The following is a 72,089-nucleotide window of genomic DNA, read 5'->3' as shown; positions in this document are numbered from 1 at the left end:
GCAGGCAGAGAAGGGGCAGAGAAAGAGGGAGACACAGAATCAGAAGCAGGCTCTAGACTCTGAGCTCTGAACACAGTGCCTGACCCATGGGGCAAACTCACTAACCCTGTGATCAGGACCTGAGCTGAAGCTGGATGCCCAACTGACTGAGCCACCCAAGAGCCCCAGAGGATTTCTTTTCTAAGTTACTTGTTAGGATACAATTGTTTATATAGTTAAAGCATTATCAATTTATCATTTTTCTGGTTAAACCGGGCATTGCTTTCAATGTCATGTTATTTTTTATTCTGGTCTCTATTTTATTTAGTTCTGATTTATCTTTCTAAATAAAATGATTTCAGATTTCCATTTGTTATTTCTTCTCCTACTAAATTTCAGCTAAGAGTCTTCCTTTTCTCGATCCTTTTGGTGTAATGTTGTTGACTTCAACGTTTTCATTATTTGAGGCATTTATTTAAACAATAAATTTTTTAAATTTAAAACTTAAAAAAAAAAGGAAAATCGGAAGTAGTGAAAAACTTACCAGAAATAAAACAAGCAATGACCAAAATAATATAAAATAAAAATAAGGATTCTTTAGAGTTTTCTAAAGATCATATCATCTGTGAACAGAGATTTTTTTTTTTTTTAGGAGTTTGTAGCATTCTTTAGAGTAGTGTATTCCTTTGATTTGGTAACCTGGCAATGCTGGTACCACAGAGTATTTTCATATTTTGTCTTTTCACTCCTTGGAAATACTTGAAGAGATTTAAAGTACTTTCTCATGAGCTGTTTGTTTGAATTCTCCAATGAATTCATCGGACATAGGACTTTTCCTTATTTGGAGTTAGTTTCGTTTTTTTGTTTTTCGTTTGTTTTACATGTTTTTTATTACTCTTTAAGTCTACATAGTTGTCAGCGGTAGTGATTTTTTTTTCAGGATGGAGTACAGGTCCTTCTACCATTTTTTGAATTTATTCTCATCCCTTGGTATGTATTTGTGGGCATATAAGTATCCTCTATTGCCGCTCATAATTATTTTTATTTCAGTCGTATCAGTTATAATGTGTCTGCTTTCACTTCACTGCTGCCTTTAGTTAGTCTTTTCTCTTTCATTCTGACTTGATTGAAAGGTCTATCAATTTTGTGCATCTTTTCTGAATGCCAACACTTCCTATGGCTGATATGGTCTTAGTTTTACTGTATCCTGTCTTAAGGATTTCAGTTTTATGTTTAAGTTTCCTTCTGTGGTGATTTTTGGCTCATGTGGTACTTTTCTTGATTACTCGAGGTATAGGAAGATGATTTGCATAATAGCATGACAATACTACAAAATTATCTATTAGGCTATATGGTCAGTGTCTTGTGTGCAAGGTTATGTGTCCATGGAGAAATGAAGTCCTGATGATTCATTCTCAAACATTTGGCTGACGTTTTCTGATTGATTCTAAGGTTGCATAATAGAAGTCTTCAGTATATTCATCTGAGTAGTACGTGGGATGATTTCACTTTTCTGTCATTTGATCTCTTTCAGCTGTATCTTCACAATGCACCCAGAATTTCTTGCCAAAGCCGTGCTTAGAACCTTCTCTCCAAAAAGTGTCAATGGGTGAACATAGTACCCATGAGAATTTACACTTAATGATAGACTGGGACAACAATGGGGAGAGTGAAGGACATCAAACATATCATGACGCACATTTCCAAATGGAGACATCTGCCCATGAGAAGAATCTCACTGCCCCATATGGTGAAGGATATAAAGCATTTTGCAAAACCTCCCCTTGTAAGTTAGCTACTCCTACAAAGCAGTGTGTTTCCGTCACCAAAAACTCAAGTCAAAGATTCGTATTTATTTGTCAAAAGAAAATTTGGAAAATCTGGGAAGTTACCTCATTCAGGTGGAAAATAAGTATTTGAACCAATTTGAAAATAGGATTGGAATGACCTTTCACTCAACTGTTTCTGAAAACCATAGATTTAGAAATAAAGAAGAAAGTGTTAAGGGGTGTCAATTTGAGGGGCACGTCACAAAGAAGTCAACCCTACAAAACTATGAGAGTATTTTCAATGGACATAGAATTGCTCCTTGCAGTGAATCTGAGAAAACATTTAACCAGGGCTGAAATGTTAACAAATGTCTGCGTACTCATTTGCCAGACAGCCATTTTGAATGTAATAGAGGTAAGGAAGTCTTGTCTCAAAGATCTAAACGTATTATACAGAAGAGTACACATATGAGAGAAAATCCTTATAAATATAATGAATGTGGGAAAGATCTCGAGCAGTCTTCTGATGGTGATCATCAGACGATTTGTGCGGGGAAACACCCATACACTTGTTATAAATCTGGAAGTGTGTTTAGTCAGTCACCAAGACTAAATACACATGAGAAAATTGGTACTGGAGAGAAAAGGTACACGTGTAAGGACTGGGGCATAGTCTTTCATTGGCAGTCAACACGATCTCAACATCAACAAATGCATGCTGGAGAAAAATCATACAAATGTAAAGAGTGTGGTAAAGCCTTTAAGGACTGCTCATCACTAAATAGAACCGGGCAAATCCATAATAGAGAAAAACTTGACAAATGTCAACAACATGGCAAGGTCTTTACCAGGCACTCAATTCTTATTAGCCATCTCAGAATTCATACTGGAGAGAAACTTTACAAATGTGAGGAATGTGGCAAGGCCTTTAGCCAGCATTCAAACCTTATTCGACATCACAGAATTCATACTGGAGAGAAACCTTACAAATGTAAGGAATGTGGCAAGACCTTTACCGGGCACTCAATCCTTACTCGACATCTCAGAATTCATACTGGAGAGAAACCTTACCAATGTACGGAATGTGGCAAGGCCTTTACCAGGCACTCAATCCTTACTCACCATCTCAGAACTCATACTGGAGAGAAACCTTACCAATGTAAGGAATGTGGCAAGGCCTTTAGCCAGCCCTCAATCCTTACTCCACATCACAGAATTCACATTGGAGAGAAACCTGATAATGTAAAAAGAATGTAAGTCAGTCCCTATAAGTGGTGCCCTGGCCTTAGGGGACATCAGAGAATTCCTATTGGAGAGTAGCCATACAAATGTAAAGAATGTGCAAGCTCTCCCTGCAAGTCACAACTTACTCCACATTCTAGTTATCACATAGGAGCCAAACTGTGAAATGGAAAGTGGCCACACCTTTACCTGCAATTCAATCTTTGCTCGATATCACAAAATGCACCCTACATGCAAACCCTAGAAATGTAATGAATGAACAAAGACCCTCATTTTAAATATACACTTTAGGAAACACAAGAGACTGCATATAAGAAAGTAACTGGAAAGGTAGATTTACAAAAGTATTTCATTGAACATCAAATGACAATGTTACAGAAATCAAGTAGAAAGGAGTACAGCAGTCACTCTATTCAGACATTGCTTCAAAATACTTAAGGAATAATACAGAGTTAGACACTCGGAAAACATATATGCTATCTGGTTCAAAAGATCTAGGGGATAGGTTTTTGCATAGGTATACTTAATTTCAAAATGTGCGTTTTGTTTTTTTTACATTGACCCTATTTGGGATTCGTAAGTAGCAAGTATTAATGTATTCCTACGCTCAAATCACTTCAGAATATTCATTTCTTCCCAGTGGGTGTGTGAAACCATGTGGCTGACTGTTGTTGCATCAAAGGTATTAGATGCCCTTCTTTTTTAGGCGGGACCCAGGCATGTCTAATTTTCCACATAAGATAAAGGACAGTATGGTGCACAACATCTGAAACAAATCTAAATGGAGATGCTGTTTGTGGTTATACCATTGATGTAAGTTGTCCTGAGACAGGTGTTGAGAACACCATTGTCCATTTATTAACTCTAAACACTTCCTGCATATTAGAAGGGAAATGTTTTATGATAAGGTCTTAAAGGCAAAGAGGTGGCAGTCCAGTGAACTGGTAGATCTTTATAAGAGCAATAGTCAGAGAACATGAGTTGATGTGGCTGCATTGAAGACATCTTCACAGATGGCAGCCAGAGCCTAGCTAACTCTTCCCCCAAATGGCATAAATTGTACATCCACATCTCTCAACAATTACCTCCGGCCCGACACTATGGCAATCACTACTCCCCTTTCATTACATCAACACATAAATGCTTTTTTACCACTTGTATTCTATATTTTGAACAACGATTTGTTGAGTCAAGTGGATTTTAAATGCATAAATTGGTCTGTGTGAACTTAATATATTATAATTAATAAAACATAATGGTTTTTAATGTGTTAACATGGATGTGTAGTGAATGAACTGTGATCCCACCAGCAATGTTAGCCCATCCTCTTGTATTTAAGGTTGTAGGTACCTGATGGAATCTATAACTCATTTCCTAACACAACGGCATAGCACACCGAGTAATCCGTTTTCTCCACGGCCTTAGGATTTACATAATGTATCATTATTTTTCCCCTCGTTTATCCATGATACCATTTTCTCCTCTTTGTGAATACTGTGATGTTATTATGGATATATCACAGATTCTTCAGGGTTACTGTTGACCTTTTACCTAAGGTACTCCGTGAAACCCTATGTGGCATTCATTTGGCACAGCCAGTACATATGTTTTTAAGTTTATTTATTTAATCTGAAAGAGAGCATAAGCATAGGAGGGGCAAAGTAGTAGGGAGAGAATCCCAAGCAACTCTGCTGTCAGCACACAGCCAGACACAGCCTTCAGACCCATTAACTATGGGATCAAGAGCCACATGTTTAACCTACTGAGGCATCCAGGTGCCCCTAGCCAGGAGTTTTACAGGGTCTTGACTGACACCAGCCCCTCTCACTAGTACATTCCTTAGACAACACCCTACAGACTCACAAGATAATCTAACTTTTGATAGGACATTTTTATCTGCTGTTGTGAGCAACTGGGTCTGACTTTCCCGGTGATTACCCCTCTGTGTCCCCTACAGAAGGCACAGAGGTTGCTTAAACCTGTTTTAGTCTGAATAGTGAAATCTGGGCTTAGTGAGGGGCTCTAAAGCATGCCTCCATGGCAGCTAAGACAGCTATGTGCCCCCAGTCATGGCGGGGGGGGGGGGTTGTTTTCATGTGCATATGAAGTAAACATGCACATATGCTAGTACTGGGAATGTAATAGATACCCCATAAGTAGGAGAAACAAATTCCAATAGCAGTGATAATGTAGCCCCAGATGAAACACAGAAAATATACAAGGTAAAGAATTAGCATAGTGGATTCTGCGTGTGGAGGAAATACCTGTCCCAGGTTGCACAACTGAAAATGCATATAGAAACATAACTTCTACTTGTTTTATTTCCCACTTGTCACCATATCTCCGGTGCTATGTTTGTTCATTTTTGGTGCCAGATTTGTAGACATCACAAACATTCTTCTGTGCCTGTGTTGTGGTGAGAGTGTCCTCACTAGCTGCTTAGTGAGATGAGAGATGTAAGACCGTGGGTATTCAGACCTGTAGCGCTGGCATGCGGGTTGGGAATATAACTAAACATGATGAAGCCATCATCCTCAGAGAGAAAAATAAACCCTATGAAAATAAAATGTGAAGGACTCTTTCTAATGCAGGGAAATACCTGGAGGTGGTTCCCTTGAGTCACCCAGGGTCCTAGGCAGCTCTTGGTGATGTCATAGGATGAATAAGTGTCATGGAGATCAGGAATTGGCAAATATTCTGGGTTTCTGAAGATTGGGGATGTCCTCCTTTATGATTCTTCATGATGACACTGAATTCCTCTTACTGAGGCCCAGAAGCTGTCAGATGACAATGATTACTGGTTTGCCTAGGTGTAGATCAGAGGCAGTAGATGGAGGAGGGGTATTAGATGATGCAAACGTTTTGGGCATAGCTTTAAAATGTCACATGGCAGAGTAGGTTTGGAGATGAAGAAGACTTCTGGACACTGTAATGGGATCAGCAGGATGTGTGCTGTGGTTGTTCAAGCACTAATATCTCAAGATATAACTCCAGTGAAAGATCCAATGTAGATGGGTGACGTTTCAGGAAAGACAATTCATTGTTGTGAGGGATATTCCTGTCATCAGTCAGCCTCAAGATGAGTATAGTCCTGTACTCTTGCTCTGTCCAGGGCCCAGATTTGTTGGAGCAGCAGTTCAACAGTGACAGGCAGTGAGCTTTTCTGATTCCAACAGTCCAGCACAAGTGTTCACTGACTCCTGAATGAATAAAGAAGATTTGGTGTGTATGTGAATGTTAGTAGGCATAAAAAGGTATGAAACCTTGCCATTTTTTAACATTTATTTATTTTTGAGAGACAGAGAACATGAGTAGGGGAGGGGGAGAGGGAGAGACAGAATCCAAAGCAAGTTCCAGGCTCTGAGCTGTTTGTTAGCACAGAGCCCAACACGGGGCTCGAACTCATGAAGTGCGAAACCATGACCTGAGCTGAAATCAGAAGCTCAACCAACTGAGCCACCCAGGCACCCCTGAAATCTTGCCTTTTGTATGAATGGGTGGTGTTAGAGAGTGTTATGCTAAGTGAAAAGAGCCAGAGAAAGACAAATCCTATATGATTTCACTCACATGGGGAAATCAAGAAACAAAACAAGTGAGCAAAGGGAAAGAAAAATAACAAAAGGGAGAAGCTAACCAAGAAAAAGACACTTAACTATAGAGAGCAAACTGATGGTTACCAGAGTGGAGATTGGTAGGCAGATGGGTTAAATAAGTGATGGGGAATAATGAGGTCCCTTGTGAGTTGAGACCTGGCTGTTGTATGGAATTGTTGAGTCAGTATATTGTCCACAGGAAACTAACGTTACACTGTATGTTAACTACCTGCAAGTTAAAGAAAAACCTCTGGGAAGTGTTTTGTTGTTTACTGATTGAGGAACCTTTTCCTTGTAGGTTAACTGACTGCAGCAAGTGCACAGAATATAACTTGGTAAACAAATGGAAACATTAATCTTTTCTCCCTACCTGGTTCTTCCAGATCTCAGAAACTCCCAGTGCCTATTCTTATGTTTATTCCAATACATGTGTTTGCATAATTTCAATAAGAATCTTTCCTCCGTATGACAAGACACAGTTGGAAACACTGTTAGGTAACCAAGACTTTGACTAGAATGTCATAGCTGAGAAAGACCGAAATCGATTCAGAAATGAGGAGACAGCTATAAGGATCTCTGATGAACTTAATGGACCCAATAAGGCCCCCTTGGAGGTATGAGCATGATTCCTTGCTTACAGAGTCCCTGGAAGCCTTCCTAGGTCAATCAAGAACTTTATTCCCTAATAGATTCAATAATCTTGGGATGTTTTGGAGACCTCAAGAATATAGGAATTCAGGGGCGCCTGGGTGGCGCAGTTGGTTAAGCGTCCGACTTCAGCCAGGTCACGATCTCGCGGTCCGTGAGTTCGAGCCCCGCGTCAGGCTCTGGGCTGATGGCTCAGAGCCTGGAGCCTGTTTCCAATTCTGTGTCTCCCTCTCTCTCTGCCCCTCCCCCGTTCATGCTCTGGCTCTCTCTGTCCCCAAAATAAATAAACGTTGAAAAAAAAAATTAAAAAAAAAAAAAAAAGAATATAGGAATTCACCCAAAACTATAAGTGTTGCAGGCAACACCTGATGGCAAGTATTTGGCTTCATCTCTGCCCTTGAGAGGCTATTAAAAGTTTAATCTAGTGACATCTTATGAAAAATTCCAGCAAAGCTGGTTTTAAAGAGTCTTTCAGTCAAACCTCTATTGTGATTGCACTTATGTAAATAAGGAGGTCAAATTTTTTTCTCCAAATACACTGAGTTTGCAATCCCATTACTGTTAATTTGGCTCTACTTGGTAAACTGAGGATAATTATAGACAAAAATGGTTCAATAACATATCTTTGTAGATTTAGACTTTAATAATATTAATCATAAATTGTACCAGATCATGATCTCTTCTTGTGTCCTCCAATGCCTGGCTACAAATCCTGAGAAAAACGTTTTTATTAAATCGGTGTTGGATTTGAGAGAGAGAGAGAGAGAGAGAGAGAAAGAAAGGGCGCACAAGTGAGGGAGGGGCAGAGAGATAGCAAGAGAGAGAATCCCAAGCAGTCTCCCTGCTGTCCGTCAAGGCAAAGCCCAAAGCTGGCTCAATACCAGCAACTGTGCAGTGAACCCAAGCCAAAATCAAGATTCGGGCGCTTAATGGACTCGGACACCCATGCGCCTGCCACCCCCTTAACGTAACATTTTGATTTTTCTCCTACCTTTCTGTCTTGGAATCATTTGAGGACAAGACTGCCTTCTGTCCTGAAGCTCTGGAAACTTCATATAAGTACTTGATGGAAAGAAATCGTCATAATAGCTCATGTATAGAGAATCTTTGTGCTGTGGCTGTATGGGCCACTGAAAAGATTACCAGAGGCATTCGAACTGTAAACCAGGAAGATCCTTCGGGCTGCTCCTACTTGCCCTCACTGTATCTGAAGATGATTCAAGTCTGACATCTACATGTCTGTGCCTCTGGCTACTCTGAGAAGTCAGAAACTGGCTTAAGAGTTGATCTCATCATGAAGCATGTTTGTCTTCTTTGGTTTTCATAGAAATGGCTCATTGAATAACATTACATGAACCACAGGGCTGACTTTGAAAAGGCACCTTCATCGTGGCTTCCTAAAACGAGTTTGACTAAACAGATCTATCATCAGGACTAAAATGATAGATCAGTGACATGAAACAATGTAGGCCAATTTTAATATGTGCAGCTTCCAGGGAAGTTTTATATGGGGGAATGGAAGGGGTTTAGGACAGCCTTTCCAGTCCCCTCACCCCCAGGATGGCCACTTTGTCATGCAGATACTTTGACATGAAGGTATTTGAGAACCTGCTGGTGCAGGAGAAGCTTTTCCCCCTTAACCACCCAGAAGAGTCTAAATTGGGGAGTCTTCCCAGAAAAAGAGTTATTAACAGAGCCAAAGTTACCTCAGTGACCCATCTGTAAGGTGGGACAAACATCTAATTACCAAGTATGTGCTCTTCTGATCACCCCGTGAAGTGCACTGCTTTCCTCTAAAGCCTCAGGCCCCCACCCCTTTTTCCTTAGTTCACCATGATATTTGGGCCTCATCTTGCTAGACAGTCTTTGGAATTTCCATGTTTGTGTGGATTTCCTGTACATAATTGTATTAAATTTGATTTTATCCTGTCAATCTGTCTCATGTCCATTTGATTTCTCATCCAGCTAGAAGGACCTTTGGGAAGACAATAATTCTTGTTCTCTGACAGAGGGTTTGACTTTAATGCCTCATTTCCTGTCACTCCATTTCACGTATAAAAAGATGCTGGGGCAGTAGAAAGTACTTCCACAGGAGTTCATATTTTTAAGCACAGTTTTTGTCAGTATTTCAGCAGATTCCTTATTTATTATCAGTGTGGACACTAGCTTGTCAGTGTTTTCCTTAAAAGCTTCTAAGGAGCACTCAAAATATGTATCCCGCTCAATTTGTCTAGCCGATTAGATGGCTCTCTGAAGGTGGGTGATTAAGTACACAGATGAAATGTTTCAAGGGACCTCACTTAGGCCACTTGAGCATTGAAATCATCCTTAGGATCATTTTCTATTTATTTAGGTTTTTGCAAACATGTCCTCGGTGTGTGTTAAACACGAGTCCTACCAGATTGTTGGAAGGTGGTTCTCCATCCTTTTTCCTCATTGTGATGGTTTATTCTGATTCCTAGTGGGTTTAGATGCTCACCACTACTTAAGGAGTTTCATCTATAAATGATTTTGCTTCCTCAGGCATCATTCTGGAGTTTGTTCGTTGTATTTTGTGTCTTGGTTTTCCCTGGACTTAGCCTGCCTAAATCCACAGCGTTACGAATGTTAAAGGGCTCATTCGTCTGTTCTTCCTGTGAGAGTGCAATGAAATTATTTGTGTTGTGAATGGGAATCCTTGTGAGATGGCTTTTGGGTGCTGTTGACTCTGCCCCTAATGATGGAGCCAATGTCCTTTGTCTTTGGATTCATTCAGAATCTCATCTACAGAATGTATCAAGCATTTACATTGGAAACACTGTGAAGAAGTTTAAGTGTCGAAGACAAAGAGTCATTTCTGCCACAGACCTGCAATCTCTGGTTTCCTGATCATAAAGTTTATTGTGGTCATGCAGTATTACCAGCAAATTTGTCTTTCTTTTTCTAGAGTCCCAGTTGAACACCATTGATTGTGTAACATGTAGCCTCACAGGCTGCATGTGGGGAGCCAAATCAGCAACACTTGCCCATTGCTAGCCAAGAAGCAACTGAAACATCACACACAGAGAACCAGAACCAGAGAGCATCTCAGATGCTGAAACCTGCTATAAACAGAAGAGGGCCAGTGCTCAGGAAAATGAGTTGATGATGAAACACCAACCAAGTGATTAAGAAAGTTCTTTACCAAGACAGTCCTTCCAGCCAGACCCCTTATTTCTCACTCCAAAATGAAAGCACCATAGTCAAGAGACATTTCATTTTTTCCTTCATAGTCTTCTCAAAGGTAACTTTTTGATATGCTCCATCATTTTAAGCTAACCTTTTGTGGGGCAGCTGGGTGACTCAATCAGTTAAGAGTCTGACTCTTGGTTTCATCTCTCGTCGTGATCTCACAGTTTCATGCATTTGAGCCCCAGTAGGGCTTGGCACTGGCAGCCAAGCCTGCTTAGGATTCTCTCTCTCCCTCTCAAACCCTCCCCTACTTGCACTGTCTCTGTCTCTCTCAAAATAAAGAAATAAATTTTTAAAAATGATAAAAACAAACTACCCTTTGTATGTGTGTGTGTGTGTGTGTGTGTGTTGTGTTGTGAGTGTTTGTGTGTTAGTGTGTTCATGACAACCTAATTCTAAATTTTTTTGTGTGCCTTTAATATAGAACAATTGTTTTGACATGAATTTTCCTGATGTATATATTTTTAGGTTGAAAACAGATGCATAAAGTTTGGGACAGGTGGCATTTGTGATGTGTCTATTTCATAATAAATGTAAAAGGGTCACAAATATTAGCGTCCTAAAAACTCCTTGCATTATAAATGCATTACTTCTGGTTCTTGATAAAACGGGATATACTTAAAAAACGATGTATATAGAGTGTGTCGGCATTTCATAGTAAGTTTTCTTGAGTCCATATTTAATACCAAATATTGTTTAGGTTGGTGACTTCTCTTCAGGCCAATACTGTCCAGATGGTATAAATTTGTAAAATAAATCTTCAAAACTGACCATTCTTCTGCATTCAAGAGTAAAGCACATGCGTGCTTGTGTAGAGCTCAGAGGTGCAATACATTTCTCTTGAATATTTGGGAAAACATGAAGACTTTTCAAGAACATCTGAGAAACAGAATAATCCTAGCCTGCTGACACTAAGGAAAAACCAAACTTTCCTGAAACTCTGATTTCCTTTCTTAGCAATTTCTGTTTCTTAGAGAGCTCAAGGACATGGTTTGGTTGAGGATCACTGAGAAACTGGATGTCCTAGATTGCACACCCGTGAGGCCATGTTAGCAGATGTTACTTGATAACCTCTGCTGCCATTTTACCTGATACCCCAGAGGTGTATTCCATCTCAAAAGAATTGGAGTTACAAAAATATCTGTCTTCTTTTTCTGAAAGGTTTTACAGGTGCATCTGGTAGTTCAATCTGTAGGGTAGTGCTGATTAACTGCTTGTAAGCTAGTGAGTTTACATTGCTATCTTTTGAGCCTAAGCTACATAATCCTTGACTGGCACAGCTGTGGCTGGGGGCAATATGACCTGTAGTGTGCATTCTCTGCTCAGGTCCTGGTCTCTGGCTGGTGAGTTCAAGCCACATATTGAGCATCTAGTTAAACACACATACATACACACACACACACACACACACACACACACACAAATTCTCTTGGGCCTACAGTGTATCAGTTGCCTTTAGCCCAAAAAACCTTCATGCCAGAGTTACTCATCTTGGGGCAACCTATCCTCGTCCCCTAGGGAACATTGCTTTAAGGCATTCTCTGCATACATAGCTGTGTATCATGTTAGATAAACTCTAGGTCACATAACCTTGGTAAAAGCTTGTTTTCCATTTATCGGCTGTTTGGCAACATACTGTCATAAAAGTGAAAGGAATTACATATTTGGTCTCAAATTATTTTGGTGTTTATTGTTTTGCATTAACTTATAAAGAATTGTTACAAGGCTATCTAGTGACTAGTTAATGTTTAAATGGATTGTTGTCATAATTCAGAGTTCAGTAGAACTTGTACTTGCCATAAAAAGCATTCAATTCAAATTCCTCGAGTAATTGTTTTTTTAGGAAATAATTTCCGAGAATTGTCCTCTTTCCTCTATCTACTGAGGGCAATGCTGGACTGGAAATTTGAGAATCTCCAACACAACTCATATTCCTATTTTCAGAATAAATGGGTTTCGTTCTATCCAAGCCATACCTGGTCACCAGTTTGGAGCAAAGAAGGAGCCCTGGGATGTAAAGACAAAGTGTTTTACATCCAGGTAGGTGAGAATGAATCAGTAGATGACACAGGTTCAGTCCAAAGGTGAAGGAGGAGACTGCACCTTGCCATGTGGTTTGAATGGAAATGATTTCGAGAAGCTTCAGTTCATTGATCTTACTGAAACCACCAGACAATCCTAACACTCACCAAGCTTTTACATCCTGTGACATTCTCGTCTTCTCCCCTGCTCATCCATCATATTCAAAGTGAGGGGCAAAGAACTTTCCATAACCAGTGAGGGCCTGCAGGATCTGTCTACTTTTCTACGGCTCTCTACTTTTCTATGGGGAAATTTGTGCAATTTTCTGAGGAACTCGACACTAAGCCATTTTCTAAGTTCCATTTTGCTCTCATGACAGACGTCACTTCTTACCATATTTCTTAACAAGTAGGATATTCTAGTTTTATTTATATGAAGTTCCTGTGACTGTGTTCTACATATATGACTCAGCATATTTAACATCATTGTGTTTCTCTATGCAGAAATTTCTTACTGTTGTTGCCGTTGCTTGCAAAGGATGAATAACACCCTTGGCATTTTGTGTAAAAGTGACATTATCTCTTAATAAAAAATTCTCTCATGTCCTTTAAAGACTTACCATAAAATTTTTCTTACTGCCCTTTTTCTTTACTTCCAACTTCGGTCTCAGTTATTACAACCCATTGCTCAGTAATAATGGATTGTCTGAGAAATTTATTTCTTTAATGTTTCTTTGTTTTAAGAGAGAGGACAGGGAGGGGTAGACGGAGTAGGGGAGAGAGAATCCCAAGGAGACTCCTGTATCTCAGCAAGGACCCTGCTGTGGGGCTTAATCCCTGGAACCGCGAGGTCATGTCCGGAGCAGAAACCAAGAGTTCAACACTTAACCTACTGAGCCACCCAGGCTGTCTATTCTGAGCAATTCCTGTTACATAAAATATGCTAGTGCGTCAAATGCATGGGATTTTTGAGTGTACAGTCTCAGTTTATACTTGTATGAAAGGATCCTTTTAAAATCATATATGTTTTATTCAGATTTTTTCTTACAACTCCTCTTGTTTTGTGTTTCACTAAAAAAGCTTCCTTTTTTGTGAATGGAAAATAGCTTTATTTTAAAATATCTTTTTTTTCCTCCAAGTTTTTATTTAAAAAGTTACAGAACATATAGTATAGTATTGGTTTCACGTGTTGAATTCAGTGGTTCCTCACTTACATACCAGTAAGCACACCCAGTGCTCATTACAGGTCCTTTCCTTAATGGGTATCATCCATATGGCCCAGCCAGCTACCACCTCCCTTCCAGGACCCCTCAGTTTGTTTTCTATACTTCAGAGTCTTTTTAGATTTGCCTCTTTCTCTGTTCTTATTGTATTTTACTTTTCTTTTCCTTCCCCTATGTTCATCTGTTTTGTTTCCGAAATTCCACATATGAGGGAATTCATTTGTCTTTCTCTGGCTGACTGAATTTACTTATCCTAATACACTCTAGTTCCACCCACACCATTGCAGATGGCAAGATGTCCTTCTTTTGGATGGCTGCATAATATTCCATTGCGTATATGTACCACTTCTTCTTTATCCATTCAACCCTCCATGGACATTTGAACTCTTTCCATAATTTTGCTATGTTGATAGGGCTGCTACAAATATGGGGGTGCATGTGCCCCTTCAAATCTGTATTTTTTTTTCCAATCTGTATTTTTGTATTCTTTGGATACATCCTAGCAGTATAATGGCTGTATTGTAGGGGGGTTCTATTTTTCCCTTTTTGAGGAAACTCCATATTGTCTTCCAAACTGGCTGCACCAGAATGCATTCATACCAAGAGTGAATGAGGGTTCCCCTTTCTTGGCATTTTCACCAACATCTGTTGTTTCCTGAATTCTTAATTTAGGCATTCTGACAGGTGTGAGGTGGCAGCTCACTGTGGTTTTGACTTGTATTTCCTTGATGATTTCCATTATTTATTTTGAGAAAGAGGGAGCATAAGCAGAGGAGCGGTGAGAGGGAGGGAAAGTGAGAAGGAGAGAGAGAAGATTCCAAAAGGGATCATCCATGCCAACAGCACAGAGCCTGACACAAAGCCACAACCCACAAATGACGAGATCATGACCTGAGCTGAAATCCAGATTCAGATGCCCAATCAGGTACCCCAGAAGATGGTCTACTTTCATTTTTCTGCATGTCACTGTCGTTTCCCCAACACCAGTTGTTGAAGAGACTGTCTTCCTTCCTTGAATATTCTTTCCTGCATTGTCAAAGATTTCTTGACCATATAGCCATGGGTCCCCTTCTGGGTTTTCTATTCTGTTCCATTGATCTACTTGTCTGTTTCTGTGCCAATTCCATACTGTCTTGCTGATTACAGCTTTGTAACATAGCTTGAAGTCCAGAATTGTGGGTCTTCCTGCTTTTCTTTGCTTTTTCAACAACACTTTGGCTATTTATGTTTTCTTCTGGTTCCATGCACATTCAGAATGGATTCTTTCAGCTCTGGAAAAAAAAATATCAGTGTTGTTTTCCTAGGGATTGCATTGAGTGCATACATTGCTTTGCAGAGTATAGACATTTGAAGAATATTTGTTATTCCAAGCCATGAGCATGCAATGCTTTTCCATTTCTTTGTATCATTTTCAGCTTCATTCAGAAGTTTTCTATAGTTTTTAGAGTACAAATATTTTACCTCTTTGGTTAACTTTATTCCTAGGTTTCATGTGGTTTTTGTGGCAATTATAAATAGAATTGATCTCTTTTTTTATTTTAAATTATTTTTTTTAATTTACATCCAGGTTAGTTAGCATATAGTGTTCTAATGATTTGAGGAGTAGATTCCAGTAATTCATCCGCTATGATAAACCCAGTTCTCCTCCCAGCAAGTGTCCTCCATAATGCTCACTATCCATTTTGCCCATGCCCACATTGCAACCCCTCCAGCAATCCTCAATTTGTTCTCTGCATGTAAGAGACTCTTGTGTATTTCCCCCTCCTTGTTTTGATATTATTTTTGCTCCCCTTCCCTGATGTTCATCTGTTTCATATCTTAAATGCCTCCTATGAGTGAAGTCATATGATTTTTGCCTTTCTCTGACTGGCAAATTTTGCTGAGCCTAATACCCTCTACTTCCATCCTTGTAGTTGCAGATGGAAGATTTCATTCTTTGTGATTGCTGAATAAATAGTCCATTGTGTGTGTGTGTGTGTGTGTGCATACGTACACACACCACACATCTTATTTATCCATTCATCCGTCAATGGACATTTGGGCTCTGGAATCTATTTCTTGGTTTCTCCTTCTCCTGCTTCATGACTAGTGTATAGTTATGCAAATGATTTCTGTGTTTTGACTTTATATCTTACAACTTTGATGAATTCATATATCTGTTCTAACAGTTTTTTGGTGGAGTCTTTGGGGGTTTCTACATAGAATATCATGTTTTGTGTGAAGAGTGATAGTTATACTGCTTTCACGCCAATTTGTATGCCTTGTTTTTCTTTTTGTGGTCTGAATTCTGAGGTTAGGACTTCCAGTAGTATGTTGAACAAGTGGTGAGAGTGGACATCCCTGTTGTGTTCCTGACCTTAGGGGAAAAGCTTTCACATTTTCTGCAGTAAGGATGATATTAGCTGCGGGTCTTTCATATATGGCCTTTCTGATTGTTGAAGTATGTTCCATTTATCCCTACTTTCTTCAGGGTTTTTATCAAGAAAAGATGCTATATTTTGTCAACTGCTCTCTATAAACCTTCCTTTGTAATGATAGTAGCCACTACATTAATTAATTGAATTTTTGGATTTTCACCTACTTTTTATACTTTTGGATAACACTTTTCAACTGAGTGCTTTTGAAGAGACTATAGGGTTTTTGTTGTTTATTTACTTTTGAGAGAGAGAGGGAGACACAGAATCCAAAGCAGGATCCAGGCTCTGAGCTCTCAGCATGGATCCAGACGTGGATCTTAAACACACATACTATAACATCATGACTGGAGCTGACTTCGGACGCTTAACCAACTGAGACACCCAGGCACCCAGAAGGCTGTATTAGTTTTAATTCAAATAGGAATCAGTCATATGTCAGTTGTCAATAACATTATATGTGTATTTGTTGTGTCAATATTACCCATACATTTTCGGTATATGACTTATCCTGTTTGTTTCTTTTCATGGTAATTTGTCAAAGGTTATTTCACCCTGGGTAGCCTGTCATATGGTATTCTTGTCATCACCTATTTGTGGGTGAATTTATATTCTTTTTGTGAAGCAAACAGGTTTTTGAATTTAAGGTAATTTTTTTTACCTTGGGTTGGTAATCTTATTTATGTGAGTTCTTCCTTCCAAAACCCTGGGAAATGAGTATGATATGTTCTTTAGTGAGGAGGGTTTGGTTGCTGGGTGAGCCTTCCTGGGAGTAGAGATTTTTTCTCTTCTTTTGCATTATCAAAAAATAATATTAAGAATAATATTGGAGGTGAGGGCACAAGTATACACAGCAGAGTGGGAGATAGTAAAGAAGGTTGAAATAGAGGCTCTGAGGAAAATTTGATGGGCCAATCATTTGCATTTGTGTATTTGGTCAATTTGAATGTGTACACTGTCAATGGACATCCCAGAACCGGAAGATGAGATGTGACATATTACCTTGGAGGCATAGTTTGAACCAGAAAGGTGACACTGACCCCCCAAACTGTAAGTCCTTTCTCTCCTCTATGTGAGTCTGAACGTCAGGAAAGAATGAATGCCAACTTGGGCCGCCCAGCAGGTAGAAAAGTCAGGAACTCTGTTCTCAAAAGGGAAGATCAGAGACTAGCAGTGGAGCTGTGGAGAACAATTTTGTGGTGTAAGAGGTAATTTTTGACAGAATCTGAAGGGACAAGTCTCTGTTAGACTCTTCATGCTCCATGTAGGCAGAGGTACTATTCCTGATCCGTATTGTGGGGCAGCTGAGCTGTGTACCCACAATATTAGGCCTGAAGTATGAAACCGGCAACTGGGAACGTGAGAAGTTCCACTAGAGAGGTGGGACTGATGGTTGGCTTATGAGTTTCTACTGCACAGGGTGGTCCTGGGTAGCCAGACCCCACTCCCCATCCTTCTCTGCAGTCCTGTGCATTGTGGGAAGGGCCTCACCCGGGTGCTGGAGGGCTTCACCTGCAATCTCTTTGTGAACATGTGTGAAGTTTTGGCAACAGGAAAGGCAGAATTGGGAGAGGACATCAAAAACTCTTGGTGTGATAAGGGGGTCTGGGTGACTCAGTCAGTTGAGTATCCATCTTTGACTCAAGCATGATTTAGTAGTTTGTGGCTTTGGGGGCTGCTTGGGCTCTGTGCTGACAGCTCAGAGTGTGGAGCCTGCTTCAGATTCTGTGTCTCCTTGTCTCTCTACCCCTAACCCACGTGCACTCTGTCTTTGTCTCTCAAAAAAATAAATAAACATTAAAAAGAAGAACAAGAAAAACTCTGGGTGTGGTTACAACACTGTTCAGAGGGAGGACTGGTCTGGACATAGACTCTGGTGTCAATTTATCAAAAATGTGAACTCAGGTTTGTGGGCTTGGTTGAGATGTGTTTCAAGGCTGGTGCCCTGGAGACCTGGGATGGTGGGAAAAGGAGCACATAAATGCAGATTTTGGCCCTGGAGAAGCTGTTGGTGCCGCCCATCCTTTGTCACATGTACAACATTTGTTGGGGAAACTGTCAGTGCAGGAGGTGTGGAGAGCCTTTACCAAGGGTGAAGTCTGGGCAAGGGAGGGCAGAGTCACACTGGTGTCCTAGGTGCCTGTGCTAAGGGGATGGTGAGATGTTGGGAAAGGTGTCATCCTCAGTCTTCTGCCAAGTTGCAAGGGGGCAAGGTGTTCAAGCCACCTGTGAAAAGCGATTAAAATTAAAAAGGGGTACTGTGTAGGGTTAAAAGATGAACTGATGTACATTCCAGTTTTCAAGACTTCATTTGGCTCTTTGATTTGTCTATTCAAATAGGCATGGTCTATCTGTAGGAAGTTGTGGTAAGGTTTTTACAGAGACGATGTGGAAACAAAGCAAGGGCAGTGTTTGATTGGATATATCTTAAGCATTTCCCTTCTTTTTGGGAGTCCTGACTGCAATTATTTGTTCATATTTTTTTCCATTCAAGTGCAATACTGAGAATTAAGTTGTGGTTTCCTTAGAGAGGCTACCAAAGAATTAGAGCCTCCTCAGGTTATGGCTTCACTATTTATTTAACAGTGGAAACACATTTGGTAGGATACTACCAGATTTATGTTTTTTATTGTTGTTGCTGTCATTGTGTTTTTTTTAAATTTTTTTTTCAACGTTTATTTATTTTTGGGACAGAGAGAGACAGAGCACGAACGGGGGAGGGGCAGAGAGAGAGGGAGACACAGAATCGGAAACAGGCTCCAGGCTCTGAGCCATCAGCCCAGAGCCCGACACGGGGCTCGAACTCACGGACCGCGAGATCGTGACCTGGCTGAAGTCGGACGCTTAACCGACTGCGCCACCCAGGCGCCCCTGCTGTCATTGTGTTTTTTGTTTGTTTTTCTTTTCTTTTCATTGTTTTTTTTTTTTTTTTTTTTTGAGAGGCAGAGAGAGAGAGTGCAAGCAGGGTAAGAGCGGCAGAGGATAGAGAGAGTCTTACCAGGCACCATGCTCAGAGTGGGGCCCAACTCATGACTGGATCCCACAACCCTGGGAATATGAGCTGGGCTCCAAATTCCAATTAGTTTTCATCTGACTGAACCACTAGGGCACCTTGTTTGTTTGTTTGTTTGAATCCATTTACCAGGGTGATTTAGCAAGTGTCCACCCATTGTAAGAATGGTTCTTATGGTACAACAATCCCTGTCCCAGAACCACCCAATTAAGTCACATGTATACAAAGCAAAGATCCACATTGCAACGTGTGTGTGATAACAGAAGACGGATACATTCAACCATGCAATTGTATAAAAAAGAGTGTTTCCACATGGAGGTTTTCCTTACAATTACCTCGGGGTATGAGGTGTTTCTGTGTTGCAGTAGAGCCGTTTCTACCTGTGTGAAAATATCACCTTCATGTAGCATGGTTAAGGAGAGCATTTGATTAAGTTCGATGTGAAAATACTTATGTAAATGTTGAACCAAGGGCAAAATATTTTAGTGTCTTTGTGTTAAACAATTACAAATGCAATTTACATACACTGTGAAATTTACATAGTAGGCAGGATCCACCTCACCCTGACAAACTGTTATGAAGATCGATCTATTATTGATGTAGGTAATTAATGGAGATTGTTACTTGATTTAAATATTTTATGAGTTTATCATTTTCATTTTACAATTAATGACATGTACATATGTACTTATTTCTATAACTACCATAATCCATTGCATGCATTGAGGAGCTATAAAAACATAATTCTGTTGTTAATAAGCCTGAAATTCAGTAGACTTGGCTGAGCTTTCTGTGGAGGACACTCTAATGTTAAAATCAAGGTTCATGAGGCATTGGATCTACTTGGGAATGTCTACAAGTGCAGTCACTTCCAGGACCATTCAGGTTGTTGGCAGAATCCATTTTGTTACCATGGTTTCCACATGATCTCCATGGGCACACCTTGTGCATGGTATGTCCAAAGAGAAAAAGTGTTGAGTCTCACTGTTTACTCAAGATTTCAACTGTGGTCCTTCATTGTCTATTCAGTTGAAAGGATTACTGGGTGTTTTATAGAAGTACGGTTTTTGCCTCATGGGCTGAAATTCAAAACCGTTCACAATTGTGAAATCAGAGAATTAATGGGTAGAATGAATTCATGACATACAATGGACCCTGCAATTGTCATCTCCCCCAGCTCCACCCCTCTCCTCCTTTCTGTCCCACATTGTGACCTCAATCTCTCCACTCCTGGAGCCTCTAGATATCCGTGAACCCTGACTCTTTCTCTGCAAATGACACTTCTAGTCTTCATTGCTCTTCTCAGTCCATCAGATGCATTTTTTTATTTGGCTATGTTTATTTAATTTTGAGAAAGTTTGAGCAGAGGACGGGCAGAGAGTGAGGGGGACAGAGGATCTGAAGTGGGCTCAGCCCTGACGTGGGGTTCAAACCCATGAACCGTTAGATCAAAACCTGAGCCAATGTTGGACACTCCACCTACTAAGGCACCCCAGCACCTATATTTCTATCTCATTTAAAAAACAAAATAACATGTTCATTTGCTTTTGAGAAAGCATGAGCAAGGGACAGGCAAAAGGAGAGAGCGGCAGGGGATCCAAAGCTGGCTCTGCATGACAGCAGCAAGCCCTATGCCATCAGGTGTATTTAGACCTCTATACCAACAAAGCACATTTCAGGTGATCCCAGAGCCCTCATCCTGAATTTCTTCCCCTTCCACTGCCCCTAAATACTCCATTCTCCATTCTTTCCTCCTTCCCCATTCCAATACATCCGCCCACTTCTTGTGTCTTTTATGTCCACTGCTCTCGTATGCCAGCCAACATTTATCAGGAGTCCTTAGTTTCCTCATGACCCTGCACTTATTATCCCCAACCCTACACTTCCTCTTTCTCATGATCCTTCTAACCTCCTGATGCCCACCGTTCTCCCAGCTCTCAAGGTCCCCATTCACCCATGCTAACTCCTTGTGCCCATGATATTTCCTAGGCATCATCTTTTCTTTCCACTCTTTCTCTGGTTGAGTACTGAATTCTCTCAGGACTCCATTCACAGGCAACTGCCTCCTTTCCATCCCTATGTTCTTTAACCCTTCATAGGCAGAACGTTTGTATGCTCTCAACCCAACCTTGCCACTTCACTGCCTTTAGCCAATTAATTTGTCATCCATTATCCCCCTCCTTCCTAGGATTTCTTTTACCCTCTCATTCTCTCCATCCATATAGCCCAGCCTTACTGTCCCTGCCTACACTCCACTCCCAACCTCAAACTGGTAGTGCACCTTAACCCCTCAGTCATATTTCACAACCTAGCGCCTTTTAGCCTTAGTGTGGGTTACATAGTGTGCATCAAATAAATATGCCCAAGTGCTAACCCTCAGTACCTGTAATAGTACCCTTATTGGACAGTAAGCTCTTGGCTTTACGTTAAAATGAGGTCATGCTAGATATGGGTCAATTTTACTCCAATGACTGGTATCCTTAAAAGAAAAACGAAGACACACACAGAACAAGGTGTGATGAGGAAGGCAGTGGTGGAGTGAGATACATCGACAAGCCAAGCCAGGCCAGGGACAGCTGGCAGTCCCCAGGAGTTAGAAAGAGCAAAGTCTCACTTCTTGAGGTACAGTGTGGCCCTGCCACCTGCTCGCTTCAGACTTCAAGAACCTCCAGAACTGTGAGACAGTAATTCCGCAGTGTGCTTAGACTAAGAGACCAATGTGGCATTGCTCATTTTAGCCAGCCTATATTGTATATATGCAGCATATTATCTATGCAGCTGACTATGGACACAAGTTATTTTCATGTCTTGGTTATTATGAATAATGGGGCATGTTGCTTAGTTTTGACTAAGCAACTTTGACTTGGTTATTATGAATAATGGGGCATGTTGTGAGTTTTCTAGTTTTGTCATTTTACTTGACTCTAGTTTCATGCCATTGTGGTTGAAAAGCTGCTTGATGGGATTTCACTCATAAGTTTATTAAGACTTGCTTTGTGTGCCAACATATAATCTATACTGGAGAATGTTCTGTGTCCGTGTGGGAAGAATGTGTTTTCTGTTGCTGTTGGATGCAATGTTGTAAGTCTGTCTGCTGAATGTCCTTGAAGTCCGATGTTTCCATATTGATGTTGTGTCTGAATACTCAATCCATTATTGAAAGTGCAGTGCTGAAGTCCTGCTGTATACATATACAGGTGCTTTTATGCGGGGGGGCGGGGGATAAGTATTTATACAAGTTCTATCCTTTGGTGGAATTCATTCCTTTATTTTTGGAGTTTTGTTCTTAGCAAAAACAGCTTATATTTATTTCAAAAAACTATAAAAGTTGACTATATATCTATAAAAGAAAATTGATTTAAAAATAAGTGATGTCTATGTATCCAAATGTGACCAGATCAACACAACAATTCAATGCACAATAAGACTATTATGTAACTCATGGAACAAAAAGCAAGACACCACTAAATGGTTTCTCATTACAAATGCTACACACATTTACAAACCTACAGCTGTAATGCAACACAAAGAAATCCTAAGTACATGGGATAGCTACCTTTCTCCTACATTAAAGGAGTGAATGTCTTCTATGTAGTAAATAGACATATGATGTATAAAAACCTTAGTCACATGTAATGTAATGCAAAATTGGGACCCAAGTGGAATGTAAGATTAGCTTATGGGAAGATGTACATTTCAGAAAGAACTCAACTTGAAGTAAATCTGCTATTTTGACACGGTGACCCATAAAAACCCCATCATTGCAAATGTATACACAGAACTGCCCAGAAATATCAGAAATCTTACTGAGAGGTATTATGCTTGAAATAAAAAATAACTTGCTTGATGGGTTTAAAAGAGCAGATAACAATGAAAATCATATAACATGTGAGTGAAAAAAACTGCAAGATATAATAGCATGATGTTTGAAAAGTGAATAATCTGGGAAAGATATTAGCCTGTACAAGTTGGTTTTGATGAACTATTGGCTGCTTTTGCAGTAAATTACCAAGATTGTCATTGCAACAGTATTTTCCCACTCACTTCAAAATCTGGAACCAATAGTCCTTCTCACATTATCATTTAGCGTTCTTTTTTTTCCCCCCCCCAGCCCTCTAAAGGTAGCAATCAGTTTTTGAATATCAAGTAGCCATTTCGAGGAGTCATAAGATACGGATGTTCAGAAACATAACACAAACTACAATTCAGGCATCTGCACAAACACCACCCACACTTACGGAAAAAGGTGTTTCTTTTCAATGTGTCAGTAAGTGTGTTAAAGAACCATACTATTATTGTCTTCCAAAACCAAAATGGGGCCAAACTTTGTTGCCATTCTGCCAAACAGCACATTAACTAAAAACTCTGCACAAACTGACCCGTTTGTTTAATACTGACCTTTGCCGTGTCTTATTATAGTCCTTGCATTCAAGTCTATTTTGTCTGAAGCATAGCTACCCCATTTCTTTGGGTTTCCAATGGCATGCAATATCGTTTTGAATATTTGCACTTTCAGGCTGAGTGTGTTCTGAAAGCAGATGGGAATCCCATGAAGGCAGCATAGCATTGGGTCTTGGATTTCTTTCCATTCAGCCAATCTCTATCTTTTGATTGGGGAATTTAGTCCCTTTATATTTATTTTTTTTTCAACGTTTATTTATTTTTGGGACAGAGAGAGAAAGAGCATGAATGGGCGAGGGGCAGAGGGAGAGGGAGACACAGAATCGGAAACAGGCTCCAGGCTCTGAACCATCAGCCCAGAGCCCTACGCGGGGCTCGAACTCACGGACCGCGAGATCGTGACCTGGCTGAAGTCGGACGCTTAACCGACTGCACCACCCAGGCGCCCCATTCCCTTTATATTTAAAGGAAGTATTGATCCAGGCATAGAGTTACTGTTGTCATTCTTCTCATGGTTTTCTGGCTACTTTAGAATTCTTGCTCCCTTTCTTCTCCATTTTCTCTTTACCTTTGTGATCTGATGATTTTCAAGAATAGTAAACCTTGATTCTTCTCTCTTTATCTTTTGGGTATCAATTAACAGTTTTGCTTGGTGGTTACCATGAGGACTCAGAAGACATGACAGTCTATTTTAAATTATGTACAGCTTAATTTTGCCTACTGAAATTCTTTCAGGCCTGAGGTGATTCTTCAAACATGTGAATGTAGAATCCTAACCATCTTAGGAAGGTTTTGCTCTTCTCTTTCTGATATCTGTGAACATTTCTTCCTTTCAATCACATCAGTTGATATTCTGTACTTGTAACTATTGCTATGATGAACCTGCATCACGTTTTTCAGTGGACTGACCCTCTTTCCCTTAAAGACCATTTAGTACAACTTTTTATTTGTAATACACACTTGTAGTTGAAATAAATGGACAATGGTGTCCTGAACACCTCTTTCATGATAATTACAACAAGGTTAGAGGCACAGAAAGTATCTCCACTTAGGTTTGATTCAACTCTTCTTCACCTTCCATGGAAAATTACATATGTATGAGTCCCACCTAAGAAAGAAGGGAACTCATGTCATTGATGTAGCAACACTCAGCCGCGTACATTCACACACCCACTAGGAATAAATGAATTTTCTGAAGTGATTTGAGAATAAGAAGTATATTGATGTTTACTAGTCACAAATCTTAAATAAGGTTAATGTAAATTTATTGAGATTATACCTATGCAAAAATCCATCCCTTTTATCATTTAAAGCATAATAGCATATACATTATCTAAATGTTTAACTTTGTATTATTCCTTCTAATAAGTATTTTGATGTAATGTCTGAATACACTGACTTATTGCTTTCTGCTGTGATCCTGTGACACGTGTTGACATTTTATGTTCAGTTACATATATTTTTAAACGTACTTTTCCTTCAACTTACTTTCCTTTTGGTACTCTCTGATGTTTTCCAAATGGTGTATTTATGAAGAAGGGCTTTCCTCATGCATTAAGTTTGTATGGTTTCAACTCAGCATGCATTTAGAGATATTGAATAAGGATTGAATTCCAGCTGAAAGCTTTGTCATTCAATTTACATTTTAGAGATTTCCTCTGATATGGGAATTATGATGTTGAATAAGTTAGGACGTCCACCTAGGGGTGTGCCACATTCATCACATTTGCAATGTTCATCCTATGTATGAACAATGTGATGGTGAGTAGGGCTTGAGCCAAGTGAAACGTTTCACCACATTCTCTACAATTGTAAGGTGTCTCTCAAGTATGAATTTGGTGGTGTGGAATGAGGCTTGAGCACCATTAAAGGGCTTCCCAGATTCTTTTTTGTGTGTGTAAAATCATCTCTATAACACATTCTCTGACAAGAAATCAGGGATCAGCATTGGTTATCTTGCCACATTGTTTACTTGGGTATCGTTAATCCTCAAGGTGGATTCTGTGATGTGGAGTAGCGTTGAGCCCTCCTTAAAAGTTCTTCAGTCTTGGGGTGCCTGGGTGGCTCAGTCGGTGAAGCATCCAACTTCACCTCATCTCGTGATATAGCAGTTTATGGGTTCGAGCCCTGTATCAGGCTCTGAGCTGTCTGTGCCGAAACCTCTGAGCCTGGAACCTGCTTTTCATTCTGTGGGTGTGTCTGCCTCTGCACCCTCCCACTCATTCTATCGAAGAAAAACTTTTTAAAAAGTGGGGGAATGGGGCGCCTGGGTGGCGCAGTCGGTTAAGTGTCCGACTTCAGCCAGGTCGCAATCTCGCGGTCCTTGAGTTCGAGCCCCGTGTCGGGCTCTGGGCTAATGGCTCGGAGCCTGGAGCCTGTTTCCAATTCTGTGTCTCCCTCTCTCTCTGCCCCTCCCCCGTTCATGCTCTGTCTCTCTCTGTCCCAAAAATAAATAAATGTTGAAAAAAAAATTTTTAAAAAGTGGGGGAAAAATTTCTTCACAGTCTTAAACTCTGTAACATTTGCTCCAAGATGATTTCTGTAATCTTGAATAAAGGATGATTGGTGATTAAAGCCTTTTGCACACGGTGCATTGGTAAGGGTGGCTCAAGTATGAATTCTGCGATGTTGATGAAGTTCTGAGCATTTGGTAAAGCCCTTGCCACATATCTGACATTGGTAAGGTTTCTCTCCAGTGTGAATTCTGTGATGGACTTTAAGGTTTGACTTAATCCTAAAGGCTTTGCCACATTGTTGACATTGGAAAGGTTTCTCTCCAGTATGAATTTTGTGATGGTAATTAAGGTTTGACTTCAACCTAAAGGCCTTGCCACATTCTTGACATTTGTGAGGTTTCTCTCCACTATGAATTCTCTGATGCTGACTAAGGGATGCTTGCTGGCTAAAGACCTTGCCACACACTTGACATTTGTAAGGTTTCTCTCCAGTATGAATTACATGATGCTGAGTAAGTGTTCTTCGCTGGCTAAAGACCTTTCCACATTCTTGACATTTGTAAGGTTTCTCTCCCGTATGCATTCTGTGATGCCGAGTAAGGGATGATTGCCGCATAAAGGCTCTACCACATTCTTGACATTGGTAAGGTTTCTCTCCAGTATGGATTCTGTGATGCTGAGTAAGCCTTGAAGGTAAATTAAAGGATTTGCTGCATTTGTTACATTGGTAAGGTTTCTGTCCGGTATGAATTATGCGATGTAGAAAAAGGGTTGAGTATCTGCTAAAGGCCTTACCACATTCTTTACATTTGTAAGGTTTCTCTCCGGTATGAATTATGTGATGTTGAGTAAGCTGTGAGTACACTTTATAGGCCTTGCCACATTCTTTACATTTGTAGGGTTTCTCTCCAGTATGAATTCTGTGATGTTCAGTAAGTTGTGAGGAACAGTTAAAGGCTTTTCCACATTCTTGACATTGGTAAGGTTTCTCGCCAGTATGGATTCTGTGATGCTGAGTAAGGGATGATGGGTGGTTAAAGGCCTTGCCACATTCTTGACAGTTGTAAGGTCTCTCTCCAGTATGAATTCTGTGATGTCGGCTCAGGGATGATTGCTGGGGAAAGACCTTGCCACATTCTTGACATTTGTAAGATTTCTCTCCAGTATGCCTTCTGTGATGCTGAGTAAGGGATGAACGGTGGCTAAAGGCCTTGCCACATTCTTGACATTTGTAAGGTTTCTCTCCAGTATGTACTCTGTGATGCTGAAGGAGGGATGATCGGTGCGTAAAGGCCTTGCCACATTCTTGACATTTGTAAGGTTTCTCTCCAGTATGTATTCTGTGATGCTGAGGAAGGGATGATCGGTGGCTAAAGGCCTTGCCACATTCTTGACATTTGTAAGGTTTCTCTCCAGTATGTATTCTGTGATGCTTAGTAAGGGATGATTGCTGCTTATAGGCCTTGCCACATTCTTGACATTTGTAAGGTTTCTCTCCAGTGTGGATTCTTTGATGCTGAGTAAGCAATGATTGCTGGCTAAAGGCCTTGCCACATTGTTGACATTTGTAAGGTTTCTGTGCAGTACGGATTCGCCTGTCTGCATGGAGTGATGACCCATCCTTAAAGGTTTGACCACCTTCTTCACATTTGTCAATTTTCTTTGCAGTATGCGTTTGCTGATTTTGAGATAGTGTCGAGTGCCTGTCAAAGGTTTTGCCACATTCCTTGCCAATGTACCTTTTCTTTCCAGTACCACTTGTCTTATATGTATTTAGGCTTAATGATTGATTACACATGTTCCCGGATTCACTATATGTGTATGGGTTTCCACCCCCATGAATCCTCTGATGATCAGCAATACTGGAGGACTGCTTCAGAGCTTTCCCACATTCATCATATTTAGAAGTAATTTCTCCCCTCTGTGTACTCTTACTATTGGTATATTTGGAGTTTGGATAAAACACTTCCTCACCTTTATTAGATTCAAAATGGTTTTCTTGCAGAGTCCTCAGACGTTTGCTAACATGAGAGCCCTGGTTAGACTGTGTCTCAGATTCACTGTATTGAGCCAGTGTAGCTCCATTGAAAATACTCTGGTAATGTTGCAGGGTCACTTCCTCTGTGAAGTACCTCCCAAATTGAGACATGCTAGGCCTTTTATCTTCATTTTTGAATGTCTGAGTTTTAGAAATATTTGACTGAAAGGTCAATCCAATCCCACTTTCACAATGGTTCACAGCATTGTTTTCAGTGTGGATGAGATAACTTTCCAAATGTTCCAAATTTTCTTTGCACAAATATGTATGTTTGCATGTTTGATTGGAACTTCTGCTTACAGATGCACACTGCTTTGCACAAATAGTGGATGTAAAAAGGGCGGTTTTCCAAGATGTTTTATGTCCTTCACCACTTGGAGCCATGAGGTTCTTATTATGGGCAGTCGTCTCAATTGGACTACATCCTTCATGAAACTTCTGATGTGCTTCATTCTTTCTACCACTGTCCCAGTTTATCATTAAGTGTAAATTCTCAAGGGCATGGTGTTTCCATGTACCCTGTGACACATTTTGGGAAGAGGCTTCTATGCATGGCTTTGGCAGGAAGCTCTGGCTGCCATGTGAAGATATAGCTGAAAGATAGCAAATAACAAAAAAAAGGGACATCATTCCAATTAGTACTCTCACATGAAGGTACTGACAACTTCTAATATACAACCTTCAAATCAGTCTGAGAATGTCAGGAAGATGGTTGAGAAGGATTCATCGGGACTTCATTCTTCCTTGACACAGAAACTTACACACCACGTGAAAACGTTGCCTAATAGATCATTCTGTAGTTGTTTAATGGTGTAGCACAAATCATATTCCTGTGTCACAAAGAATCAGGAAATTACCCTATGAGCCAAAATTTAGAAGGAAGCACATTTAATTTAAAAGTCAAACAGAAATTAGGAAAATACGATATAGCAAAAGTAGGAATAAAACAACAGGACGAATTTGTTTTCAGAAGTAACCCAAAAATTTCACAGACCTATAACACCGTCAAGTAAGGATGAAAAATGGAAGTTCACCTAAAATCAGAAGTGAAGAACTAAAACAAGACACAGTACATGTGATATCATAGAAATAAAAGTAATCATAATTGGGAAAAAGGATAATTACATGCTAACAAATAGGTATCCAAAAAAAAAAAAAGTACCTATTTCAAATAAGGTATAACCTACCTGACATCATCATGGAGAAAAAAATGTAATGAAAGAGGAACCTGGGTGGCTTAGCCGGTTGAGCATCCAACTCTTGATTTTGGCTCAGGTCATGATCTTAGGGTCATGTGATGGACACCCGTATCAGGCTCTACCCTAAGCACGAAGCCTTTTTAAGATTCTTTCTATCTCTCCCTCTGCATTCTCTCCCACTCACTGACTCTCACACTCAAAAAAAAAAAAAAAAAAAAAAAAAAGAAAAAGAAAAAAGTCAACAGATCGACAACTACTAAGTACATTAACACTGTAATAAATAAAGTCCCAATGGGACCCCTGGGTGGCTCAGTTGGGTAAGCATCAGACTTCAGCTCAGGCCATGATCTCACAGTGTGTGAGTTCGAGCCCCTCATCAGGCTCTGTGCTGACAGGTCAGAGCATTGAGCCTGCTTCGGATTCTGTGCCTCCCTCTCTCTCCTCCCCTCCCCTGTTCATGCTCTGTCTCTTTCTGTCTCTCCCTGTCTCAAAAATAAATAAAAACATTAAAAATGTTTTTTAATTAAAAATAAATAAAAAAAATAAACTCCCAGCAAGGAAAACTCTTATGCCAGATGAATTCATAGAATAATTCATAGACACACATGACAAAGTACTTGAAATCTCCCCAGACATTTCTAGGGAGTGAAGAGAAGGGAGATTATGAAAACCCTTGATCATACCAGCCTTAACAGGTTATCAAAGCTGAAGGAAGATGCTACAAGTATAGAAGACTATGAATTACCATCTTTGGGGAAAATTCATGCAACGTCCACCATAAAACTAAGCAAATAGGGGAGCCTGGGAGCCTAAGTTGGTGAAGCACCTGACCCTTGACTTCAGCTCAGGTCATGACTTCAGTCGTGAGATCAGGCCCCATGTCCAGCTCATTACAAACTGAAAAACCTTCTTGGGATCCTCTTTCCTCCTCACTCTCTGCCCCTCCCATTGTCCTCTTCCTTCCTCTCTCTCTCAAAACAAATAAACAAATGAAAAACAAACTAAATCAAAAGCACATTTTACCATTTTATGACATAATCAACTGGGAATTCTTCCTGAAATTCAAGAGTGTTTCACCATATGGAAAACTATCGAGTTGGGACTGCACATTACAGACTAAAGATCACAAAGAGAGGATTATCTTAATTGATACAGGACAGGAAGTGAGCATATTGGACACCATTTCATGATTAAAGATACTCAATAAGGAAGAATCTAAGGAAACTACTTCATCCTAATAAAGATCATGTATGTGTGAAAAGCTGAAATCCAACATAATCGATGAGAAGGCCAAAAGCTCCTCCTATAGGATCACAAATAAGATACTGAAGCAATTTTCCCATGTTCATTCCACACAGTACTGGCACTATTCAGAACAATTAGGAAAAAAATACATAAAAGGAAACCAAATTGGGGGCGCTTGCTTGGCTCACTTAATTGTCTGACTCTTGGTTTTCAACCTGGCACTATGTGAGTTTGAGCCCCACATCAGGCTCCATGCTGACAGCACAGAGCCTGTTGGGGTTCTCTCTGTCTCTCTCTCTCTCCCTTTCTCTCTGCTTCTCCCAACTCCCACTCTCTCAAAATAAATAAACTTAAAACAATTCTAAAATGGAAACAAATTGGAAGAGAAAAAGCAAAATTATTGCTGTTAGAGGATGACATTATCTATACAAAATCCAAGGAAACTTTTTTTTTTTTGGTAATCATTATTATTCATTTCTTCCTAATTTATCTACTACACCCTCCACTTTCAATTTAATATGCTATAAATGATTGAGTTAATTATTGTATTTCACCTTTTTCTTTTATTACACCTCAATCAACAAAAGAATGAAGAAATTTAGCTAAAATTCTGTCAAAGGAAATGCTAAAGAAAAATAAGAAAGAAGTAAAATGAAGATCCAAATAAACATAACATTGAAAGTAATTCCGTTTCTCCAATACAACAAACAAACTTGACAATACTTTAAATATATTTACAGTCAAAAAAAAAACCCCACCAACGAAAAAGACAAATGGAAAAGAAAACGAGGCAACAGTTACACACAGAAACATATAGTGTGATAAACGATTCCTAAAGCAAACATACACTAACATATTAGACAATTTGGAAAAGACCAAGACCACATGCCTTCACTGGTCAATGGACCAAACTTTTAAACAAGTAATTCCTTGGATGCCCTGGTGGCTCAGTTGGTTTAGTATCCAACTGTTGGTTTTGGCTCAGGTCATGATTTCACTTTGTGAGTTCCAGCCCCACACTGGGCTCTGCACTGATAGTGGGCACCCTTCTTGGGATGCTCTCTATCTCTATCTCTCCTTACCTCTTCTTATCTCTCCTCTCAAAATAAATAGTTATTAAAAAGGTAATGGAGAACATTATATTTTTTTAAAAAAGCAATTGCTGATAAAATTCATCAAAATTCTACAAATAATAGAATACAGGGAACCCATTGAAAATCATTCTAGGTGGCTGGCATTACCCTGGTACCCAAGAGGAGATAACCACAATACAAGAACAAAAAAAGGCTAGTTTGTCGAATATAAATATTGCTACACTGGCCTTCTTTTGACATCCATTTGCATGATGACGTTTTTCTAGCCCCTCACTTTCAACTGGCTGACAATTTCAGGTCTAAATTGAGTCTTTTGTAGACAGCAGATTAATCAGTTTGGGTTTTTTTTTTAATCCATTCAGACACCCTATGTATTTTGATTGGAGTGCATAGTACATTTCCCTTCAAAGGAATCAGTGACTAGATACCTATTTGCTGCCATTTTATTATTACTTTTGGCATTGTTTCTGGATATTGTGTTCTGATACTTTCTTGTCTTTCTCACTTTTGGTCTCTCCTCTGAAGTCAACGACTATCCTTAAACATGTCTTGGAGGGCTGTTCCAGTGGTCACAAACTCCTTTAGTTTCTGTTTGACTGGAAATCTCTCTCTCTCCTCTAGTCTGAATGATAGTCTTCCTGGATAGACTGTTCTTGGCTGCCTATTTTCCCCATTCAGCATTTTGAATCTATCATGTCCCTCCCTCAGTGTTGCCAAGTTTCTGTTGAGAAATCTTGAGCTGGCCTTATGCTTTTCAGGATGGGTGAAATACTTCCTCTGTGTTGCTGCTTTTAAGATTTTGTCATTATCACCATAGTTTGCTAATTTGATTCCAAGATGTCTTGGTGTTGGCCTCCTTTTGGTGATTTCGATGGAGTTCTGTGCCTCCTGAATCTGCAGGTCTGTTTCCTTCAACTGATTAGGGATGCTTTCTTCTATTATTCCCTGAAGTAACTTTTCTGACCCCCTTTCTCATCTTCTTCTGTGACCCTGTAATATAAATCTTATCACTTTTGAGGGAGTCCCTGATTTCCTAAGGCTATTTCATGTTGCATAGTTCTACTCTGTCTCTCTGTCTTTCTCTTCCCTAAGTTTCACTATTTCCATTATTTTGTGTTTAAGGCCACCAATTTGCTGCTCTCATTCTTCCAACATGCTGTTCATTGAGTCAAGTGCATTTCTCATCTCATTTATTGCATTTTACATCACTCTTCCTTTGCTAAGCCTCTTATCTCTGTAGTCAGAGCCTCACTGCTGTCTTCTTTTCACAAGCTCAGTGAGTATCCTTATGATAGTTCCTTCAATTTTCCATTTGGAATGTTACTGATACAGTGTTTCACTGAAATGTCTGGCCACGGCCAAATCTTGTTGTTTCATTTTGGATAAATTCTTCCATCTTGGCATTTTGTCTACATCTCCACCACCCTCTGTATGTTAAAATAGCCAGTTATGTCTCCTGCTCTATCTTTGATGCCAGTGGTGTGCAGAAGCTCTCCTGCCAGTGTTTGGACCCTGTCCTCAATGGGGCGAGTTTTGACTGGTTATGCTGTGGTCTGCTTGTGAGATGAGACCGGACATCAACTCCACCAGAACTGAGGCCATGCAGAACTGTGTGGTCACATGTGGTGTGGGCAGCAGATTATGCAGGTCCCCTGAGGTAGGGGCCAACCTTGCTGGGATTGAGTCAGGCTTGACTGAGAAGGGCAGTTCCACCAGAGCATAGGGGCTTGGGGCTTGTTGTAAGCAAGGCAGGCAGCCAGTGTCCCCGCTGAGCCCTTTCTCTCAGGGTGCTCTGTGTTCATGCTAAGGAACATGGGAAGGAAATGGAACAAGTCAGCTCCTTTGTTCCCCATGATGCACCTCATTGAAGGGCCCCTAGAATATCAAATAATCTCACTCATCTGTGCCCCAAATGCTCTTCATATCACTGTTTCCATGCTGTCTACCCCCAAGTTATGAGCCTACCTTCTGTCCAGGACAGGGCAGTACCCTCCTGGATCTTTCCAAGCTAAGCCCGCCGACTTCAAAACTCAAGGCTTGAAACCACACTGTTTGTAAGAAAGCACAAAATGCAGGCCTTCTCCTTTTCCAAGACAATGACATTAGGGAAACATTTTCCTTGTGCATTCTTCTTTGGGCCCCACTCTCTCTCATCCTTCTCCACAACCACAGTTCCCTGCTTTCAGCAGCACTATAATCTGTTGCTCCCCCGGCCAAATCTCTATACTTCGTATAACCTTCGATGTGCCTCTTCTCTCTCATCAGCTGGGTAATTCCTCTGTCAGTCTTAAGTTTGCTTTTTGGGATACGTAGGACGGTTTGGTGGTTAGCTAGATGTGTTTGTGGGATGTGATGAGGGTAGGGTACTCCTAGTCTGTCACGATACTATCATCTTCTCTGAAGAATCCCTATTTTTTTTATTTTAAATTATTATCTTTTGAGACAGAGTGTGTGTGCAAGTAGGTTAGGGGCACAGGGAGGCAGAGACTCTCAAGCAAGCTGCATGTTAGGTGTAGAGCCTGAGGCAGGGCTTGATCCCATGACCCTGGGGTCATAACCTGAGCCAAAGTCAACAGTCAGACACTCCACCAAGTGAACCACCCAAGTGCGCCTAAATAATCCTCATTTGGAAAAACCTGCCAAAACTCAAGCAAATTTTACAAAATTGGAGACCACAAACCCAACAAATAAGAATTCATGGTTTATACACAATAAAGAACAGTCCCCCGTAAAATATAATTACAGTAACAGTAGCATCACAAAGAATAAACTACTTAAGACTCTACATAATGCTAGAGGTCAAAACTGGTGCAGAGAAAACTATAAAATATTGTGAAGGAATTGAAAGAAGAAGTAAGTGAAAACACATCCATGTTCTTACATTGGAATACTTCAAATTATCCAACTGTCACTATACTCAAAGTGATCTACTGATTTCATGCGACCTCCATCAAATTCCCAGTGACATTTTTGGCAGAAAGATCACAACCAAATGGAACATTCGCATGGGTATGGCAGGATAATATATACCCACAATAATCTTGAAACATAAAGAGTATTCTCGTGGCACCAAACTCCCTAATTTACAACATACGACAAAATCAGTTGTCAAAATAATGTACTACAGAAAAAAACAGACACAGAATAATAAAAAAGTGATGGTGAGCTACGCGTGCACTTCAATGTCAATGTGACATTGTCTGTGTGACGTATGAAAACGAACAGAGCATCTTCTTAAAACTCACATTCTGATTTCGATTTTTATATGGGGTCTGACTTTCGAAATTTCTCACAAACCTGAAACTCATGCCAACATCTTCACTTCAAGAGCCACATTTCTATATTCCAAGAAAAAAAAAAACCACAAGAAGAAATCATGGAGGACTTTGAACTTGAAGAATAATGAGGAAATTACTAAGCCTCATATCATGAACAGAAGCAACCATTCTCCTTAAACACTTACTACACAGTACAGACTATACAGTTTTGCATGAATTCACCCATCTATCCTAGTAATCTATGAGAACAATAGTGTTGTTTTGCATCTTTCAAAAGAATATCTGGCAAAATTGCAATAATAGTATATGTGTCTTTATCCAGATTATCCGACTTTAAATTCATCTAAGAGGAACACACCAACCATTAGACAGAGACAATCCTAAAAGTAAGTTTACCGAAAGTTTCAACGTGGTGATGGTAATGCAAATATATTAAAACCATGAAACTGAGTAACATAAAGAGAAAAGTGAAGATTCCACATAAAATACAAAAATTACCAATTGAATACAAAAGAATAAAAGTGATAGAATGAAAAATGTTTACTCTCCCTGAAACTAAGAAATGTTTTCAGTGACTTACAGATTATACATCTATTTGTGGAGAAAGATTTTTGTGACTTGCAAATACACCACAAACACACAAACTCAGAAATACAGAGGAGGACAGAAGGAGGGGAATATGGCAGTGTAGGAGATGCTGGGCTCACCACGTCCTGCTGATCACTTAGATTCCACTCACATCTGCCTGAATAACCCAGAAAACCGCCAGAAGACTAGCAGAATGGACTCTCTGGAGCTAAGCCTAGACAGGAGGCCCACAGAAGAGGGTAGGAAGGGCGGAGAGGCGGTGCGCACTACATGGACTGGTGGGAGGGAGCCGGGCAGTGGAGGGGTAGCCTGCCCTGCAACGCAGAGCTCCCAGTCTGACTTGCAAATGCAGAGGGGCCATACCGAGTGTTTTCTGACAACCAAGCAGGACATAACATCTGGAATGTTATAAGTCAACAGCTCTGCTCCGAGAGCAGAAGGGCAGGAAGATAATGGGAGGAAGACTTGTTGAACCCTGGAGGACAGAGCTCAGCTCACCAGGGAACAAAGGTGCTGGCCAGCGCCAACTCCCTCGTCCATCCACCCGCTGAAATTCCAAAGGGAACCAGTTCCCATTACAGAACTTTCTTGAACTGCACAATCACCCACACTGTGCTTCTATGCAACCATCCCTCCAAAGGGTCTGCCTCCCTCCCAGTGCTGCAGGGCCCCTCCCACAGCGGACCTTGGAGCACCAAAGGCAGGTGAGCTGAGCCTGCCCCTCCAGCCCCTGTGTACCGGGCGGATCCACCCTGGCTAATACACCAGATCCCACAGAGGAAGCACCACAAGCCTGGCAGTGTGGTAGTAGTCCAGACAGGGGCCACACCACTCCACAGTGAGTCCTGCCCCTGGGAGAGGGGAAGATAAGGTACACACCAGTCTGACTGTGGCCACAGCGGTGGGCTGGGGGCAGACATCGGGTCTGACTGCGACCCTGCCCACCAACACAAGTTACCCCAGACAGCACAGGGGAAGAGCCCTGCAGTTCTGTGCCACTCTAGGGACAATCCAAAATGACAAAACGGAAGAATTCTCCTCAAAAGAAACGCCAAGAAGTAGTGACAGCTAACAAACTGATCAAAAATGATTTAAGCAATATAATAGAAAATGAATTTAAAATAATAGGGTGCCTGCATGGCTCAGTCGGTTAAGCATCCGACTTCGGCTCAGGGCATGATCTCGGGGTCTGTGAGTTCAAGCCCCGCGTGGGCTCTGTGCTGACAGCTCAGAGCCTGGAGCCTGTTTCAGATTCTGTGTCTCCCTCTCTCTCTGACCCTCCCCCATTCATGCTGTCTCTCCCTGTCTCAAAAATTAAATAAACGTTGAAAAATAAATAAATAAAATAAAATAAAATAAAAGCCATAAAATTAATCTTTGGGCTTGAAAAAACTATAGAGGACAGCAGAGAATCTATCGCTACAGAGATCAAGGGACTAAGAAACAGGAGGAGCTAAAAAATGCTATAAATGAGGTGCAAATTAAAATGGAGATGAACACAGCTCAGATTGAAGAGGCAGAGGAGAGAATAGGTGAATTACAAGATAAAATTATGGAAAAAGAGGAAGCTGAGAAAAAGATAAAAAAAAAATTCAGGAGTATGAGGGAGAATTAGAGAACTAAGTGATATGAAGAAACGCAATAATACCGCATAATTGGGATTCCAGAGGAGGAAGACAGGGAAAAGTGCTGAAGGTGTACTTGAAGAAATCATAGCTGCAAACTTCCCTGATCTGGGGAAGGAAAAAGGCATTGAAATCCAAGAGGCACAGAGAACTCCCTTCAGACGTAACTTAAATCGATCCTCTGCATGACATATCATAGTGAAACTGGCAAAATACCAGGATAAAGAGAGAATTCTGAAAGCAACTAGGGATAAACATGCTCTAACATATAAAGGGAGACTGATAAGACTCGTGATGGATCTATCTACTGAAACTCGGCAGGCCAGCAAGGAATGGCAGGAAATCTTCAATGTGGTGAACAGAAAAAAAAATGCAGCCGAGAATCCTCTATACAGCAAGTCTGTCATTTAGAATACAAGGGGAGATAAAGTTATTCCCAAACAAACACTGAATGATATCATCACCACTAAACCAGCCCTACAAGAGATCCAAAGGGGGATCCTGTGAAACAAAGTACCAGAGACATCACTACAAGCATGAAACCTACAGACATCACAGTGACTCTAAACCCATATCTTTTTATAATCACACTGAATGTAAATGAACTAAATGCTCCAACCAAAAGACATAGGGTAACAGAATGGAAAACAAAACAAAACAAAATAAAACAAAACAAGACCCATCTATTTGCTATCTACAAGAGACTCATTTTAGACCTAAGGACACCTTCAGACTGAAGTGAGGAGATGGAGAACTATCTATCATGCTACTGGAACTCAAAAGAAAGCTGGAGTAGCCATACTTATATCAGACAAACTAGACTTTAAATTAAACACTGTACCCTTTATAAGTATACAAGAATTGAGATCATACCATGCCTACTTTCAGACCACAATGCTATGAAGCTTGAAATCAACCACAGGAAGAAGTCTGGAAAACCTCCAAAAGCATGGAGGTTAAAGAACACCCTAAAAGAATGAATGGGTCAACCAGACAATTAGAGAAGAAATTAAAAAATATATGCAAACAAATGAAAATGAAAATACAACATTCCAAACCCTCTGGGATGCAGCGAAGGCAGTCCTCAGAGGAAAATACATTGCAATCCAGACCTATCTCAAGAAACAAGAAAACTCCCCCCCAAAAAATATAACAGCACACCTAAAGGAAACAGAAGCAGAACAGCAAAGACACCCCAAAGCCAGCAGAAGAAGACAAATAATAAAGATCAGAGCAGAAATAAACAATATAGAATCTAAAAAAACAGTAGAGCAGATCAATGAAACCAAGAGTTGGTGTTTTGAAAAAATAAAATTGATAAGCCTCTAGCCAGGCTACTCAAAAAGAAAAGGGAGATGACCCAAATAGATAAAATCATGAATGAAAATGGATTTATTACAACCAATCCCTCAGAAATACAAGCAGTTATCAGGGAATACTATGAAAATCTAATGCCAACAAACTGGACAACCTGGAAGAAATGGACAAATTCCTAAATACCCACACACTTCCAAGCTCAAACAGGAAGAAATTGAAAGCTTGAACAGACCCATAATCAGCGAAGCAATCGAATCAGTTATCAAAAACCTCCCAACAAATATGAATCCAGGGCCAGATGGCTTCCCAGGGGAATTCTACCCGACATTTAAAGCAGAGATAATACCTATCTTTCTCAAGCTACTCTAAAAAGTAGAAAGGGAAGGAACACTTCCAGACTCATTCTAGGAAGCCAACATTACATTGATTCGTAAACCAGAGACCCAATAAAAAAAGAGAACTATAGCCCAATATCCCTGATGAATATGAAATAAAACATTCTCAATAAGATACTAGCAAATCGGATTCAACAGCATATAAAAAGAATTATTCACCATGATCAACTGGGATTCATTCCTGAGCATCAGGGCTGGTTCAGCATTCGCAAATCAATCAACGTGATACATCACATTAGTAAAAGAAAAAATAAGAACCATATGATCCTGTCAATAGAGGCAGAAAAAGCATTACACAAAATTCAGCATCCTTTCTTAATAAAAACCCTTGAGAAAGTCAGGATAGAAAGAACACACTTAAACATCATAAAAGCCATTTATGAAGAGCCCACAGCTAATATCATCCTTAATGGGGAAAAACTGAGAGCTTTCTCCCTGAGATCAGGAACACGACAGGGATGTCCACTCTCACCGCTGTTGTTTAACATAGTGTTGGAAGTGCTAGCATCAGCACACAGAAAACAAGAGGAAATCAAAGCCCTCGAAATTGAAAACATGAAGTCAAGCTTTCACTTTTTGCAGATGACATGATACTACACATGGAAAACCCGTGATAGACTCCACCAAAAGTCTGCTAGACCTGATACATGAATTCAGCAAAGTCGTAGGATACAAAATCAATGTACAGAAATCAGTTGCATTCTTATACACGAATAATGAAGCAACAGAAGGCAAATAAAGAAACTGATCCCATTCATAATTGCACCAAGAGGCATAAAATACCTAAGAATAAACCTAACCAAAGATGTAAAATATCTGTATCCTGAAAACTATAGAAAGCTTATGGAGGAAATCGAAGAAGATATGAAGAAATGGAAAAACATTCCATGCTCATGGATTGGAAGAATAAATATTGTCAAAATGTCAATACTACCCAAAGCTATCTACACATTCAATGCAATCCCAATCAAAATTGCACCAGCATTCTTCTCGAAACTAGAACAAGCAATCCTAACATTTGTATGGAACCACAAAAGACCCCGAATAGCCAAAGTAATATTGTTGAAGAAGAACAAAGCGGGAGGCATCACAATCCCAGACTTTAGCCTCTACTACAAAGCAGTAATCATCAAGACAGCATGGTATTGGCACAAAAACAGACACATAGACCAATGAAATAGAATGGAAACCCCAAAACTAGACCCACAAAAATATGGCCAGCTAATCTTTGACAAAGCAGGAAAGAATATCCAATGGCAAAAAAGACCGTCTCTTTAACAAATGGTGCTGGGAGAACTGGACAGCAACATGCAGAAGGTTGAAACTAGACCACTTTCTTACACCATTCACAAAAATAAACTCAAAATGGATGAAGGACCTGAATGTGAGACAGGAAACCATCAAAATCCTAGAGGAGAAAGCAGGGAAAAACCTCTCTGACCTCAGCCGCAGCAATTTCTTACTTGACACATCCCCAATGGCCAGGGAATTAAAAGCAAAAATGAACTATTGGGACCTCATGAAGATAAAAAGCTTCTGTACAGCAAAGGAAACAATCAACAAAATGAAAAGGCAAACAACGGAATGGCAAAAGATATTTGCAAATGACATATGAGACAAAGGGCTAGTATCCAAAATCTATAAAGAACTCCCCAAGCTCCTCACCCGAAAACCAAAAAATCCAGTGAAGAAATGGGCAGAAAACATGAATAGACACTTCTCTAAAGAAGACATCCAGATGGCCAACAGGCACATGAAAAGATGCTCAACGTCACTCCTCATCAGGGAAATACAAATCAAAACCACACTCAGATACCACCGCACGCCAGTCATAGTGGCTAAAATGAACACATCGGGAGACTATAGATGCTGGCGAGGATGTGAAGAAACGGGTACCTTCTTGCACTGTTGGTGGGAATGCAAACTGGTGCAGTCGCTCTGGAAAACAGTGTGGAGATTCCTGAAAAAATTAAAACTAGCGCTACCCTATGACCCAGCGATAGCACTGTTAGGAATTTACCCAAGGGATACAGGAGTGTTAATTCACAGGAGCACTTGTACCCCAATGTTTATAGCAGCACTCTCAACAATAGCCAAATGATGGAAAGAGCCTAAATGTCCATCAACTGACGAATGGATAAAGAAATTGTGGCTTATATACACAATGGAATACTTCTTGGCAATGAGAAAGAATGAAATATGGCCTTTTGTTGCAACGTGCATGGAACTGGAGAGTGTTATGCTAAGTGAAAGAAGTCATACAGAGAAAGACAGATACCATGTATTTTCACTCTTATGTGGATTTTGAGAAACTAAGGACCATGGGGGAGGGAAAGAAAAAAAAAACAGGTTAAAGAAGGAGGGAGGCAAACCATAAGAGACTCTTAAATCTGAGGACATACTAAGGGTTGATGGGTGGTGGGAGGGAGGGGAGGGTTGGTGATGGGTATTGAGGAGGGCCCCTGTTGGGATGAGCACTGGGTGTTATATGGAAACCAATTTGAAACCAATTTGACAATAAATTTCATATTAAAAAAAAAAAGAAATACCAATAGGTATTGTTTTTGAGTCTTCTATAGCATTAAAAGTCTAGGTGTCCTTTATGTTTTGTGCTGGATTACATTCACAATTTTAAGGCATTTGAACTAATGTGATACACATTTTCTTTATTTGCAGCAACAGAAAAGAGATAAGGAAGAGTATCTATGGGACATGAAGGCAGAATAAAATGGAAATTTACAGGACAGAACTCTCATTCACAATCTCTACTTTAAACAGCAATTCCTACAGCAAACATAGGAGGAATCCTTCATTTTCCAAAGCAGACAACAAACAAGGTGAAATGAAGGAGGAAGCTTCCAGAATAAATGAGATGATTAGTGCACATCTTCCCATATGATACTTAATGATAACAGCGAAAAAATATCAACCTTCTAGTGGAGGGATCCAGCAGAGAGCACACAGGAAATAAGGAACCTGTAATGGGTGACACTGGGATCAGGTGGCTAATGTTCTTCAAAGGACACAGAACGACAGCTGTGAAATAAATGTCCAGAACAAATATGTAAATCACAGTCTAACAGCCAAAAGGAAAATAACCATTTTATTCAAATATCAAGCCACTATTCCATGGCAAACAATTCAAATGATCATGTTAGAGAGACTTATGGAGGAAGAAGAGAGAACAGGTAACTAAATGATATCAGGAAAACTCTGCAAGACCAACAGGTCAACCCAAATGATCTACCTCATACCTCATGATGCACATGCGATGTCAGAATTTTCATCTTATAAGTCAGAAATGAATCTCATAAAGAGCCACGCAAGGTGAAAACATTTATGACAAAGGCACAGGAAGTTTCTATTATACAAGAAAAAAGATGAAAATTATGAAGTTACTGAGAAATAACGTACCCATTGAGTCTTTATGGTAGGCTGTGAGTTCTAAGTTCTCAGTGTTCTAGTTCCCCTGTGGCATTAATGTTGGTAGGAACATTAGAATCCACACGGACAAATTATTTCACCATTGAGGAATGGAAGACATCAATTGGAAATTTCTTAATATCATTCATAAGAAAAATAAGCTTCTGAAGTGAAATAGAGCATGAGATTTTCTCATTTTAGAAAATGCTTTTTTATCTGAGGGAATTACTGAATCTCAGTGTTGTATGATTAAGCCTAAAGCATCAGTGGGGCGTCTGGGTGGCTCAGTTGGTTGACCATCCAACTTCAGCTCAGCTCATGATCTTGTGGTCTGTGAGTTCGAACCCCACATCAAGCTCTGTGCTGACTGCTGGAGGCTCCTTCAAATTCTGTCTCTGTCTCTCTGCCCCTCCCCCACAATTGCTCTGTCTGTCTCCCTCTCTCTCTCTCAAAAAAAACATTAAAATTAAAAAAAAAGATGATAGCCTCAGGAACATTGGAAAGCACAAACCGGAAATCACGTGATCCCTGTCTCCAGTGCTGCTGGGATTTGGACACCAAAACCCACTCAGTCCAGCACTACTATGACACACTTCTCACGAAAACAGAAACTGGGAATGACTTACAATACAGTTTCTCAGAATATGGAGAATTCTCCAGGGCCTCCAAAGCAAAGGAGAAGCTTTCAGACTTTGGAGATACTCAAAGCACAAGGGGAGTCTCCTGGCACTCACTGTGGATGTGATGGACCATCACTGGAGCAGAACAAAGAATCCTTCGAGAATGTAAGAGTATGATAGCTTGGAAAGATGATGTCCCGCTATGAGTGGGAAAGACATAAAACTGGGCTTCCAAACTAATTTCCATTCAAGGAGAGCTACTTGAGCCATATTTTAAATATTTGCATATCACCACTGTCATCTGTTTTGTTCATGCCCACCTACCTGCTGGTGAGGCTACCGTCTTCTTTCTCTTCACATCCCAGAGCTCCCTCTTTTGTTCCAAAAAAATGAGCAGGTGTGGTTTCGACACAATGAGGCCTGATTATCAGAAAAAAAAAAAAAAGATCATACCTGTTTCTCAGATTCTTTCAGCCCAATACTGTGCTCAGTACACGAGAGAGGACATTGTAGAATTCCAGAAAATGATTTCTGAATGCTCTTGTCCAAAAGCCCCTTTAGTATACTTGACAGGAATTTCCAATGTTCACATCATGACCTCACGTCCAAGTACTACCACTACAGGAATGAATAGCAGTTGGGAGCTTAAGTGGGCAGTACCATATTATGCCACTCAATGTTTACAATTACCACTCATCTACAGATGATGATGCTCTTACCTCACCGTAAAGAAAGGGAATCTACAGCTGGAAAGGAAACCTCATGAAGATATTTCTCTATATCTACAAACTCTACTTCTTTCTCTGACTGCAGGGATCTGAATCCCAGTCATGCAAAGAGGATGCTTCCAAGAGACAGTCTTCCAAGGAAGAAACAAACCCGCGAGTGAGGTTTGGGAAGTCTGGAAGGAGTTATCCTCACCCAAGAAGAGGAGGTGTCCATAGGTCTCTAACATCACATCCCTGTACAGTTCTCGCTGACTCTGGTTCAGGCATCTCCATTCCTCCTGAGAGAATTCTATGGCCACATCCCTGAAGGTCAGCAGTCCCTGCAACAAATACCACAGTTACCAAGTAGCCATAGGCAGCGTTCATAACGGTACCTAAGATGCAGGAAGGAGTTAGTGTCACCAGCTGGACCCCAAGACCTGACCTTCACGGCTTACTTGTTGATACCCACTGCCCTCAGTCCCTCATTTTATTTCACTTCTTCTTTCAACCTTATCTGTTACTTCAGGCAACAACACCCCAGGGCCATCGTCTCTTGTGATGGAAACAGAAAGTATACAACAAAAGGTATGTCATCTGACAAAGAGCTTATACCCACCCTGTCTGAGTTCATCCCCTGACTCACTCCTAAGCAAGTAGACAGTGGTGTCAACCACGGGGAGAGGATTGTTACCATGACCTCATTATAATACTAAACTCTCCACCTGAGAGCGAGCACAAACCTCATTTACTATGTAACATCCAGAGTAGGTATGGAACTGCTTGTTTTCAAAAAGCAAACATTTCAATGTGTATTTATTTATCTTTGAGAGAGAGAGACAGAGCAGGAGCAGGGGAAGGACTGGGAGGGAGACAGAATTGGAAGCAGGCCCCAGGCTCTGAGCTGCCAGCACAGAGCCCAATGCAGGGCTCCAACTCACAAACCACAAGATTTCGAGCACACAGACTGCATGATCATGACCTGAGCTGAAGTTGGATGCTCAGCCAACTGAGCCACCCAGGCCACCCTGTATACAACTGTTTTCTTCAGACCCAAGTGTAACCTGATCTGCACCTTTACATAAGGTGATGGGCTCTCCCTCTAATTCTCCACCCTGACTATATATGAAACCATTCCCTTCCTGGGGTCTCTGCTTTGGAAGTGATTCCCTGTGGTCTCCTTAATTGTTGAACATCACATTTCCTTTGTGTGACAACCCCAGCTGGTATAGATTCTATCTGTGACCACCAAGAAGTGAATTCCTGTTTGTTTAGGTATATTGGGAAAACTGGTTCTGACTTAGAGGGGTTTCCTGCTTTCTGCAGGAAGACCTTTTTCAACACAATGATATGCTTTCATCTATTTTCTTACTTTGAGGTAAGAACCAGTGTAAATATTGTGTTTATTCAACCGAATTTATAAAATGAAGGCATCAACAAAGGCATCCAAATTTTTAAATACTATATTCACATCATGTAGTATACCTGGTGTCTATTTCTTAGATGGAAAGTCTGGGTGTGTTAAAATGTACGTAGCATATTCTAATATGAATTACAATGTCACAATGGTGCATTGAAGAGCTTTATTTTTTTTTAAGTTTATATGCTTATTTTGAGAGAGTGAGAGAAAGAGCAAGTGGGAGAGGGGTAGAGAGAGGGAGAGAGAGAGAATCCCAAGGAGGCTCCCCACTGACAGTGCAGAGACTGACTTGGGGCTCCATCTCAGGAACCATGAGTTACTGACCTAAGCTGAAATCAAGAATCAGATGCTAAACTGACTGAGCCACCCAAGTGCCCCCAGATTCTGCACTCCTGACAAGACATTAGCCTATTGGCCAGGGATTAGATATTTGAATAACAAAGAGCAAGAATTCAAAGGCAGGACCTCATGGAGTACTTGGAACTAAATGGGTTTTATAACAACCACAGGTTCTACTAGAATAGCAAAAAAGGCAACAAGGAGCCTTTCTGAGCATTTCCTACTTAGTAGATAGCATCTACTCATTTTTCATAAATAAATGGAAAATGAATAATAATCATAATTATAAACAATTATCATCTGTGAGAGCAAACAGGTTATTCTATTTCTCTGTGGATATTTTGTCAAGCATCCAGTACATGGAAGAGATTCCGTTTTAACCCGGGTTATCTGACCTAGAGTTGATCTAAAACGACACAGTGGTCAATATCCAGACGGGACCCTAAAGCAACGTTAGTAACACGTGTGAAAGCTGAAAAGAATTATGGAAACCAGAAAGTGTCCACACAAAAGTGATCTCCTGTTTTACACTTCATGCACACATCCATACATTTAGAAAGCAGTTATATACATATTAAAAGTGATAGAGTGGAGGGCCACCTGGGTGGCTCAGTTAGTTAAGCATCTGACTTCTGATTTTGACTGAGATTGTGATCTCCAGGCTACTGTGTAGGCGCCCTACATTGGGCTCTGCGATGATAACAGGGAGCCTGCTTTTAAATTGTCTCTCTCTCTTCCTCTCTCTCTCTGCGCCTTCTCCACTTGTTCTCTCGATCTCCCCGTCTCTCACACAAACTACAGGAAACAAGGGAAGAGCAGAAAATGGTCGTGGAAACTAAGAAACATCTTCAATGACATTACACTCATGAATCTAGTTTTGGATAATGATGCTTAGGTCTTTTATTCACACTGTCAACACAAACACATTGAATGATATACATAAACCAGCTATTATTTCTGGATCTAGTATGATGAGGGATACAAACAGGAAAATGTGCACCTTCACCAGAGAAGGCTGACCTAGGGCCTGCAGAGTTTTAAAAAACATCAAGTAAGTGCTGGTTGCTACATTCTTAAGGGGTCTCTTGACTGCCTATACATCTCAATAAGTAACGTTGAACTGAATGGTAATCACCAGAGAAATCCTGCAGAAGCAGTTTTACACTCAGAAATTCAAAGGAAGGGCCTCCTGAGTTGCTCAGCGGGTTAAGCCTCTGTCTCTTGGTTGTGGTTTCGGTCATGATCTCACAGTTCATGAGTTTGAGCCCCCAGTAGGGCTCCATGCTGCTGAGTATGTGGAGCCTGCTTGCGATTCTCTTTCTCTCCCAATTTTTCCCCATTCCCCCCCCTCACTTGCTCTGTCTCCTTCTCAAAATAAGTAAATAAACTTAAAAAAAAATAAAAGGAACATTTGTGATCTAATACTGTGTGCAGCTCCCCTTCCCCCCAGGACATATAAGCTTCATGAAGCCACCGTATGGCTCTCTCTGCCCACAGGTCCAGTCTCTGTGCTACTCCAATAAGCTATCTTGCATCATCCAACATCTCCAGAATTGTTTCTTGACCATTGTGCTTGATGATCCCACCATATACTGTTTCATTGAAAGCTTTTGTTTCAATCTTCATTTCTGCTCTATTCTGTTTCAGGATTCGAAGGTGCAAGCATGTAAACTATGGGATTCTTCTTTTCTTGTTCTGAAAATACAAACTAAATAGAAGAATAGATTTGCATCAAGAATGTGGAGTAAACTAACAATCTACAGGATGGAGGTCCGAGTGATTTAGAACCTCCACTCCCAGAAGTCATTATCTCTACTACACAAAGGTGAGAGCCTTCATTGTCCAGTGGCAACGGGTGGGATGTGGGTTGGGAGCAAGTGGTCAAGAAAGGATTCTGGAGACCTCTTTGGTCAAAAAAGCTGTTTTCATGAAAGCACAGGGAGAGGAATTGTGGGCGCCAAGGGCTGCAGTAGGATTTGAGGAGACACTGCTGGTATGCTTTAAGTTGGAGGCATAGAGATAAAAGAAGTTTCTAAAGCATTTCCAGATAGTCAAGAAGACATACAGAATACTGGCAGTCTGGCTCTCCTCAAGCTGAGCTTCCCTTTTGCCTCTAGCAAAGCATTCACATGAAGGCAATTGTGAATTCCTTGAGCAATGTCATACTCTGCCTATATCTAGTGTTTATCAATGGATGGCAAGCTGTAAGAAAATTTAATCCTATCGACATTTCTTTCGCCTCTGTTCCTTTCATCAGAAACTACAGGCAAAGAGAAACTGTCCCAGAAGAAAGATTGTTCCAGTTGAAATGGGATGGTTTCTGCATATCACTCGGTAAATCTACCTAATGAAATAAATTGAAATGAAATTGGAATGAAACAACCTAAAAATGGGGTATCTTTTTAACATTCTAAGCAGCAAGAGTCTTCCTTTTATCTGACAACTTTGGAGTTAATCCGGGCCTCATATCCATCCTGTGTATCTGTGCATTTTCTTCATCCTGGTCTCCAGAGAGGTGATTAAGCATCCAGATCTGACCTAAATGGGAACTGTTTTCCTTGAGTGCTATGCAGGACCAGACTCCACCAGCAACAGGAATCTTGGACTCAATGACTTCCCCTGTGGATCGTTCACAAAGGGAATATTTTCAGTACTTGCAGAACTTTAATTTGGAGTTGGAGAAGGGGGAGAAGGCTCAGCGATACAAGGGAAGAGTGTTCTACAAACCTAATCTTGAGTATCATCTGAAAAGGTTAAAAATTGGGTGAAAAAATAAAGCAGAAATCTCAGAACTAGAAAAAGCAAGACTTGCGATTTCAGTGTACATGGCCTTAAAGGGAAAAACAGGGCACGGTCTCTGCCCTCAGATGCACAGCTTACCTGAGAACTGGCCATTTCTTCTTTCACATGGTCCCCTGGGTTTCTTCTCTGAAGATTTTGCTGGAGATCTCACAGCTGCATCAGCAGAAAATGTCTTCCAAGCCACTAACACAGCCTCTACACCTGTAAACTGATCACCTGCAGGCTAGACTTTGAAATGTAGAAAAGGCCCAACTTCCTACTCCTTTGCATAAAACCTATTCAGAACCTTTTGAGCTCCTAATTGGATGCCAACCTCTGAGTTTTCCTCTTCTCCTTTCCACAGATGCTTCTCCTCCCACAGATGCCACTACACCCCACAAATGCTGCTACACCATACGCACACTTTGTTACACAGCCTTGATCCTCTCCAACTCCTATAGAGGAGACCCTGGCACCTCTCCTAGAGCCAAAGCCTGCACTCAGCCCTCCTAAATTACTGGGAAACCTTTGTGCTTCAGCCTGGATTCCCTTAGAATCACCTGGAGCGCTTAATTAAAACAACACCATTGTTTCATCAAACATTGATTGACAGAATCTGGTGGGGGGGGAGGGGGTGATATGATCATTTTTTGAAATTCCACAAGTGATCCTATTGGGAAGTATTTGGGAAGGTGACCAGACAAAAAGCACGATCATAGCTATGGTGGTTGTCCAGATTGAAATCCATGCCTTCTCTACTGATCAGAGTTTCTGGAGATTTACACATCCCCCCTCTTTCTTCTATGCAGTGGGAGACACCCTTCCACAGGGAGCTTTCCCTTATACATGCAAATGCCTCTTTCAAAAGGGTTTCAGACCTTTTCTTTTGTCTGCTCCTTTAAAGTAATCCTCATGCCAAAGAGACACATTTTGGAATGGTAAAATGCTCCCATTCAGTAGCAAAGTTTACTTTCCTAAGTCACCGCTAAACAGTTTTCCCAACTGAATGCATTTTTTAACTCCTTCCAGGAATATTTGAGATTTCTAATTCCTCATTATTTTCACTGAAATTTGGTGTTATCCTCTTTTCCTTATTTTGTCCATTCTAGAAAATATTGAGTGGTTTCTCACAGTAAAATATAGAGTGATCTAAGACAGTTGTGCTGCTGCCTGAAACTGAAACCACTTAAAAGCATAAAGTTGAACAATTCAAAATGGTGGCATTAAAACATCAACAAGGCTTCCTATTGAACTTAGTAACATTTTTTCTCTTGGGGAAGCCTCCCATCATTCCTTCTTAACCACCCCCCCCCCTTTTTCTTTTAACCAAAGAGTACCAAACTGGAAATATGATGACCAATGTTTGTAGCACAAAAACAATTCTTGTCAAAACAAGATGGATCCTGTTTTTCCCTATAAAAATCCCCAGCCCCTTCCTCTGGGTGGGCTTGCAATGTTGAAGGCCTTAACCTGCTTCAGCCTCTTCTGCCTGGGAAAACAATAAAGCTCTTATTCCTCTTTTGCCCAAACTCTGTCTTCACATTATATTTTAGCTCTGAAGAACAGAGGTCAGTTTTCAACAACAGAATGAATGTGTACGAGAAGGAAACATTTTCCTTCATCTGTGCTCTATTCTTTGGCCAGTCTAACGATTAAACTGACATCAGGCAGGTTCAAAAGAGAAAAAAAAGAATTTCTTGATGATGGGAACCTCAAAGATTTGAGGCTCAAAGACAGGCAATCGATGCTTATATGCCATTTGGAATGAAGGAGAAGGGTGTAGGGCTCTACAACTCAAGAAGGAGGAAGTATATCTACATTCAATGAAAAAGGAAAGAGCAAATGTTTATCAAACATGTTTGCACTGCCACGCAGATAACTCTTTATAAATGGTTCATCGCTAGGGGCACCTGAATGGCTCAGTCAGTTAAGTGTCCCTCCTTGGCTTAGATCATGAACTAGCAGTTGGTTAGTTTGAGCCCCACATCGGGCTCTCTGCTGTCAGCACAGAGCCCACTTCAGATCCTCTGTCTCCCTATCTGCTCCACCCCTGGTCATTCTCTCTCTGTCTCTCTGGAATAAATCAATAAACTATTAAAAAATAAAATAAAAATTAAATGTTCATCTCTGCTATTAACTCCTTCCTAGTAGAGGTCCCTCATCTAATTTATTCTTGGTATATGTATCAGCCTCAGGAAAGAAGGACATTTTTCCATTGCCAGCAACTTAGAGGTTGCTAGAGGGTATTTTGTTAAGTTAAACCACATACAGAAAAATATATACTATATGAAATCACATACACGCAAATCTTAAAAATGGCAAAATTATTAAAGATTAGCAAGTTTGTTGCCAGGGGCTGAGGATGGGGGAAATGTTTAGATGTTGGTCAAATGGCAAAAAGCACTACTAATTCAGGATGTGTGAGCAGTGAATGTTACACCTAGTGAGTATAGTTAGTACTAGTGTATTGTGCCCTTGAAATTTGCTAAGAGAGGCTATCGGAAGTGTTCTCAACACACACATGTGCACACACACACACGTATTAATAATGGGAGATGAGGGATATGTTTATTGGATAGATTGTGGTAATGACTTGTAAGCAGGACCCAAGGGTGCAGGAGCACCTGGTTCCAGTGGCCCCAGACAGACCCAGTTCTGCCACTATGGCTGACCAAATCCAAGGGCAAGACAAAGGACTTTTGCTGCCTCAATTTTGACCTCAGACTTCCTCACTAGGTCCTTCCAGCTTGTCTCCTGGCTCAGGAGGAAGTCCCTGAAGACAAAACACCCTCAGGGGAACTGGAACTACCCCTCAAGCCTCAAGGACTGCCCTAAGCAGAAAGACCCCACCCTGGATTGACTCCAGGACAATGACAGACTTCACTGTCTACCTGCAGGTCCTGACTCCTTTTGCCCCTCCACCCACCTCTCCCCTTTTCCCTTCCATACACCTGGAAGTGTATCCAGCACTTTGGAGACAGTCCTTGAGACGTTATTCAGCCATCTTTGCAGTGTCAGCCTCCCTGAAATAACTTCCTCTCGTGTTTTGCCACCTCTCATCTCTCTGCCTTTGGATTTTGTCAGTGGTAAGTGGCCAAACCCGGTGTGTGTGGGACCCCCGGAGTCGGCAAGAACACCGGCGAGATGAATGGTGATAAAACAAGAAGGAGATTTTCTTCACGGAGGCCAACACTGAGAAGAGAGGTGACCAACATCTCAAACACTGTCCCCAACCTGCTGAAAATACTTCCAGGTTTATATAAAGAAAATGTAGGACGAAGCGTGGTGTACATGCAAGTGGTGAAGGTCAGGCCAATCACTGCATTGCTGTGAGGCATGTGGGGTCTTGCTGGCTCAGGGCAGTGCCTGTTGCTGGAGGGGGTAGTTTCCTTTCCCATCCTGGGATGCTTTGCCTGCTAGGGCTTCTATCTGAGCTAAATGCTGACCTGGAAAGAAGAATGGAATCAGCTAGAAAGGACAGACGAAGGTCAAAAGAGAGACAGTTGAAGGCACTGCTGGGTCCTCTTTCCATTTCACAAAGTCTATGTATATTTATTTTTTAACACTTGATTGACCTCTAGATGTTCAGAAATAGAAAACAGGGTGATGAATGGGTTGGCTCCTGAAACTTCCATGGAGCAAGAATGTCCTATCCCCTTTTGGGGGTGTCAGAATTCCTGTCCCTTTCCAGTTGTTCAGGCTGAACTAAGAAGTTGACATGAGACTGGGGGGCTCAGTTGGTTGAGCATCTCTTGGTTTTGTTTGTGAGATCAGGGATTGTGAGATCAAGCCGCACATCAGGCTCTGCTCTGACAGCACAGAGCCTGTTTGGGATTCTCTTTGTCCCTCTCTCTCTGCCCCTCCCTGGTTCTCACTTGCGCTCGCTCTCTCTCTCTCTCTCTCTCTCTCTCTCTCTCTCTCTCTCTCTCTCAGTATCCCGTTCTCTCTCTCTCAAAATCAATAAACTAACATTTTTAAGAAAATTGAGACTGGCAAAGACTATCCTTGTAACCTGTTTCTTTTCAAAATAATCAGTTGACATCGAAGCTCAATATAGACCAAGTGAACTTCAGCACATCTATCTATTTCAGTGTCTCAGCCTGGAAATGTCGAGTCATTATTGACTACCTACAAGCATTCTTTTTATATGTATCAGCTGACACATCCACCTTCATTTTCTTCTGTCCCAGGCAGTTCACTATTACACTTATGACTGAAAACACTTAAATATGCTCATGGATTTCCTTGAGCATTTCATCTATCAAGATGTCAACATTTCTCCTAGGACACAAGGCACAATGTTCAACACTTGGTCTCGAATGACTGCATTCCCTAAAACCTAGCTTTCCCTACATCTTCACCTGTGGTCAATCACATTAAAATTCAGAAACAGTTTCCCTTACCCCTATTTCTTGAAGGACCTTTGAACTGCCTTTGTGCAACAGTCTTCAAACTTCATGCCCAGATAAATGTTGGACAAGTATAATCTCTCATATTGAAAGAAACATATTCAAAGATAATTTAAAGTATGTCTTCAATATTACAAGACAAATTCTTATATTACTGATGAGATTCTGGCCTGATTGCTGGGGCCATTAACAACATATTTGAACAGCTATTTATATGATAAGTATAAAAGGGTTAATTTATGCCTGTAATTTATTATTTATTACTAGAATAGATATATTTTGGTTAGCTTATTATCTAATTTATTTTGTGTGTGTGTATGTGAGAAAGAGAGCACAAGAAGGGGTGGAGGCAGGGAAGGGAAGACAGAATCCCATACCTTTAGCACACAGCCTGATGTGGGGCTGGAACTCAAACCATGAAAACAGGACCTTAGCCAAGATCAAGACTCTGAGGCTGAACTGACATGTGCCACCCAAACGTCCCTAGAATAGATTACTTTAGTCACAATTTTACTTACAAGGTCACTGATGTGTAATTGACCTTAACACACTTGGAGGCATGAATATATAAATAGTTGACAGGAAGAACAACAGACTACATTTTTCTCATGAGATGGGAGGTTTTGTAATTTCTCCAGGCTACAGAGAAGAGCTTGAACACGGAGTGATTGTCACTCAGCATAAATGTCCTGACAGTTGGGAAAAATGCCTTGATTAAGCCCCGGTTGTTTACTTGCTTCCAGGTGGTCTACTGAAAAAGAGAAAAATTGTAATGATGGAAGACAGGGTATAGAAAGTTGCAAAGATGCTCCCTAGGACAAGGATGTTTGGGGTAGCTGTTATCTCAGGACACTATCTACTTGTGATTACTTCCTATCAATAGGTTGATCCCTCAGCTTGTGCATGCACAAAGCATGAAAACCATAAATGAGTCCTAAACACAAAATATATGAGGTATAAGGATCATCATTCAGTATAGATGATGTGCAAGCCTACAAAAAAAAAAAGTCTTAAGAAATGTAGGAAGAGTTAAATCATACAAATATCTTACTTTGGCCACCATGGATTGAAACTAAGTTGTTCTTTGTTTTTAATGTTTATTTATTTGAGGGAGATTGTGAGCAAGTGTGAATGGGGGAGTAGCAGAGAAAGGAAGAGAGGCTCCATGCTCACTTTGGAGCCCCATGTGGGTCTTGAGCCATGCCCATGAGACCAAGACCTGAGAAAAATCAAGAGTTAGACCCTCCACCAACTGAGGCACCCAAGCACCTCTAATTCCATTTTTAGTTATTTTAAAACCTCATACTGTTCTCCTGAATGGCTGCTGCACCACTTTGTTTTCCCACCTACAGTGCAACAGGGTTCCCCTTCTCTTCATCCTCACCAACACCCATGGTTTCTTGTGTTGTTAATTTTACCCATTTTGGCAGGTGGGAAGTGGTATCTCGTCCGTGTTTTGATTTGTGTTGCCATGATGATGAGGGATGTTGATCATCTTTACATGTGTCTGTTAGCATTCTGGCTATCTTCTCTCAAAAACTATCTATTCATGTGTTTTGCCCATTTCTTATCTGGGTTGCTTGATTTGTGGGTGTTGACTTTGAGAAGCTTTTATGGATTTAGACTTTTCATTCAAGTCTCAATTATTGTGTCATCCCCCTCTTTTCAAATAATTGGGTAAGGTTTGTCCTGTTTTAGTAAAGCATATGCACTTTCAACTGTAAGAGAGAAGTTTGGAATCAAACTTCAGAAATGAACAAACAGTCCCAGAGAGTCTCAGAATTGGTACTTAGTTTCAGGTTTTTGATTTCCAGGATGTCTTGAAATCTAGTCCTTGTTCTGACAGCAGGTGATTTATATATCTAAGCTGCTTTTGAGCAAACTGCAATTTTTCTTTGGGCACCTGATGTCTCTTAAAAGCCACAAGTTTTCACAGGTGTATGCTGGTGTCATGCAAAGAACCTTGAGAAGGGGAGCAGAGAATGAAATTATGTCATAGTATAACAAAGGAGAGCCTGCAGAAAACTTACTGTCATGTAGTTAACATTTAAGGTTGTCACATATAGAATGGACCCTGTGTGGAACCCTGAGGCGTTACTCAACAGGTGTATTGCCATTCCTCCCAACTGAAGGTAAAAAGTACTGGCTATCCTTATCAACTGGACTATTTTGAAAAGGACTGCATGGGTGTTTCAGGGAACAATCAGTTTTCAGTGGGAATCCACATCACTAGTGGATGAATGTTGGCAACAAAAGATAAAGACAGATAGCAATGTTATTTTTTGCTCAGGGGTCCTAATCAAACTTCCATCCTCAGCCTTTGTGTTTTCTCTCAGGTACAATAGTGGTCATACAGGGACTAGTATCCCCTTCCATTGCCAGGGCTCTCCTTCCCAGGAACCTCCTATCCCCCAGAACCTCCACCCCATGCTCTCCAGCCCCTGACCCCATGGCTGCCATGGTCCGAATTCCTGGCCTTCGATGCAGCTGTGGCCCAAGATGGCTTGAGCGTGACCATTGATCTAGGGCCTAAGCCTTGTATTCCTCTATTAAGTGCTTGCTGCCCTGTTGGGTTTCCTTATTTACGGGGCAATGATTAACTCAGGGAAGAGATTTTGACGGATCTATTTGAAGCTTGATGAGTGATGCACTGTGGAGTGTGCCAGTATCAGCTGAACATTTTCCTCACAAGAAGGTTGGTAGCTCATCCAATAGGACTGATCATTTGATCAGTACCACTAACCTCAGCTAAAGTGCCATCAGAGACAGAGCATAGAAAACGCATTGAAATGTCATTTATTTCCCCTTGTTTTCAAATGTGGTAACTACTGTCAAAATCTAGATATTTTCCCCTTTGCGGGAAAAAGAATTTTTGACATGACATTTTTCAAAGAAATCTCAGTCCAGTGAATGAATTGGGGCAGATAAACTAAGGAGAAATGGGTGTGTAATGCTCAAAAGGCCTAGACACAAAGGAATAAATTCATAGACAGGGACACATTGTTATTTATGGGAGACCCATATTTTTTGAACTGTTTTAGCTCTCTGAGGCAGGGGCTGCTGGTAGCACTGGGTTTGAGCACTAAAAGTGTAGCTCAGCTATAAGGACACAAACAGTTTTATTCCCAGTGCAGAGAATAGTTTCTCCAAGCCAGTTGACAGGGAGGACTAGGAAGATGCCTGTGGTTCCTTGGAGCCCTGTCATTGGGAATTAGGGAGACATGGAAAAGGTCGGCTAAAGAGCTGAAGGTGTGTTTGGCTCTTAAATTTGTAAGTCTCTTTTTTCCAATGTCCAGAAACTCTGATCACTGGAGAAGAAATGGGTTTAAACCTGGATAATAACCACAGCCTTCCTTACTTCCCTAAATGGCTCCCAAAGGGATCCCGTGTGGCGTTTCAAAACCGACCCTTGCTGTTGCCCCCCTCCTCAGATTCTGTCAATTGGTGTGGATTGAAACAACAGTGTTGGCTTAATTAAGTGCTCCAGGTGATTCTCCCTGAGGCCAGAGTCAGTTGGCAAGGCTTCTCATTAATTTATGAGATTTGAGTGCAGGCTTTTGCTCAAGGAGAGGTTACAGGGTCTCCTCTATGTGAGTGTGGGAGGATTAGGTCTGCGCAGCACACTGTTCCTATGCTGTAGCAGAATTTGCGGGTGCCTGTGGGAGTGGAAGCCACTGAAACTATAGAAGAAAAACTCAGAATTGGGCTCCAAATACATAGTCTCCATTTCTGAAAAGCTCCTGACACAAAAAACTAGGAAGTTTTGTGTTCTGCATTCCAAAGTCCTGCCTACCAGTGAGCACTTTTCTGGTGAAGACGTTCTGGTGGTGCTTTTAAGGGCATTTTCTTCTGATGCAGCTGTGATTTGTTCACAAATACATTCTGAGAAAGAAATCTAGAGGACAAGGAGAAAGAAGAAGAAGTGGCCAGCTCTCAGGTAAGCCTGGTGTTCCAGGTCGGAGGCCGTGTCATCTTTTCCCCCTAAAATTCCATGCATGTAGAAATCACAAAGGTTGGTTTCTCTGTGTTTGGTGTTTCTGCCTTATGTTTTCACCAAAGTTTTACAACCTTCTCAGGAACGATACTTAAGGTTAGGTTTAGAACTCTTCTCCCCTATAAACAGGAATCTTCTCTGCATTCTCAAGGCTTTCACAAGGACGTCAGCACTTGTCACTTTGAGGTAAAGTCCTGCAAGTATTGCAAACATTCCCTTTAGGACAGATGCAAAAGGGAAGTTGTTGAGTCCAAGATTCCAGTTGCTGATGGGGTCTGGTGGTGGGATTTCAGTCGAGGAGAACCGTTCCCATTTAGTTCCCCCATATAGTACCTCTCTGTAGAGCAGGATGAAGAAAATGAAAAATACAAGGCCCCCAGTATCTTAGGAGTCCTCTTAAGCATATGGGAATCCTTCTGGAGACCTCCCTTTTGCCTTTCCCTCCCCTGGCTGCATAGTCACTCTTCACAACCCCACTGTGGATCTTGGTGCCCACAGGTCCTCTCTTTGTGTTATAATAAAACGAACTTTTTGCACCAAATAATAAATGCAAAAAACCAGAGAATGGATATGAGGCCTGAATAACTTGGAAAGTTAAAAAAGCAGGGGGAGAGCAGTCTTGATTTGTAAAATGTGAAAAAGATACTCTCTAAAATATACTAGACATACAGGACAGGGAAACAGTCATCTAAAAGTGGTGTTTCTCCCATTCAGATGGGACTCCCAAATATGGGCCGATGATCCTATGGAAGCCAACGACATGAGTGGTGAAAAGAATTCATCTGTGGCAGAATAAGACGTTAAATTTATGAAAACACCCCAAAGGAGTGGTGGCCAGGACAGCAGATGAGAGGCTCCTGCTGTGAGCTGATTTTAAGGGGGCTGATTTTAAGGGGAAGATGAGTATGTGTGGTAACTTAATGGAATTTGCCCTCATGTGGTAATTCTGCCTGGATGCAAGTACCCACTTGTTAGTTAGTTAGGGCCTCTACATATTTTGAGGCAGGTCACCTGCTGGGCCTGCCTCTCTTCAGCCAGGTGGGCCCTGTGGACTCCTCTACTACCTGGTGCTCAAGCCTGTTTGTCTCAAAGCAGCCTCTACTGAAAGTACATATGACTGAAGTTTGTATAAATCCACTGTATTCTCTCATAATTAGACTGACTATCAGATTCACTGTTTGGGGGCCAACAGAACACACCAGGGATCATGTGTCCTTTGGTGTGTCTTAGGCACTGATAGCAATTTGTTTCCTTACACTTCGTGTTCACCTCTTTAACTGGCCTGGTTCTCTCTGCCAGATCTCTCCCTTATAACGTTCATCCTTCCCCCCTCCCCCCCCACCCCGACCTTTGCTAAGGATCTTAGATTTACTGAGCGATGTGCAGAAGCCATCACATTTCAGCTGGAAACTTCTTTCTTCTGAGTTTCTCTTTGCTTGTAGTTTCTGGTGGGGAGAACAAAGCCAAAACAAATGTAGCTTCCATTAAATTTCCTTACACCCTGAAGCCCATTAATAAAGGAATGTCATATTCTGCCTGTGTCAAGTATTTAATAAAAATTAAACATTAAGGTATGAAAGCAGCTATGATTTACTTGAGGAAGGGCATATCCTGTCATTGGGTTGCAAAGTGTAAGGAAATTTAATTGAAGCTACACGACTCTTGACTTTGCGTCCCTCATCATTGCCCCCCTTGAACAACGTAGACGTTTACATCTTTAAGGTTGTTTAAGTGGAAGGTCTGCACTTCAGTAACTTCTTTCTGATGAATCGGTTCCTACCTATGAGTGAAGATTAGTCAGTTGGGAATTTAGTAGGCGTTAGGAAGGCTAAGGCAGCTGTCTTTAGAGTTGATAAAATGTGGGAGTTTCCTTGAGGAGAATGAATCATCTGTCCCCTTGAAGTTGTGTCACTGAAAGAGTCTCATCACCAGGTGGAGAGAAAAAGAAAACAGCAAAACATGATAAAGGACAAAAACAAAAAAAATGCCAAAATAAAATTTTATTTTCCTCCAGTCTTGTCACAGAAATACCCTTTTATTTACTGCCTTATATTTTCAGAAAATGAAAACAAGAATACAAAAGTTGAGAAATTTGTGTGTCTTAATCCTGAAATATAATAGAGTCATAGTGCGGCAGCTGGGGTTGTCACACACAGGAAGCTTGATTTCAGCCAATAAGGAGATCAGAGGGAATAACCTCCAAAGGAGAGTCACAGAGTAAGGGGGGCGGGGCGATGATTTCCTTTTATTTAAGATTCGAGTGGACAATTAGGAAGTGGAGCCTTGTCATTTACCTGAACTGGGCATAAGGTGGCACACGTACCTTAAGAGGACACTTCCATACATTTGCTGTGTGTTACGTAAGGTTTGTTTTCCCCCTTGGGTGGAGATTTTGCTATTACAAGGAGGTCAAGGTAACTGTCCTCCCTGAGTTCAGTCCATCATCCATCTGCATAGGGGTTAAGCTCAACGTGGCCTGCCCAAGCTCTTCCTTGGGGCGGTCCTTCCATTTTGTTGAATGTTTTCTGTTTCCATGACAGGAGACTGTGTCCACAGGGTGTTTTGCCAGAAGTAGAAGAAAGAGGTTAAGTAAAATGAGGGAGTATAGTCATTGGGTACAAGCAGGTAAGCGGTGAACGTCAGTTCTTACAGTCTAGCTGATGACATTCATTTCCCTTTCATCTTAGGTACCATTTTAAACACTGCCAATGGCCACTGGATGACTATTGTATTTATTTCAGGGACTCCTGACCTTCAGGGATGTGGCCATAGAATTATCTCAGGAGGAATGGGGATGCTTGAACCACAGTCAGCGGGAGCTGTACAGGGATGTGATGTTAGAGACCTATGGACACCTCCTCTTCTTGGGTGAGGATATCTCCTTCTAGATTTCCCAAACCCAGCTCGGGTTTTGTTCGTTCCTTTGAAGACTGTCTCTTGGAAGCTCCCTCTTTGTATGACTGGGATTCAGATCCCTGCAGCAAGGGAAGGAAATGGGGATTTGTAGATGTAGAGAAATATCTTCATGAGGTTTCCTTTTCAGCTTCAGCCTCCCTTTTTTAAAATGCCATCACCATTTCTGTAGATTGATGGCAATTCTAAACATTGAGTGGCAAAAGACGGTATGGCCCACATCTTAAACTCCAACTTTTACTGCTTATTGTATTGGTAGTATTTGGAAGGCTGGTCATGATGTGAATATTTGAAACTCCTCCTGCATGTTCTAAAGGGGCTCTTTCTTGCACAAGAGTGTTTGAGAAATCATTTGTTAGAATTCTTCAATGTCCTCTCTTGTCTGCTGAGTACAATACTGAGTTGAAAGGTAGAATCTCCAGCAGTATTTCTATTCCTTTCTTCTGATAAACAGGTCTCATTGTGTCAAAACCAGACCTGGTCATCGTTTTGGAGCAAGAGGAGGAGCTGTGGGGTGTGAAGAGAAAGGAGACAGTAGCCTCACACTCAGGTAGGTGGGAGTGAAGCACATGACACAGGTGAGGTCCAAATGTGAAGGAGGAAGATAGATCTTAAAATGTTGTTCAGGTAGCTCTCCTTGAATGGAATTTCATTTGTGAAGCCTAGTTTGATGTCTTTCCCTCTCACAGAGGGACATCTGCTCTCTAACACATCATGCTCCTTGATTCTCCAAGGATTCTCCTTCAGCTCCAGTGAAGGTCCACCACATCCCCGGTGAGGACCTCCATAATCTGAGAGCTTTTCCATTGCTGTGAGAGCCCTAGAGAATCTCTCTGTATTTCTGAGGAACTCTATGCTAAACCATTTCTGAATTCTGTTTTGCTTCTTGTGACAAGTGTGTCAAGGTAGCAGTGGGCATATTGGGTTTTGAGGCAGAAATGTGGGGAACACTGGAGACAGAGATCACATGTTTTCTGGTTTATGCTTTCCAAAGTTCCAGAGGATTTTATCTTAATTGTACACAATTGAGGCTCAGTAATTTCACGAGATCACAGAACACCTCCCTCAAATGAGAAAATCTAATCCTTTATTTCACACCAAAATTTCACTTGTCTTTGTATTAACCAACATTTGAAATTTCCAGTCTGTGTGTTCCATTGCTCAATGATCAAATAATTTAACACATTTCTGTGTCTCCTAGCATGTTTGCATATTAATGCCATAAAGCAGCTATAACATTTAGAAGTTAGATCTCACAGCCTATAATAACGTCTCAATGGTTACCTTATTTCCTAGTAATTGCATCATTTTATACTTTTAGTAGGAAGTTCCTGTGACTTTTTCATAGGTGTTTGTACTTTCAAATAATTTGTATATGAGACACATCTCGAAATTTTTTGAATCAAAAGTTTTATATGATATGGGTATGTGCTGTATAAGACATGAGTTAGTGGGTGCCTGAATGGCTCAGTCGATTGAGCATTGGACTTTGGCTCAGTTCATGATCTCACAGTTGGGGAATTAGAGCCTAGCATGGGGCTGTCTGCTGTCCATGTGGAGCCTGCTCTAGATCACCTGTCCCTTCTCCCTTTGCCCCTCCTTTCCCGTGCTCGCTCGCTCTCTCTCTCTCTCTCTCTCTCTCTCTCTCAATAATAAATAAACATTTAAAGAAGAAATTCCATATACAAAAGGATTGTTCATAAATGTAATTTTACTTCAGAAAAAAAATTAATCACAAGATTATTTTCTACTTTCTCAGAATATATCTGAATTTCATCCTAAATACTGATTTGTTTATAAAGTGATTGTCAGGATATTTTCCAACGTTGGCAGTGTTTGTTGATTTAGAAAGGAAAGTTTTGTGCTAGTCAGCTTGGTTCTAAACAATGGATTATACCCTTACACTCTGTGTAAGGGGAGGAATATATTAATAAAATAATACATTTTTAATGTGTTTTAAGTGCTATTTGTAAAATTTTTCATTAGAACATTTTATGCTTGATATAAAAAAAATAACTTTCCTGTTTTACTGTCAATGAAGACATGCCAACAATCCAAATGCTCCTTTTTCATGGGTACGTAGTCACAGTTTAAAATTATAGTTATATGGTAGGTTTCCTTTGACAGGATTAATCTATTTTTTTTAATGTAGACTGCGGTTAAATTTTGTCTTACTCTGGTTTTACATTCTATAATAACGTACTTTCTTTTGTATGGGACTTTCCCCACGAGCTGGTTGTAGTTTCATTTACCTGTGTATCTTGTTATAGGATGACAATGTTCATCTAGTGCATTTTAAGACAATGTGAGTTTAAGTCAATTATGAATCAACCAGGCCCTTTACCAATAAATTTATGTATGTATTTCTTGGTATAAATATGACCCATACATACTTTGGGACTCATCTTCTTTCTTGGTTAGTGGTCAGCCAATGTTTTATCGTGTCTAGGTGAATTGTCATAATAATAGACAACTAATGTCTTGGTGAGTCATCATAACAGATAATTAATTTCATCATGTATTTATTGGTGACGTTATATTCTTCCTGCGTGAGAGAATTACTTTTGTGCATTGAAAGTCATTTTTCAACATTCTATACCTTCAGGGTGCCTGGGTGACTCAATCTGTTAAGGATCTGAGTCTTGATTTTGGTGCAGGTCATGAACTCAGGGTAATGAGATTGAGCCCCATGTTAGGCTATGAGCTGAGAATGGAACGTCCTTGGGATTCTCTCTCTCTCTCTCTCTCTCTCTCTCTCTCTCTCTCTCTCTTTCTCTTTCTCTCTCTCTCTCACTCTCTCTTTCTCTCTCTCTCTCTCTCTCTCTCTCTCTCTCTCTCGCTTCTTCCCTCCCTCTCTCCTTCTGCCCTTCCCCTGCTCTCCCTCTCTCTCACGTATATTGTGTACCTCTGTATCAAATTTAGATTTTTTTTATCCTTATTTGTGGTCTTATACCCATGACATGCTTGGCACCGTTCTCTTCAACTTTTCCATCTTCTGTAGTATATTCTCTGTGGTTTACATAGGGATTACATAGAATGTCTTAAAGGTACACAAACACATTTTAAACTGATATTCCCAATTGCATACAAAATTATTCTACATATCACCTCCACCCCTTCACCTGCCATAAATTACTGATAATACCATTTATGTCTGTTAATATGTACTTACCTAGATTTATGATGTTTGTACTCTTTTTTTTTTTTTAATTTGTTTATTTAGAGACAATCGGCAGGAAGGGGCAGAGAGAGGTGGGGATAGAGGATCAGAAGTAGGCTCTGTGCTGACAAAACAGAACCTGATGTGGGGCTCAAACTCATAACCTGTGAGATCATGACCTGAGCTGAAGTCTGTTGCTTACCATACTGAACCACCCAGGCACTGCTGATTTTTTATACTGTCATTGAAAAAGATACTGTAGCAGAAACTAAAGTGACTTGTGCTACCTCATTACAACATGACAGATTTGTGTATTTTTTATAAATTTTTAATGAGTTTTTCTTTTTGAGACAAAGACAGAGATTGCAAATGGGGGAGAGGCAGAGAGACAGAGACACAGAACCGAAGCAGACTGCAGACTCTGACCGTCAGCACAGAACCCAATGTGGGGGTAAACTCATGGACCTTGAGATCCTGACCTGAGCCAAAGTCAGTCACTTAACCAACTGAGTCACCCAGGATCCCCAATTGTATAAATTTTTACATTAAGCAGAGGGCTTTTTATTCTCATGTGGTTTTAGTTATTGTTTAGAATCCTATTATTTCAACCAGAAGGACCTCCTTTAATGTTTCTTGTAGCAGAGGTCTACTTGGAAACTTAGAGGGGTTCTTACTTGGGAAAGTCTCCATTTCTACATTCATGAAAAACAGTTTGGCCAGGTACGGTATTCTTAGTGGATATGTTTTGAACTTTCAATACCTGAATACATGGGTCCGTGCGCTTCTTCCTATAAGTTCGGCCTATCATCCCACTAAGCTTACAGGAGCTCTCTTGGACGAGATGAGTGGCTTTTGCCATTCTGGTTCAAATTTCTCTTCTCACCTGTGAGTTTTGATAGGTTAATTATAAGGTGCCACCCTGTTCATGTCTTGACATTTATCCTGCTATGAATTTACTGTGCTTCTTACATTTGTCTCTTCTTTCCACATACAAGTCTTGAGCTCTTCATATCAATGCTCTTCCCCTTTTCCCTCCCCTCTCCTCAGGGGTTCCCTTAATATACATATTGGATCGCTTGTTGGTGTCCCATGAGTCCCTATACTCTGTCTTTTGATTCTTAGCAGGTAATTGAACACAAGAGTACTTTAGGTTGTCTGATCAAGTTTGTTGTTAGCCCCTTAGTGTATTTTTAAATACAGCAATTGTACTCTTCATCTCCCAATTTCTTGTTCATTGTTGGTGATATGTTCTGTTTCCTTGGCTTTAGATTTTGGTCATGAATAGTTTTCCTGCTATCATTTAGTTACGTACCTATTTTTCTTCTTCCTCCATGAGCATCTTTATGACGGTTATTTTGAATTCCTTCTCAGTCAATTAATAGCACTTGATTAATTTAGGGCCAGTTTTAGAGATGTATTTTGTTCCTCCAATTGGAACACAAAATCCTATTTCTTTGTATCCTTTTATATCTTTGGTTGACATTTGGGAATTAAAAAGCAAACAAACAAAAACCCACGAAAACAATGAAAACAAAAGAAAACAAAAAAGTGAAAATAACAGCCTCTGGGCCCAGGATTATGGACTTGGTTTGTACAGAGGAACACAAAATACAGTAATTCTAGGTACAGTGACACATGTTCTGGGCATTTGTAATGTCTGAGTTTCTGTAACTGCTACGGTTAAAAAGTGTCGTTACTCTTTGGAGACCGTGATATCTTCCTCTCTCGTTCTTCAGCTCTGTAGTCTCTCCAGTGTTTGAACAAATGCTCACCTTTTGTCTGAGCAGCCACCACAGTGTATCCAGAGGATGCTCTCATTCCTTCCGCTTCCCAGGCCGTGCATGACAGAAACAAGTCCCTCAAGACAGCAAAGAAACCAGATCGTTGAACATACATTTGTTTCTCTCCTCGACAGAGGGAAGACTTTTGTCCCTGTGTTGTCATGGAGTGTCAGGGAGAGTGGGCAGCTGTTGTAGGAAAGTGTCCTAAACGTTCTTTGTCTTTTCACTGTGGCTCTTCTTCCTTTGTACTTGTCTTGGTGTGCTGTATTCTCCTAATGGACTTCTGGAGCCCTCAAAAACTCCTTTGGTCTATTTGTGTCTCCAAGGAGGAGCAAAGTCCTGGTGCTTCCTATTTCTTCATTCTGCTGATGTCCTATCATGGATATTACTTTTGCACATTAGCATACTTACATATATGCAATGTAGTAAGTGTGATGACTTCTTTTGTATCTCTTAGTTGTGTCTTCCCGTAACACCCTAGGCTTGTTGGTCGACAACCAAGAAGAGTCCTTTGGTACAGTGATATGGGAAAAAGTAGACCCTGTGGCCCTGAGTATTTAAACTTAAGGGATGATGGGGGAAGGTGATGGGGTGTAGGGAAATGCCGAATGTTTATTATGATGGATACGACCAAACGGGCACAACTACTGGTAACAAAATGCTACTGCTAGAAGAGATCAAGGATAAAAAACCTTCTGGGGAAAACCTCACCTTAACTCATTATATTTGGAGAACAATGTCTTTGGAGCAAAAGTCAAAAATCCAGTTTTTAAAGATACATATTCTCTGGAAGGACATTTGGAAGTTCTGAAAAGTCACCTAGCCCATACTGAAAGTATTCCAAATATAAAATTGGATTAACCACTCACTGAAACAATTCTGTGAGTTAGACATTTGAAAAGGGAGATAAAATTTCTAAATGTGATTGATTTGAGAAGTCCTGCTTGGAGGTCTCATTATTCTTCCACCAACATGTAATCCCCCTGTTCCCAAGACTCTGATTTTGATAAACACAGGAGGGTTTTATCCAAACATCACTGTTCAATAGTTACAATACAACACTTGATTTGGAGCAACTATTTATGTGTGTGTTGTTACAAAGGCCTTTAGTTGAGGACTCTAGCTTCCGTAATTACTGAGGTGTTTATAGTGGAGACAGAAGTTACAAAAGCAATGAGTGTGGGGAAAACATGAATTGAGGGTGAAATGCTAACAAGCATGAGAGAACTCCATCTCCAGAGAACCAGTATAAAAGTAAGAAATGTGAGAAAGTCTTCTATGTAAGCTCGAATCTTCTTGTACATCGTTGTATCCTGACCAGAGAGAAGACTTAAAAATGTAGATCCTGAGGACCTTGATCACTTAGAGACGTAATTTTGTGGTAGAGTTTTTCCTTACAGTCTAATTAATTACTAAGCATTAAGCAGTGTCTTTTAAATTATGATAGTTGCATACCTACATGGATTACAACACTGCAAAATGAATTTTAAAAAGTGTAGTAACTCTGGGACAGCTTTTAAGTAGTCTTCAAAACTCACTCAACAGCAGAGATTTTGTAATGGGAAGAAATCTAACAAATTTATACAAGGAGGCAAAGTCCTTACCACTCAAAACTTATCAACCTAAGGAGATACATATTGGGGAGAAGGCTAAATAAAAATATTTAAATATGAGCAAAATTGTTAAGCCCAACTACAAACTTTCTGAACCTCAGGGAGAGCACTCTGAATGAAACCCTACAAATACAAAGGATGTGGTGAAGCGTTTAGTTTGTAAGCAAAACTATTCAACATGAGATAATACGTCCTGGGGAGATGACTTACAAATGTCAAGAATATTGGCAGTCTTGACCTGAACTGAACCCTTACGTAACATCAGAGAAAACATACTGGACGGAAACCCTGGAAATGTAATGAATGAGGAAGGACTTTTGGTTTTAACATACACTTCAGTAAATACTAGTGTCTTTATAAAGGATAAACACTTTATAGATGTAGACATTTGGCAAACTATGGATTGAAAAGGCAAATCGAAGAAAGTCAGAGAATTCACAGCAGGAAGCAATAAGTCAATACCACTTTTCACACATGATTCTAAATCAGAGTGTTTATTTAGAGGAAAACCCAAAGTTTAAACACCGAGAACACTTACATCAGTGTGGGCGTATCGGGCCCTAAACCCCCCTCCCAATGGAAAATCTGTGGGTATCTCGGAGTCTCCAGAGCTTAAAACCATACCTACTTTTCCATGGAAATAGCTTATTGTTGACCTGAAGCCTTACCTAGAACATTGCTGGTGAATCATCCCATTCTTTTCTTTGTTGTCTGTATTATAAGTGGTATTGTTACAATTAAGTAAGCTTGAGAAAGCAAAAGATTAAGGAACCTATAATGAAAACATATTTACAGTAGTGCATTGGATTTATATTTAAAATAATCTCTGTATAAATGGATGCACACTGTTTGGACCCATGTTCTTGAATGGTCAGCTATATTTTGGAGATGCCTGAAAGGATCAAGGGGTAATGGATATCTGGAGAAGGATAATTATTCTCTTTTTTTCTATTGACCATATCTGAGTGTTTTTTTGTTTTTGCATGGCATATTCTATTAATTTAAAAAAATTTTTTTAATGTTTATTTACTTTTGAGACAGAGAGACAGAGCGTGAGCAGGGGAGGGGCAGAGAGAGAGTGAGGCACAGAATCTGAAGCAGGTTCCAGGCTTGGAGCTGTCAGCACAGAGCCAGATGCGGGGCTCAAACTCACAAATGGCGAAGTCATGACCTAGGCCAAAGTCGGATGCTCAACCGACTGAGCCACCCAGGCGCCCCTGCATGCCTTATTTTATTAGTTTTACTCATAGATCATCTCATGCTATGGCTGTATTGCTTATGTCATGCAAAATGATTTGACTATTGTCTCACAGACACGAGGGTCTCTTTTAGGATGGGAAATTCATGCTGACCTACATAGTGTTGGAAGTTCTAGCATCAGCAATCAGACAACAAAAGGAAGTCAAAGGCATCAAAATTGGCAAAGATGAAGGTAACCTTTCACTTTTCGCAGATGACATGATACTATACATGGAAAATCCGATAGACTCCACCAAAAGTCTGCTAGAACTGATACATGAATTCAGGAAAGTTGCAGGATACAAAATCAATGTACAGAAATCAGTTGCATTCTTCTACACTAACAATGAAGCAACAGAAAGACAAATAAAGAAACTGATTCCATTCACAATTGCACCAAGAAGCTTAAAATACTTGGAATAAATCTAACCAAAGTTGTAAAAGATCTGTATGCTGAAAACTATAGAAAGCTTATGAAGGTAATTGAAGAAGATATAAAGAAATGGAAAGACATTCCCTGCTCATGGATTGGAAGAATAAGTATTGTCAAAATGTCAATACTACCCAAAGCTATCTACACATTCAATGCAATCCCAATCAAAATTGCACCAGCATTCTTCTCCAAGCTAGAACAAGCAATCCTAAAATTCATATGGAAGCACAAAAGGCCCCAAATATCCTAAGTAATTTTGAAGAAGACCAAAGCAGGAGGCATCCCAATCCCAGACTTTAGCCTCTACTACAAAGCAGTAATCATCAAGACAGCATGGTATTGGCACAAAAACAGACACATAGACCAATGGAATAGAATAGAAACCCCAGAACTAGACCCACAAACGTATGGCCAACTCATCTTTGACAAAGCAGGAAAGAACATCCAATGGAAAAAAGACAGTGTCTTTAACAAATAGTGCTGGGAGAACTGGACAGCAACATGCAGAAGGTTGAAACTAGACCACTTTCTCACACCATTCACAAAAATAAACTCAAAATGGATAAAGGACCTGAATGTGAGACAGGAAACCATCAAAACCCTCTAGGAGAAAGCAGGAAAAGACCTCTCTGACCTCAGCCATAGCAATCTCTTACTCGACACATCCACAAAGGCAAGGGAATTAAAAGCAAAAATGAATTACTGGGACCTTATGAAGATAAAAAGCTTCTGCACAGCAAAGGAAACAACCAACAAAACTAAAAGGCAACCAACGGAATGGGAAAAGATATTTGCAAATGACATATCGGACAAAGGGCTAGTACCCAAAATCTATAAAGAGCTCACCAAACTCCACACCCGAAAAACAAATAACCCAGTGAAGAAATGGGCAGAAAACATGAATAGACACTTCTCTAAAGAAGACATCCGGATGGCCAACAGGCACATGAAAAGATGATCAACGTCGCTCCTCATCAGGGAAATACAAATCAAAACCACACTCAGATATCACCTCACACCAGTCAGAGTGGCCAAAATGAACAAATCAAGAGACTATAGATGCTGGCGAGGATGTGGAGAAATGGGGACCCTCTTGCACTGTTGGTGGGAATGCAAATTGGTGCAGCCACTCTGGAAAACAGTGTGGAGGTTCCTCAAAAATTAAAAATAGACCTACCCTATGACCCAGCAGTAGCACTGCTAGGAATTTACCCAAGGGATACAGGAGTGCTGATGCATAGGGGCACTTGTACCCCAATGTTTATAGCAGCACTCTCAACAATAGCCAAATTATGGAAAGAGCCTAAATGTCCATCAACTGATGAATGGATAAAGAAATTGTGGTTTATATACACAACGGAGTACTACATGGCAATGAGAAAGAATGAAATATGGCCCTTTGTAGCAACATGGATGGAACTGGAGAGTGTGATGCTAAGTGAAATAAGCCATATAGAGAAAGACAGATACCATATGTTTTCACTCTTAGGTGGATCCTGAGAAACTTAACAGAAACCCATAGGGGAGAGGAAGAAAAAAAATAAAAAGGAGGTTAGAGTGGGAGAGAGCCAAAGCATAAGTGACTCTTAAAAACTGAGAACAAACTGAGGGTTGATGGGGGATCAGAGGGAGGGGAGGGTGGGTGATGGGTATTGAGGAGGGCACCATTTGGGATGAGCACTGGGTGTTGTATGGAAACCAATTTGACAACAAATTTCATATATTGAAAAGAAAAAGAAAGAATAGAAATCTTGGTAATCCTGGAAGGAAACAGACTTCCAGATCCAGGAGTAGCAAAATAGATAAAAATAAAAAACTATATGCTTCCTCTAGGAGACTCATTGAGACATAACTCACAGGCAGATTGAAATGAGGAAATGAAGAAACACATAGCATGCAACGGATGTCAAAAGAAAGAGTGGCAATACTTCTATCAGACAAACAAGACTTTTTTGTTCTTCTGTTGTGTTTATCCTGCTTGGTGTCATAATAATGCTGGCCTCACAGGATCGTTTGGAATGTGTTCCTGATCTTGCACACTTTATAGGATTTTGAAAAGATTACCTTTAGTTATTATTTTTTTAAATGTCAGTTAGAATTGACCATGGAATGCATGTGATCTTGGGCTTTTCTGTGCGGAGAGATTTTTGATTCTGAATTCAACTTTCATTCTTCTTTTACCTATAAGAAGATTTCTAAATTTGCGGGTTTAAGGTTCACAATTTAATCTTACTAACATTTTTAGGAATTAAGTGGATTTTTTTTAATGTTCATTTACTTCTGAGAGAAAGAGAGAGAGAGTGCAGGCAGAGAAGGGGCAGAGAAAGAGGGAGACACAGAATCAGAAGCAGGCTCTAGACTCTGAGCTCTGAACACAGTGCCTGACCCATGGGGCAAACTCACTAACCCTGTAATCAGGACCTGAGCTGAAATTGTCTGCCCAACTGACTGAGCCACCCAAGAGCCCCAGAGGATTTCTTTTCTAAGTTACTTGTTAGGATACAAATGTTTATATAGTTAAAGCATTATCAATTTATCATTTTTCTGGTTGAACTGGGCATTACTTTCAATGTTATGTTATTTTTTATTCTGGTCTCTATTTTATTTAGTTCTGATTTATCTTTCTAAATAAAATGATTTCAGATTTCCATTTGTTCTCCTACTAAATTTCAGCTAAGAGTCTTCCTTTTCTCGATCCTTTTGGTGTAATGTTGTTGACTTCAACGTTTTCATTATTTGAGGCATTTATTTAAAAAATAAATTTTTTAAATTTAAAACTTTAAAAAATAGGAAAATCGAAAGTAGTGAAAAACTTACCAGAAATAAAACAAGCAATGACCAAAATAATATAAAATAAAAATAAGGATTCTTTAGTTTTCTAAAGATCATATCATCTGTGAACAGAGATTTTTTTTTTTTTTAAGGAGTTTGTAGCCTTCTTTAGAATAGTGTATTCCTTTGATTTGGTAACCTGGCAATGCTGGTACCACAGAGTATTTTCATATTTTGTCTTTTCACTCCTTGGAAATACTTGAAGAGATTTAAAGTACTTTCTCATGAGCTGTTTGTTTGAATTCTCCAATGAATTCATCGGACTTAGGACTTTTCCTTATTTGGAGTTAGTTTCGTTTTTTTGTTTTTCGTTTGTTTTACATGTTTTTTATTACTCTTTAAGTCTACATAGTTGTCAGCGGTAGTGATTTTTTTTTTCAGGATGGAGTACAGGTCCTTCTACCATTTTTTGAATTTATTCTCATCCCTTGGTATGTATTTGTGGGCATATAAGTATCCTCTATTGCCGCTCATAATTATTTTTATTTCAGTCGTATCAGTTATAATGTGTCTGCTTTCACTTCACTGCTGCCTTTAGTTAGTCTTTTCTCTTTCTTTCCGACTTGATTGAAAGGTCTATCAATTTTGTGCATCTTTTCTGAATGCCAACACTTCCTATGGCTGATATGGTCTTAGTTTTACTGTATCCTGTCTTAAGGATTTCAGTTTTATGTTTAAGTTTCCTTCTGTGGTGATTTTTGGCTCATGTGGTACTTTTCTTGATTACTCGAGGTATAGGAAGATGATTTGCATAATAGCATGACAATACTACAAAATTATCTATTAGGCTATATGGTCAGTGTCTTGTGTGCAAGGTTATGTGTCCATGGAGAAATGAAGTCCTGATGATTCATTCTCAAACATTTGGCTGACGTTTTCTGATTGATTCTAAGGTTGCATAATAGAAGTCTTCAGTATATTCATCTGAGTAGTACGTGGGATGATTTCACTTTTCTGTCATTTGATCTCTTTCAGCTGTATCTTCACAATGCACCCAGAATTTCCTGTCAAAGCCGTGCTTAGAACCTTCTCTCCAAAAAGTGTCAATGGGTGAACATAGCACCCATGAGAATTTACACTTAATGATAGACTGGGACAACAATGGGGAGAGTGAAGGACATCAAACATATCATGACGCACATTTCCAAATGGAGACATCTGCCCATGAGAAGAATCTCACTGCCCCATATGGTGAAGGATATAAAGCATTTTGCAAAACCTCCCCTTGTAAGTTAGCTACTCCTACAAAGCAGTGTGTTTCCGTCACCAAAAACTCAAGTCAAAGATTCGTATTTATTTGTCAAAAGAAAATTTGGAAAATCTGGGAAGTTACCTCATTCAGGTGGAAAATAAGTATTTGAACCAATTTGAAAATAGGATTGGAATGACCTTTCACTCAATTGTTTCTGAAAACCATAGATTTGGAAATAAAGTAGAAAGTGTTAAGGGGTGTCAATTTGAGGGGCACGTCACAAAGAAGTCAACCCTACAAAACTATGAGAGTATTTTCAATGGACATAGAATTGCTCCTTGCAGTGAATCTGAGAAAACATTTAACCAGGGCTGAAATGTTAACAAATGTCTGCATACTCATTTGCCAGACAGCCATTTTGAATGTAATAGAGGTAAGGAAGTCTTGTCTCAAAGATCTAAATGTATTATACAGAAGAGTACACA

At 40.4% G+C, this 72,089-nt stretch overlaps 2 protein-coding genes across 2 annotated transcripts; one reads left to right on the top strand and one right to left on the bottom strand.

The window, feature by feature from the left end:
• Positions 1 to 29,012: 29,012 nt before the first annotated feature.
• Positions 29,013 to 46,883, bottom strand: LOC125153153 (KRAB domain-containing protein 5-like). Its single transcript, XM_047836059.1, has 4 exons — positions 46,791 to 46,883; positions 43,713 to 43,839; positions 43,116 to 43,211; positions 29,013 to 29,041 (listed from the first exon to the last, which is right to left on the bottom strand). The coding sequence occupies exons 1-4, from the start codon at positions 46,881 to 46,883 to the stop codon at positions 29,013 to 29,015; spliced, it is 345 nt and encodes a 114-aa protein (XP_047692015.1).
• A 4,299-nt stretch (positions 46,884 to 51,182) lies between these two features.
• Positions 51,183 to 59,918, top strand: LOC125153152 (KRAB domain-containing protein 5-like). The gene is made up of 3 exons (XM_047836058.1): positions 51,183 to 51,344; positions 59,183 to 59,309; positions 59,809 to 59,918. The coding sequence occupies exons 1-3, from the start codon at positions 51,183 to 51,185 to the stop codon at positions 59,916 to 59,918; spliced, it is 399 nt and encodes a 132-aa protein (XP_047692014.1).
• The last annotated feature ends 12,171 nt before the right edge of the window (positions 59,919 to 72,089 follow it).

This window comes from Prionailurus viverrinus, chromosome E2, assembly GCF_022837055.1.
Source record: "Prionailurus viverrinus isolate Anna chromosome E2, UM_Priviv_1.0, whole genome shotgun sequence".
NCBI lineage: Eukaryota > Metazoa > Chordata > Mammalia > Carnivora > Felidae > Prionailurus > Prionailurus viverrinus.
Note: the sequence above shows the minus strand (reverse complement) of the source record. Positions and strands in the feature narration are given on the sequence as shown.

Excerpts from the sequence above, each read along its gene's own strand:
- LOC125153153 (XM_047836059.1), bottom strand. The coding sequence starts at position 46,883 with ATGAAGATTGAAACAAAAGCTTTCAATGAAACAGTATATGGTGGGATC. Across the intron at positions 43,212-43,712 it reads TGGACACCTCCTCTTCTTGG|GCCTCATTGTGTCGAAACCA; the intron begins GTGAGGATAACT and ends TCTGATAATCAG. Across the intron at positions 29,042-43,115 it reads GACGGTAGCCTCACCAGCAG|GTGAACTTCCATTTTTCATC; the intron begins GTAGGTGGGCAT and ends TTCTGATTTTAG.
- LOC125153152 (XM_047836058.1), top strand. The coding sequence starts at position 51,183 with ATGAATGGTGATAAAACAAGAAGGAGATTTTCTTCACGGAGGCCAACA. Across the intron at positions 51,345-59,182 it reads TGTACATGCAAGTGGTGAAG|GGACTCCTGACCTTCAGGGA; the intron begins GTCAGGCCAATC and ends TATTTATTTCAG. Across the intron at positions 59,310-59,808 it reads TGGACACCTCCTCTTCTTGG|GTCTCATTGTGTCAAAACCA; the intron begins GTGAGGATATCT and ends TCTGATAAACAG.